This window comes from Cavia porcellus, unplaced genomic scaffold (assembly GCF_034190915.1).
Source record: "Cavia porcellus strain 051 isolate PalLab524CR breed Dunkin Hartley unplaced genomic scaffold, mCavPor4.1 scaffold_7, whole genome shotgun sequence".
Lineage (NCBI taxonomy): Eukaryota > Metazoa > Chordata > Mammalia > Rodentia > Caviidae > Cavia > Cavia porcellus.
Genome location: NW_026947490.1, coordinates 77,784,045 through 77,856,133, shown reverse-complemented (window position 1 = coordinate 77,856,133; position 72,089 = coordinate 77,784,045). Strand labels below are relative to the sequence as shown.

General features: G+C 41.7%; 1 protein-coding gene across 1 annotated transcript; it reads right to left on the bottom strand.

Annotated features, from left to right (window-relative positions):
- Nucleotides 1–41,235: 41,235 nt before the first annotated feature.
- On the bottom strand, nucleotides 41,236–64,478 carry Hdac2 (histone deacetylase 2). Its single transcript, XM_003466471.5, has 14 exons — nucleotides 64,153–64,478; nucleotides 55,685–55,797; nucleotides 54,655–54,772; nucleotides 52,515–52,589; nucleotides 52,002–52,140; nucleotides 49,783–49,924; nucleotides 47,380–47,472; nucleotides 47,191–47,299; nucleotides 45,502–45,642; nucleotides 44,969–45,077; nucleotides 44,267–44,397; nucleotides 43,187–43,342; nucleotides 42,637–42,694; nucleotides 41,236–41,612 (listed from the first exon to the last, which is right to left on the bottom strand). Exons 1-14 carry the CDS (start codon nucleotides 64,202–64,204, stop codon nucleotides 41,582–41,584), a joined length of 1,467 nt encoding a protein of 488 aa, XP_003466519.2. The 5' UTR covers nucleotides 64,205–64,478; the 3' UTR covers nucleotides 41,236–41,581.
- Between the last annotated feature and the right edge of the window lie 7,611 nt (nucleotides 64,479–72,089).

Below are 72,089 nucleotides of genomic sequence, written 5' to 3'. Positions count from 1 at the left end.
CTAACTACCACTAGGCACTGTGAATGTTTTCATCTCCAAGCTAAACTCTGAGGAGTACAAATTGAGTCCTTCTATCAGCGTCTGGGAACTCAATCCCTTCTGGCTCCAAAATGGTTGTCAAATTGTTAATTGTCATGTAGGCAATCAGTGAATTCAAAACTCTGTCCCATGCATATATAGTTTGCTCCGTTCTGAATTAACATGAGCCTCCTTTAATGTATATGATCTTATTCATTGTTCTAATTCATCACTTCTAGATTAGGATAGATGCACTGTTATTACAGGGATCAAGCTGGGACTATATAGTGTATAGTCCCGGTCACAGAGTAGATGCTCAATAAAGGTTTCGTGGTTTGAAATGGAATCTTGTCTCACTGGAACCACATTCTCATATTATTTGAAAAGTCACAGAAAAGAGTTTGATCACCTTGTTTCTGTCCTTCCAGTTGGCATTTCATGTGTGGTTCCACTGACCCACTGGGGACTTATATTTCCTAACGTGGGGTTTCCAAGCTCAAGTTAAAGTCTTGCATGCTGGGTAGGTTCACTTGCTAGGTTCTCAAGGGCACTAATCTTTTCTTCTGTAGCATATAATCTGTTCTTAATCTCATTCATTATTATCCACACATTGTAATCTTCATCCCTAAAAGTTTGGTTTGGGCCTTTTAAACATATTTTATGCTAAATATTTACTTTCTTAAATAGATGAAATACAGTTATAACTCCTAATGCCCTCATTTATACCTCTAACTTGTGATCTGTATAATTCACTGATCTGCCTCTGCTGATCGGCTTATATACTCACTTTTAAATCGTTCTGTCCTACTTGTCAGTCATTGGGGATTTTACCTTGTCAGAGGCTAAATTTACTATTAATATCAATAATGTTATGCTTTTTTCTGAGATACTATTTATATACACAACGCAACCGTTCCAACCATTGCTTTTGAGTTTTGCTAGATAGAATCAAAGCAACTATGAGTTGAGATCTCATTTTCTTGTTCTAGTGGGGCCATGGTTTTCTAAGAACGCCACTCTGGCTGCACAGACCATGCAGGTTCATAGACTTGCTGAAAAAATAGAAATCATTTCCAGCTCATGTTTCTATGAGCTTCGGGTATTTACTTCCTCTTTTATTTGAGTGTTATCTCCCCAAATTCATCTTGTTACATGTATGTATGCTGCAACCCCTTTCTTAAAATTTGGCCGTAGAGCTCTAGAACTCTCTGTTGTTACACTTCTCTCCTACCAGTCCTTGGTCCTGTGGACTCTGCCCATTCCAGGCTCTGTGACTTCCCAAAACTCTCAGGTCCATCTTCCTAACTCTGGGTGACTCCTGAGATTTTCTTGTTCCTGTAGTTGGCCTGGGCCCTTTCCCAGAGGTAAGCTGATGTGATCACAGCTGTATTGCTGTGCTTGAAATGTTGGATCCCAGAAGTGGAGATGCTACGAAGTTTTGTTTCTCTGGAGGCCTCTCTCGATGCTTGCAGATGCTTGCCTTTATGCTGTGTTCTCACAGGATATTTCCAGTCTGACTCATGTGCCTCTTGTGTCGTTCGGTGTGTACAACTTTTCTTATAAGGCACAAGTTAGATTGTGCTAGGGCTTCCCACAATGACCTTATTTTAATACAGTCACCTTTAAACCATCTATCTCCAAACACAGTCACTATCTGAGGTCCTAGAGGTTAAGGTTTCAACTTATTGATTTTAACGGAATACAATTCAGCCCAGAAGGGTAGAATTTCCTCTTTTTTTCCATCTCCAATTGCAAGTGTTCTGTTCTGCCCAATATCTGAAAACAACTTTTTGCCTAGTTTTTATTTGATTCAGGGCAGTTGACAAAAGCGGCACAATGTCACATCACTGTAGTTGAAACAGAAAATTGAAACTTTTTGAAGTAGCAAAATTTGTCAACTTTTTTCTTGCTTTCCTCGTTATTAATGTATTTATTCATATTTTTCATTAGCTTATAGCTTTATGTTTCTTACTTGTATTAAATCCACATGGAGTTTGCTTTGTGTACAGGGTGTGAATGGAGTTGTTATGCTTTTTCCCATAAGAAGATACCGTTACACCAGCACGGTTTGATAAAAAGCCAGTCCACTTTTCCTTTTGTCATGAAGTACTTGCCTCACCAAGCAAGCATCAAAATTGGTAAAAATCTGCTTCTGATCCCTCTTTTTGTTCTATGTTCTCATAGTTTATTCCTGGTAGACATATGTAGTTTAAATTACAAAAAGCACAAAGGTTGATAATGCCAATTGGTGCACTGCTGAGGTAAAGGAATACCTTACAGTGTTCCGTCTCTTCGTAACTGTGATAAGACCCCCCCGGGGAAAACAGTCAGAGGAGAGTTTTATCTTTGCTCACAGCTTCCGATGTTCCCGTCTATGTTTGGCTGTTTGCATCGCTGTGGGGCCACGATGGAGCAGAACAGCATGGCAAAGACTGCGGTGGAGCAAAACCATGCTGACCTCATGGCGGCTGGAACCACAGGGTGAGAAAGCAGGAAGGAAGGAGCCAAGACCAAGACACAGCCATGTCGTCCAGCCCTACGATCCACTCCCCTTGAGGAGGCTCCACCTCTGTTTCTGTCACCTCTCAGTAATGCCGTCAGATTGCGATCTCATCAGTGAATTAGTCTACTTGACCAAGTTGGGGTATTCGTCGTTACCCAGTCACTCCCCAAAATGCTAACCAAAAAGGTTCACAACAAAACCTTTAGCACTTGAGATATGGGGACGTTTTAAAGCCAAACAGTTAATGAGAACAGAAATTAGTACAACTAGTATGCTGGTTTCCTAGAGCTGCTGCAACAATCACCATGAATTAAGTGGCTTAAAACAGATGAGGTTTATTATTTCACAATCTGGAAGCTAAAAGCTCAACATCGAGGCACTGGCAGGCCATGCTGCACCCAAGCCTGGAGGAAAGCATTTTTCTTTCCTTCTTCAGCCTCTTGTGACTGTGGGCAGTGTAGCTCCAGAATGGCGGTCTCTGCTTTCCACCTTCTCCTTGACTCATTTTCCATTCCAATCATTCTCTTCTGACAAAGATAACAGCCAACAGCTTTAGGACACTCTTCAGTCTAGTATGATCTAATCTGAACTTGATTATATCTGCAAAGACACAATTTCCAAGCAAGGTCACATTTCTCTTTGCATTAAAGATTCCACCATATCTTATTAAGGGATACAATTTCATCCATGGAAATTACTTTGAAAAAAATATGACATTTACAAGTCATAGTATGGTGAAAACATATGGTGAATGCTTGTATTTTTAAAAAATTATTACAATAAGAGATACATTGTCATGAATCCCCCTCAAAACACTCCTCCTTACTTCAAATACACTGTGCCATTGTGGTAGTTAACATACTGTATCAACTGAGTAAGAAACAATCAGTAACCTGGATGGGCACAATTCTGAGTGTGACTGAAGAGATCTACTGAAGACAAGGCCCACCCGGGGGAATAAAAGGGAAATGAAGAAAGGCTCCCTTCTGTTCTTTGGAGGAGCTCTAGTCTACCTGAGACTCTTCAACTTTCCATCACAGACTCTTTGGCTTCCTGAAGGAATTTGAGCACTACACTGAGCTCCAGACTTTGAACTGAATCCTCCAGCTCTCTAGCACACACACCACCTTTTTGCACTCTTCCTCATCTGACTGGAGGCAGTGGTTGTAAGTCAGTCGTGTAAATTCCTATACCTTTATATACCCTGCATTAAATCTGATTCTCTAATAAGCACTGACTGACACAGCCGTCACTCTTGCTGCTTCCTGACGCAGCTTTGGAAGTCTTTCCTGAGCATCTCTACTTGTGCTCTTATGGCTGCCTTGATGTCCCAAACTGATTCAAAACACTTACCTGTTGTGATCATTTTCACTTTATGGAACTGCCTGAGTCACACAGAGCCAGACCCAGTAAATAAAGTGAAAGAAGACCCACCTCCATACCACAAGTGATGTATGATGTGGGGTATTCTCTTGATAGAAATAAAACCAGACCCATTTCTCGGGGTGTATTTTCAGCACAACATTTCCTAAATACTCTTAATAAGTATTTATCATATTCAGAGTTCACCATAGTGCTCCTCAGTTATGTAATCCCACCAAAGTCAGAGAACACAAGCAAAAATGTACCAATAATGTTCATTTAAAAAAAAAATCAAAGCTTGATGTTAGCACTTATTGGATGTGATTTATTCACACATGAGGCAAACAGTCCTTTACACTGAGAACTTTGAGCCTTGGTGTTTAATTTACATCTAGATATTCCCCCACCTGTGTGGTCATAGATGGGGCTTTTGGGGGGTGGCTAGATCTAGAGTGTGTGATGCTAAGATTAAGGATGGGATGCTAGAAATTATTCACAGTGCAATGCTAGGATTAAGGGAACCCCCATCCTGAGTGTGAGTGCTACCTGCCCTAGGGGACAGGAGGCTGCTGTGGTTGCCGTTTGTCACTTGCTGCTGTTATTTTGCTGCTTTTCTGCCTCCTTATCTTCTGCCATGAACTTTTTCTCCTCTGTGATGCCTGTCTGCCACGTCATGGTTACTTTTCTCACATGGCTGGAACAAAATACCTGATACCCAAAGTGAAGGAAGAAAAGGTTTACTTAGCTCACAGTTTGTGGAGGTTTCAGCCATAATGAGCTGGCTCCAAGGCAGGGTGGCATGGCGGAGGGTCAGCAGTTCATGGTGACAGAAGAAGCACAGACAACAAGAGCAAAGCAGGAAGGAGCATGGAAAGAAGGCTCTTTCTGTCCCTTATATTGTATGTGAGCCACACCCACTTGAGCCATAATCCCAGCATAATCACACTCACAGCCATAGTCCTAGCACTGGACCATGACTCATTCACAGACTGTAGAAGCCTGCCCCCATGACTGCATGAGGCTTTGGGAGGACATCCAGACACAAACTATAACATAACCATAGACCTATGTTTCATCTCCCTTTATGACAATTGTTAAAAAGCTGGAATATGGAGAAGAATAATCATGTAGCTCCAATAAAATCAACAAATCATATTAATGCATTGTTCATGATCCATAATTTCCAGCACACTTAAAAAGATACCTTCTTGGCCGGGGATTTAGCTCAGTTGCTTAAGTGCCTGCCTGGCAAGTGCAAGGCTATGAGTTTGATCCCTGGCACAAAAAACAAACAAATAACAACAACAAAAAACCTTCTAGAACCACAGTTCACAATTGACTGTGCCAAACAAACTGATCTGTCACAAACTTTTTCTAAAGTTTGATGTGCCTCTTGCATTGAAAACCCTGCTTTTCTATTGGACAGTACTCAGTAGCAGCATTCACCCCACTTTTTATCATACTATGTTATATAAATATAGTTCAAGACATATTATGACTAGCAATCCCACTCCTAAGGATATATCCAAAATATACATACATTATGAGCATCAAAGTACATGTTCAAGAATTGTTTTTGTAATATTATTTACATTTTAGAACCACCTCTGCCAGGCAGGTGCTGCAACTAGAAGGCTCTTTCCTGCAGGCATCCAGCACAGGCAGAAAGAGCCAGACAGATTCACCTCCACCTGCTGGGCACTGCCACTGGAAGGCCCCTTCCTGTAGGCAGCCAGCAGGAGCAGTGACAGGCAGCTAAGCCCTGTGTACCTGTGGGCCACCATTGGAGGACCTTGATTCCTTCAAGCAGCCATAACCCACCAGCAGAATCAGACAAACACACCCCTGTGTGCCTGCTACCATTGCAGGAGTTCCAGTGTAGACACATAGGACAAGAGAAGCAGCTCCTCCTCCACACACCCCTGATCATCAGGGAAGTCCCAATATATCTGCACAGGTCTGGAGATGCCTAACCCATGCCCTGCTCCCTCCCTGTAAATCTGAGGTTAGAGAAACCCAGATGCCTATCTCTTTCCCCTACATTGTGGAAGGGCAGCCAGTGTGGGAAGTTCCTGGGACCCCATAACCAGCTTGTTGGGAGGAACCCAGGAGAATGTCAAGATGAAGGATCAAAAGGCAATCTCAGACCTCCAGCCCACACAGAACAAGTCTGGGAGACACAGTCATGGAAGAAAATGGAAGTCACACACCTGAAATCTCTGAGAGGACAGCAACTGAAGTAAAGAAACAACTTCACAAGATTGCAAAAGCAGTCAAATCAGAAATAACATCACAGGCAAAAGAAGAAATCACAAACATAATGAAAGAATTGCTTAACATGCCTAAAGTATACATAGATAAAAAAGGAGGAGCATAGGAAAATGATGGAAACCTTGAATGAATATAGAAAGCAATTACAATGCATGAAACAAAGAGAGATCCTGGAAATTAAAAATTCAATTGAAAGCTGGCAAAACTGCTTGAAAGAGACTGAAGATAGACTTTTAATCCTTAAAGATAGGATTGCAGCTAGTTATCATAAAAGGAAAGATCTCTTAAAAATAACAAGAAGTCAGGAAATAACAACTTGATGGCTGCAAGATGATGCAAAGAAGCATAATTTAAGAGTGACAGGTGTTGCTGAAGAAGCAGGATCAACACAAATGAAATTAAAAGGCTACTTACAGAAGTAATAGCAGAAAACTTCCCAAACATCAGAAAAAGATCTGGCATGCGGATAAGTGAGGCATATAGGACTCCAACTAGCCATAACCAAAGTAAAGCTATGCCCAGACACAAAATAATCAAGATCCCAGAAATTCAACACAAGAGCAGAATATTAAAAGCTGTTAGAGAAAAGAAACAGATCACCTAGAAAGGAAAACCCATCAGAATCACAGCAGACTTACCAGCACAAACCATCAAGTCAAGAAGAGTTTGGAATGAAGTGTTTTAAACCGTGAAAGAAAACAGCTTCCAACCCAGATTGATGTACCCTGAAAAATTATCTTTCAAAATTGATGGAAAAATAAGATACTTCCATGATAAAAAAAAAAAAAAAACAGCTGAAGGAATTGATGACTACCAAACCAACCCTACAAAGAATGCTGAAGCATATTCTAGAGAAACATAAAGATGACCTTGGTTTCAGGAACAGCAGCAGAGGAGGATCACCAAACAGGACAGGCAGTTGAATGAAAGGGGAAAGTGGAGGGCCAACACCAGGAGGATAGCAGGGCAGAGACAAACCACGTATGCTGGTTGTAACCATTAATGCAGACGGCCTCAGGTCAGCAACAAAAGAAACACAGAGAGAGTGGATCAAGAAACAAGATCCATTGAAATACTTTATACAAGAAACACACATAACTGGAAAGGAAATTCATAGACTGAAAATCAAAGGAAAGAAAACAATTGTCCCATGTGACAGGAGACCAGAAAAAAATAATAAAGCAAGGCTAGCTTGCCCATCAACCACAGAATGGATAAGAAAGATACGGTATTTTTATACAGTGGAAAACTACCCAACTATAAAGTGGAATAATCTTGAGGCTCTTATAGGTAAATGGATGTTCCTGGGTTAAACAGTTTGAACTCACACACGCGAACCCTAGCATAAGAAACAGAAGGAGTTAATAGGATCCAAAAGCAAAATAGTTATTGTAAGAGTGGTAGGGGAGAAAATACCTGAGAGGGAAAGATAGAAACTACTGTTTATTTTTTACTATCTTATCTTGAACTCTGGTATTGTTTTAACAATTTTGTTAGGTTTGGCTTTGTTCTGTCCTGTTTTGTTAGATTTTACTCTGTCTGATGGCAGGGGCAGCAATTTTGAATATAATGAGATATATTATGTTTTCCTGTTACATTGTTTTGAAGTCTTACAACGCTTTCATTCATTTGTTTAATTGGTTTTATTTTATTATGTGTGATGATATGAACAGTTATATTGAAGAAAACGAGACATTATGGTAGCCATTGCTGATTTCCTATCATCTTTCTTTGAAGTCCTGTCATGCTTTTGTTCTTCTGTTACGACTGGTTCTATCCTGTTGTGTTTTATTTGATTTTATTATGTGTGATGGTATGGATAACTTTTTTAAAGAAAATTAGACATTATAGTAACCATTGTTCATTTCCTGTTATCTGGCTTTGAAGTCCAGTAATGCGTTCATTCTTTTGAGTGGTTTTATAATATTTTGTTTTGTTTGATATTACTCTGTGTGAAGGTATGGTCAACTATTTCAAAGAAAACAAGAGACATTATGGTAGCCAATGTTGATGGCCTATTGTCTTTTTGAAAAGTCCTGTGTGGCTTGCATTGTTCTGTTCTTTTTTTTTAAATTTTATTTAAAGAAAGACTAAACAAAACAGAAAATGAGTAGAAATAATACATACTTTCAAAGAAAAAATAAACAGTAAGAAATCATTAGTTGAAGATTACAGATTGTCCTCTTACAAATAGTTATTCAAGATACTAAAATGGAGCATTTAAAGTGGGGATTCAAACAGTGAGACTGTAACCAGTTCTGTTCAACTATCCAACAAAAACTTAGAAATATGGTTATCAATACTATACACTTAAACATATATGCAGTTATACATATCTTCAATTATGTTGAGATTGAACAAACCTAAGCAGGCTAATATCATTCTGAACAAAGAATAATAGTAGACAAATAATAATAGACACTCCAGGATCAGCATTGGGTACTTTAGTGTCTCTTTTTCTTCAAAGTATTTGTTTATTTCATCATGTGTCATAAGATCAGTTCCCATAAACTGTTTATAGGTTCTACACATGCATGAGTCTTAACATGTATTTCTATCCTTTCTATATTAGAGGGAGAAACAAAACAAAGCAAGACAAAACAAAACATATTCCTATAAACACATGAAACAAAAAAAAAAACCATATAAGACCATTGTATAAGGAGTTCTACCATAGTTCCTATGTTGTCTCTTGTTATTGTCAATAGAATTGATTGTATCATCAGACATAGTATAATTGAATATATCAGCACATAACAGTATTAATAAAAACACAAATTTGTATATAGTATAGAACTTCAAAAACCAGCAGTTATCAAACCAGCATTTGTATCGTAGAGTCTTGTCATCTTCAGTGTAGTTGCCTATACTCTCAGACTTGATACTATCAATCATATCAGTTTTGAATAAAATCTCTGCCTCATTTCTGTTATGCCCTTTTTTTGCCATTAGTTGTCTGCTTGTCTTCTTCATTCTGTTTTCTGCTCCAGTCACCGAGGCCTCTCTGCCACTGTTCCTGAAATCCTAGTACTTTTCTCTCTCTCTAGAATGCCTGCATTATTCTCTGTAGAGTTGGATTGCTGGTTGTGAATTTCCCAATTTCCTATTTGTCTTGGAAGCATCTTGTTTCTCCATTAATTTCTAGGGACACTTTTGCAGGATATATCAATCTGGGCTGGAGGTTATTTTCTTTCAGGGCTTGGAATATTTCACTCCAGCCTCTTCTTGACTTGATGGATTGTGTAGAGAAGTCTGCTGTTATTCTGATGAGTCTTCCTCTATAGGTTATCTGTTTCTTGTCTTTAACAGATTTTAATATTCTGTTTTTATATTAAATTTCTGGGGGATCTGGATTATTACATGCTTGGGTGTAGTTCTGTTTTGGTTGTAGGTGACTGGAGTTCTGCATGTCTCATACATCTGAATATCATTTCTTTTTCCTACGATTGGGAAGTTTTCCTTAATTATTTCTGTGAATAGCCTTTGTAGTTCCTTTGTTTATACCCCAACTTCTTCATTCACATTCTTTATTCTCAAGTTATAGATCCTCTTGTCATCTTCTAGCCTTTGTATTGTTACTGCTTCTTTCCTTGTTATTTAAAAAAGTTTTTCCTTTCATGATCCCACATTGCAAACCTGTCATCTAGTTTGGATAATCCAGCCTTAATTTCTTTTAAGCTGATTTGCCATCTTTCCATAGAATTTTTAATTTCCTAGTAATCTCTTTGAATCCACTTCATGTATTCTGTATTTTGTTTGTATTCTTCATCAAATGGTTCTCTCTTTTGTTTGAGTTCCTCCTTTCTGTTTGTGTCTGCTTGAGGGGTGCTTAGCATCTCTTTTATTAGTCTTCTTATATCTTGCTTTACTTGGCTAAATATTTCCCTTTTGAACTCATCTATGAGGTCCTGAAGGTATCTCTTTATGTCCACTGGTGCTGTGACTGATATTGCATGTTTGCTGTTCTCATTCTCCTTTGTATTTACCTGTCCTGGGTCAGTGTTCTCAGGGTTGGGACCTGGGGACTTTTTCTTGCTTCCTCTTCCCATCTTTTTTCTTTCTTCCGAAGGCCCCAGTTTCTTTCTTTGTTGGTTACAATTCTTCTGATGCACACTGGCGAGGTGACCCTTCCCACTGTGGTGTGCTAGTGCAAACAGGAGCAGCGTATGCTGGCCCTCCCCTCTGGATCAGTCAACTCGCTGAGACCTTCACTGTGTTAGTATGCGCCGCCACCATAGGGACTTGATTTTGGATAACCTATTGGGTCTCAGCCAGGTCACGTGACCCAGGCCAAGCTTACTCCACCAATTACGTTTGGGAAGGGAACAACTGGCTGAAGTCACTGCTGCCCCTTGTTCTTGCCAGTCCTGCCCAGTCTCAGAATGTCATCTGTTGGAGTCCTTTTTTTTTGTGTGTGGGATGGCTTTATTTCCATCACTCACCACAGGTTGATGCAGGTTCCCCGCTAGCTCAGCTCTCCATTCAGCTCGCTGATCCCCGACCTCAGTGCAAGTTTTTCCAGTGAGTCGAAGTGGCGGGATTTTGGACAGCTCAGTAAGTCACAGCTGCACAAGTTCGGGAGCTGCAGCAGGAGCAGTGAACCTTTAGCTGTTCCAGTAGTAGCACTGGGACACTATGTTTGATTGGTTCTTCATACCTTAGTTTCTTCTTGGGACGAGAGAATTCATCTTCTTCAGTTCAAGGCTCCCCACGCTGTATTACGTTGAATTCTAAGTTGACTATCTCAGGGAGCCTCTGTAGCCATCTGTTACCTCTCTGCCATCTTTGCTCCTCCCATTGTTCTGTTCTGATTTGCTTTGTTCTGTTTCTTTTGTTTTATTCTCCTTAAAATAAAAAATATACTATTTATATTTTATATAACAGCCACATGGGTTAAAAATTGTGGAATGTTATAGAATGTAATACTATAAGACAATGAAAATTAACAAACCACAGATACACACACCAACATGAATGAATACTACAAACCTACTATTGAGCAAAAGAAATTCTTATTTAATTTTTTTTTTTTTTTTTTTTGTCTTTTTCCTTTTTTATCGGTACCAGGGATCGAACTCACGACTGCCTGCTTGCAAGGCAGGCGCTTATGCCGCTGAGCTAAATCCCCAGCCCCAAAATTCTTATTTAAAAAAGACTGGCATAGGGCTGGGGATTTAGCTCAGCGGCATAAGTGCCTGCCTTGCAAGCAGGGAGTCGTGAGTTCGATCCCCGGTACCGATAAAAAAGACAAAAAAAAAAAAAAAAAAAAGACTGGCATATGCATCTGTAAGTTTTCAGGCTTATAGTATGACTCCATAACTCCATATGTTACACTCATGTTTCATGACATAAACTATGTATAACTAAAAGGAATTCTACAAGAATTTTCAAGAGAAGAAATAAATAAGAGCCATCGGCTCATTTAACAACTTTGGAGGTGGAAGAAAGGAGCTTTCCATTTTCAAAACAAATCTAATTTTTCTAAAGTAGACATGAGCAAACTTTTTCTCTGAGGGTCAGACAGTAAAATGGTGAGAGATGTTATGCACAAGAGTGAGCATGGTTAAATTGAGTAAAACTTTACTTGTATCAGCAGGCACAGGGTTGAGTTTTCCACATACGTCGCACATAGGTGAACTCTAAGCTGAAACACAACTGGTTATGTTCCAACAAACCTCTCCTCTTTTCTGTTTCTCATAAACATGCAATGTGTTTGGTTTGTGATTGGTTAGTTTGCCAAACTGAGTCTTATATTCTTCCATTTGAAGCAAATCCCTCTAGGATTTGGGGCTCTAAATTAGGATTCAGAACTCATTCTTCCATTTCCCACTCATGTAACTTGCATTTGAATCTAATTTGGACCTTAGACACTTCTTTATTTCCTGCACTCCTGTTCTGATGCTCACAGTGCCCATCATATGGGATCCTTGCTGTTACAACTTTACCCCTTCCCCAGAAAAGTAGTTTCAAAATCTTCTGAACTTCACTCCTCCTTCAAAGTCAGCTCTTCCGGCGGGCATAGTGGCACATGCCCATTACCCCAGCCTCAGGAGGCTGACGGTTGCCATGAGTTCAAGGCCAACCTGGCCTACGTAGTGAGATCAAGGCCACCCTGTATTACATAGCAAGACTCTGTCTCAAGTAAATAACAACACAAACAAAATACAAGCAAAAGTCAGCCCATGTATGCCGATTCCTCAGTAACAATTTCCTTTTATACTTGATTTTCCTTTTTTAATTTTTATTTTTATTAGCACATGTTTGCAGTTACATAATGATTATGTTCACTGTGGGGACTTGGTACAGGTACACAGATCGTATTAATGCTTTTTTCTCTAATTCCCTTCTCTTTCCCCTTACCTCTATCTCCTGGTGTCCTCTCCTTTCGGAAAATAACTATCTCCTGTTTACTGGCATCTAACTTCCATTTTGCTACTTAATTTATTTAATACTTTGGGTTATAATATGAGAGAAACCATGCAATAGCTAAGCTTGTGTGTCTCGTTTATTTCACTTAACATTATAAACTCTAGGTGCATCAACTTTTCTACAAATTACTCAAATTTACCTTCTTTATGGCAGATAAGTACTTCATTGTGTATAATTTATCACATTTTCTTTATTCAGTCACCTTTTGATGGACATATGGGCTACTTCCATTGATCCTTGGGTCTGTGTTTTTGCTAGCACCATACTGTTTTTACCTCAGTAGCTTTGTAGTATAATTTCAAGTCAGGGATTATGTTGTCCCCTTGCTTTGTCTTTGTTGTCAAGAATTAGTTTTGCTGGGGCTGGGGATTTAGCTCAGTAGCATAAGCGCCTTCCTTGCAAGTGTGCCGTCATGAGTTCAATCCCTGGTACTGATAAAAATGAGAAAGACAAAAAAAAAAAGAATTAGTTTAGCTATTCTACATCTCTTCTTGTTCCAAATGAATTCTAGGATTGTCTTCTCTAATTCTGAGAGGTAGGTTACTGCTGTTTGGATTGGCATTGCAGTAAATCTTAGCACAATTTTGGAAGTATGACCATATTCACTAGTTTGGGTGTTCCTACCAAGAACAGGGGCTATCTTTCCATTTTATGATATGCTCTTTGGCCTCCTTTTTCAAAGTACTCTAGTCTTCATTGTGAAGTACCTTCTACATGCGATAGATTCCTAAGTACACGGGACCCTTGAGTTACAACTGGCCTCACAGTTGGAACAACTTAACACCAGAATTTTAAGTTATGACCAAAGTCTTGAAATGCTGACCACTTGTGTGGTTGTGAAAGACTCATGATTCAAGAAAAGTATGCATACATGCACACAAACTTCAGTCTGGGCCCCAACATGCAGGTTTGTGGTGTGATTTCAGTCAGTGCTTTATATAATCTCTATGATCACTAATAGCAAAATCCCTCTCAAAAAGCTAGAGAAGATGAAAGAAGCAATCACCATAGAAAAGAATAGTGTTTAAAAAAAAAAAGACAGCAAGAGACAAAGTTAGGTCAGCTTTTAGTTCTGAAAAGGTTCAAACAGAAGCAAGTACTAGTGGGCTACAGACTCCCAAGGAGAGGAAGGACACAGAGATCCTGATTCCTGTTGATCTCAGGGAGGGGGACTCTGCTTCCAAACAACAACCACCTTCCTTCCCTCCTCTCTTCCTGCAAGCTGAAGATGTCAACTTAAATGGTGAGTTCAGTATGACATTATTGTTTATGATAAAGTAGACATATTTATAACTCTTCGGTGACTACCTTAGGAAAATTACTGATTCTTCTGGTAACTTACGCACTTTATACAACCCCTTTTTATTATGAAAAGGTTAATGAAGGGGTGCTTGTGGAGATTTGAAGTGCATGATGGGTATTTTCATTATGTCTTATGGAGAACAAAAGAGTTACAGTCAGCCCTCACAAACACATTGAGTTTGTAAGTCCAGAATCTACTTATGTCATTATTTTGGATGCTATTGTGAAAGGTGTGGTTTCTCTAATTTCTCTCTCAGTGCATTTATTATTTGTGCACAGGAATGCTATTTTTTTAATTGGTTTTTTTTGTTTTGTTTTGTTTTGTTTTTTTGAGACAGGGTGTCACTATGGCCTTGAACTCACTGTGTATCACAGGCTGGCCTCAAACTCATAGAAATCCTCCTGCGTCAGCTGGGATTACAGGCATGCATTACCTCACCTGAATCCTAATGCTATTGAGTTTGAGTGTTAAATTCATATCTAGCTATGCTACCGAATTTGGTTAACAAACGTGGACATCTTTTGGTGGAGTTGTTGGGGTCTTCTACGTAGACTATCATGTCAGGCACAGTTAGTGATAATTTAACTTTTTCCTTTTCTTTCCTTATTCCTTTTATTTCTTTCTGCTATCTAATTGCTCTGGCTAATATTTCCAGCACTGTACTGAGTAGCAGAGGTGATAGTGACATCCTTTTATTGTTTATGATTTTGGAGTGAGAGCTCTTATTTTTTGACCATTAAATATTGAGGGGCTGTTGATTTGTCATAGATGGCTTTTATCAGATTGAGATAAAGACCATCTATTTCAATTTTCTGTAGAATTCTTTATCATGAATGGGTGCTGGGCTTTGTCAAATGCTTTGTCTATGTCTATTCAGATGGTAGTATTGATTTATCCTTTGTTATATTAACATGGTTTATGACATTTATTTATTTGCATATATTGAAACATCTTGCCTCTCCAGGATGAGTCCCACGTGGTCATGGTGTATAATCTTCTTGATGATTTGCTGCATTCTGTTACTATCCTACTGAAGAGTTTTGCATCTGTGTTCATTAGAGAGACTGGCCTGCAGCCCACTTCCTTCATTGCATCATTCTGTGGTTTTCTTATCAGGGTAATGCTTGCTTCTAGGAATGAGTTTGTGAGTATTTTTTCCCTTTCAATTTTATTAAAGCATTTGAAGAGTAGTGCCATTAGATCTTCTCTAAATTTCTTATAGAATCCATCAGGACCTGGACTTTTTTGTTGTTGGTGATGGTATTTTCTTTTTCCTTAAGAATCTCATTTTATTTATTTATTTTATTTTTATTTTTTATTCTTTTTTCAAAATTCATTTTGATATGTTTCCAATTACATCTTCAATGTCCATTCTAAAAAAACTGATATTGGGGTATTTAGAATTTTTATATCTTTTTGATTCAGGTTTGGTAATTCCTATGTATTAGGAATCTGTCTATTTCTCTGTTTTCCATCTTATTACAGTATAAGTTTTTGGAGTAGGTGCTTATGTGCTTCTAGATTTCTGCAGGATGCATTGTGATTCCACCCTTTTCACTCCTAATTGCATGGATCTGAGTTTTTTCTTTCCTTTTTTCATATAGTTGGCTAAAAGTTTGTTGCTTTTATTTAATCTTTCAAAGAACCAACTTTTCCAACTCATTGATTATTTTTTGCTGTTTTCTTAGTCTCAGTTGCATTAATTTCTGCTCTGATTTTTATCATTTCTTTGTATGAGCTTTGGGCTTGACTTGCTCTTTTTTTTATAGAGGCTTCAACATTACATTGTTTATTTGACCTTGCTAAGTTTTTCTGATGTGAGAATTCCCTGCTATAAGTTTCTGTCATAGAGACTGGTTTTATTGCTTCCCGTAAGTTGTGGTATTTTGTATTGGCATTATCATTTAACTGTGGGGACCATCTAATTTCTTCTTTAATTGCATCTGTGACCTAATTGGTTGCTCAGGATGGTATATTTAATGTCCATGTGTTTATGAAGTTTTTGTGATTTCCTTTGTTACTGATTTCCGGTTTCATTATACTGTCTGATAATATGCATGGGATAATTTCAATTTCTTTGCATTTATCTGAGCATATTTCATGAGCTAGTATGCGATCTATTTTGGAGAAAGTCCTGTGTGCAATTGAGAAGAATGTACATTCTGATGTTGTGGGGTATAACATTCTGTAGAAAACTAAGTCCATTTGTTCAAGAGTTTGGTCAGTTTTGATATTTCTTTGTTGATTTCTTTTGTCCAGTTGATCTATTTTGACAGTGGCGTGTTGTGGTCCCTATTACAACTGTGTTGATGCTTATCTGAGTTTTCATGTCCATTAATGTTTGTTTTATATAGTTGGGTACACTGCTACATGGTGCACACATATTTTTGCTTGGTATCTCTTCTTCTTGGATTGTTTCCTTAACACTCACATATTGACCTTCTTTTGTCTCTCTTGATCATTCTTAGTTTGAAATCCACTTCGTTTCAAAGAGAATAGCTACCCCCACTTTTTTCTGGATTTCTGTTGCATACAGTACTGTTTTTCATCTTTTGACTTTCAGATTATGAGTTTCTTTTTGAGTTAAGGTTAAATGTTTTTCTTGAATACATCATGCTGTTAGATATTACTTCTTAACCCATCCTGCCAGTCTGTTTCTTTCAACTGGTGAATTGAGACTCTTTACATTGTTGGTTATAACTGATGCGTATTCACTTATCTTTGTCATGTTATTTTCCTATTGTTGATACCATTTTTTTTTTTTAATTGGTACTGGGGATTGAACTCACGACTGCCTGCTTGCAAGGCAGGCGCTTATGCCGCTGAGCTAAATCCCCAGCCCGCATTTCTTTTCCCTATGTTTGCTTGCATTCTTGCCTGGTGGATTCATTCTGTTGGTGCTGGTGGAACTGTCGTCTTTATTATCCTTTTCTAGAATCCCTTTCAGAATATTTTGGGATGCTAATTTGGTGGTTGTGAATTTCTTCACGTGTTATTTATTACAGAGGCATCTTATTTCTCCATCAGTTTTAACAGATATTTTTGTGGGGTACACCAATCTTGGATGGAGATTGTTTTCTTTCAGGGCTTCGATTCATTCTAAGCTCTCTTTGACTTCAGGGTTTATGCTGGAAGTCTGCTACAATTTTGATGGACTTACCTATATAAATGATTTTTTCTAACAGTTTTTAATATTCTGATCTTGTGTTGAATTTATGCAATTTTGTTATATGCCTTGGTGTAATTTTTTAGCATGCACAATTGGCATTCTTTATACCTTACTTATCTGATGTCAAATTCGTTTCCCATGCTTGTGAATGTTTCTGTCAGCACCTCTGCAAACAAGTCTTTTTATAGCCTTCATAATATCTCTCAATTTTTCATTGATTTTTATCAACTTGATGTTGATTTTCTTAGCAACATATAGCAACTGCTGGATTGATCTTTTGTATCCCTTGCTATTTTTAAGAAATCTTTCTTCCCATGATTACTAACTGCAAACCTGTCTTTTAGATTTGATATTCTCCTCTTATATTAGTTGATTCCATTGTGTATACTTCCAATGGAATTTTTAATTACCTAGATATATGTTTGAATCTGTTTCATGGATTCCATTTCTTTTCTATGTCAAGCATTCATGATTTCTTTAAATTTCCTCAGCTCTTCTGTTTTTAAATCTCTATCTACTTGAGGTTCTATTCATATCCCTCCTTATGGTCTCATATTTTCTGTTACCTGAGAAATTATTTCTGATTTTTTTTTAACCTCCTTCATCTGCTTTGTTACTTCTGCTGTTACCATTTCAGAGATTTCAGGTGGGTGACTTTTGATTCATCCCACTCACTGCCCTGTATGTTGCCTTGGGCAAGCTGGACACCTAGGATTGCATCTCACTTCCATGTCTTCTCATTTGCTGTGTTTTTTAAAATTTATTCTCTGCATTGATGTTTCTAAATTGCTTATGGTAAGTAGCTTTATTACTAGTATTGGGGGATCCTTAAAAAATGATTACTTTTCAGAAATATCTTCTAGGGTTGGCTGGATTTTGGCTTTTGAATGTGTCACAAGATCCTACCTCTTCACTTTTAAGGGATGAGAAGTTGCTGCCTATTGGGGTTATCCCCTGGTTCTTTGGTACTGGACTATATAGTATTGTTCACTACCCTGGAACAATCTTGCTCTTGGCATGCAAGGAAAAACAGCTTATTAGAACAAATAAGTCATCTTGGCTAAAAGGAAGCAGACAGAACCTACGTCTGTGTTGTAGGACCCCAGCAAGCCTGCAGTAGGACTAAGGCGGGTGCTACATAATCCCAAAAATTCTGCTGTGGGAATACAGTGGGGTGTTGGTGTAATCCTACAGAAGCCCAGTCTGACACTGGTCTCTGGCTGGGGACCTGTGACCTGAGTTGCTCAGCCCACAACCCTCTGGGTGTTTCTTGCTGGCTTGGTCTCAGCTTTCTGATCCTGTCTCCCAGGGCTCACCTCATCCAGATACTGGTAGCTTCAAGATGGAGCCAATGCACGGCTGCTCCACGTCCTGGGTTCAGTCTGTCCCATCTCCAAATGGCATCTTGTCTGTCACCCTCTCTGGGGATCTTTGGACTGGTGTCACTCACCAGCCTCTGCAGCCCGCCACATCCACTGCCCAGCCCCGCTGGTGTGTTTCTCCAGGGTCTCCCGCCATCACTGCACCTCTGGAGATTCAAGCCTCCCTGCAGCACCTTCCTGTATCTCAGGAATCCATCTCCCTCCTTCTTCCCTTCCCCAAGTTGCTATACTCCAGAGTATGTTCTTCCAGTCTCAGAATTTTACCCTAGGTTGGGGATTTAGCTCAACAGCATAAGCATCTGTCTGCCCGCCAAGTGCAAGGTCATGAGTTCAATCCCCGTTACCAGAAAAAAAAGAATTTAAACCTAAATCCATTTAACTTTGAAATCCATATTCTTAGTCATAGTATTATGATGCCAGATTTTATTGAATGACTAAGATAATGAATTTATAAGTGAGAATTTTGCCTTATTTGTCTTTAAAGATACGAATGTTTCTGCGCTTGTGTATACTACAGGTCAGTTTCTTTAATGAACATTGATGTGAGTTTTTCACTAAAATATTAGCAAACTGAACCCAGCAACACATCAAATGATGAAATGGGATTTATTCGTTATGTACAAAGCTGTGTTAACATAAGCAAAACAAGTATATGATGTAGCACATTAGCAAAACCAGTTAAAAGCCACATGATCATCTCAACTGATGTGGAGAAATACTTTACAAATTTAACAGAAAACATTCAACATTTTAGATCTACAAGGAAATTTGGTTGATGTAATAGAGGCCACTTATGACAGGTCCATAGCTAGCATATAACTAAAGAAACCAAACTTGTCCACTAAGATCCAGTACAAGACACACATGCTCACGCTCACCGTTCTATTTAACAAAACACTAAAAGTACTATCAAGAGCAATAAGACTAGGAAAAGAAATAAGAGGCACCAAATTGGAAGCAAAGAAGTAAAGTTATGCATTTTTATATAATATGATCTTACATGTAAAAAAAAAAAACAAGATTCAAAATTAAAAGCAAATATATGGGATTACAAAATGAACTCAGTAAAGTTTCAGAATGCAATTTCAGCTTAAAAATCCTGCAGATATGAAAACCATACATGAAAAAGTAACCAAGAAGGCAATGCCATTTACAATAATATTTTTAAATACCTAGCAGTACATTTAACCATGGAAGTAAAAATTAGCACACAGTGAGCTTTAGAACATTGATGAAGGAACCAGGCACATAACTCAGGGACCTGCCTGGAAAACGTAAAGTCCTGAGTTCAATTCCTGGTACCAATAAATAAATAAATATCAGTGAGAGACACAAAAATAAATGAAAAGTTATTACATTTCCATGGACTGAAAGAATTAATATTGTCAAAATGTGAATACTGCCCTAAACAATCTCCACATTCAATGCAACCTCAATCAAAATCCTAATGGTATTTCTCATAGAGATATAAAAGAAATAAAGCATGTGTTTGAAACCCTAAGAGATTCTAAATATCCTAAGAGATTCTAAATAGCCAAAGCAATTCTAAGAAAGAAAGAAAAGTTCAAAGCAGCATACTTTTTGATTTTAAATTATGTTAAAAGGCTATGGTAATCAAAACAGTATGGATTGGCATAAAGCGGACATGTGGACCAACAAAAAAAATCCTATAAATAAGTTCAAATGTGTATAATCAACTAAGTTTTTTTGTTTTGTTTTGTTTTTTGGATTGAACTCATGACCTTGCGCTTGCCAAGTAGGCGCTTATGCCACTGAGCTAAATACCGAGCCTAGGTTTGAATTCTGATTCCATCATGTCCTGGTTTTGTAATTTTAGTTAAGATGCAATCTCTGCACAAAGGAGAAGTGATTAACTATTCAATCAATGATACTGAGAAAACCAAAGTTTGATATTTAAAAACAGAACAATTATGACACATTAAAAAATCAACTGAAAATAGAAGTAATGACCATTTTATTTAGTGTAAGACCAGGAGCTCCTATAGTTTGTATTAACCAGAAGCTCCTACACCTCATTCAAGATAGCACAAGGGGAACTTTCTGCAATGATTTCGATGTCACTCCAAAATCTCAGGCCACAAAACCAAAAATAAATAAATAGGATTACCTCAAACTAAAAAGCACCTGCATGGCAAAGAAAAGCAGCAAATATGGAAGACTTTTACATCTTGAGATCCAATGGAGTGTTTGTGGAAAATGACAGGTAACAAAACAATATTTTGGGTTCATGCTGTATGATTACATTTTAGCTGCATTTGCCATAGAAACAAACTAAACTATGAGTAACTGAGATGACAGATATGCTAATTTGCTTCACCACCATAATCTTTTACTATCCATATGCATCTCGTGTTGTTATATTATGCACTTTCAATATACACAATAAAATTTATTTTTAGAAACATTATGTATGAGCCTGCATACTTCTGTATGCACTAAAAATGGAATAATTTAAGGAACCAGGAGCAGGATTTAGTCAAGGTGGTAAGGAATAGGTGAGAAACCAAAGTAAAAATGAACATTCAGTTGTCACAATGCTTTAAAATTTTTGAATTACATGAATGCGTTATGTGCTATGTTCAAAATATTAAGTAAAAATAAAGATATAACCTATATTTTGGAACTTGTGTGTAGTAGAAATTAATAGAAAAATAATGCGGCACATTTTGGTAATTCCTAGTGAGAGAACAAACAGCTTCCATTGGACATTTTTCTTGGGCAACTGTTAAATACCAAGCCCTTCGCTGTGGCTCTAGATAGTCACACAGATCCAGGCCAGGAGCGAGTTGCTCCGGGCTCTATATCCTGGTCCCTGAGTAGTCAGAGTCAGTCTCTATGTAAAGCAGAGGAGTTGTCAGTGTAAACTTTCTACTTTTTCTTGATTTTGCCCAGATTCATGGGACAAATAACAGTGCGTTTTAGAAGACTACTCCACCATGAGTATGATAAACCTACCTACCATAATGAGAAAGCTGAGGTTAATTTACCTGCCGGGTTCTGCTCATCCCGAAGTTAAATTTACTTCTACCTAATGCTCTGTGAGATTCATATCTTGGAAAAAGACAGTGTGGATCTGATGAGTGAGGACATAGCATTGAAAAGAAAGGTTGGAGCCATGTATCACTCTGAGGTTTCATTAGAGCCGCAACAAGACCTGTATCATCCTGTGGGATGGGCTGGATAGTTTTCTGTGCTCTCAAGAACACCACTTCTGCTGACATGACAGAGAGGAGGACATGTCACTTGTCCTCTACCACCAGCTCCCTGGCCGTCTGCATAGCCCACTATGTCATTTGTAGGCTGAAGGTGATAACATTCTCCAGAGTGGAGGATGCCCCAGCCAGGACCAGGGACACCCTAAAATCAGGCAAGTTTAGACTGATAAGAGCCAAGCAAAGCCCAGTGACTTAGGTATGAAGTTTACAGGAGGCATGAGGGGCTGGGTGTGCAGCCAGTTTGAACTGTGGAGCTGGCTCTCTTCTTCCCGATGGTGAGTGTATCTTTTAGGATAACTCAGGGCTATCTCTGGAGTGGGCACTCCGGAAGCACAACACATATCAGCAGGAAGCTCCACGCAAAGTCTTGAGGACTTTTGAAAGTCTCCGCTTGTTATAATTATTACAATTGTTGCTGTCATTATTATGACTCTAGTCTTTTTCCCACTTTTTGTTTTGGTCTCTTAGCAAATCTTTCAATATAAAATCTACTCCTCCCTTTTGGTCCAGGCCTTTGATCTTGATTGAAATTATGTATTTTTGTTGGTTTCTAACTTTACTCTTCTGCATCTCGAATTTTGACTGAGAGCTTAGTGAGTATAGTTGTCGTTTACATCATCCTCCAGCATGCGTATTTGTTTCCTAGAATTCGAATGTTGAAATCACATAGCCTTGGTAATACAGCACTGAAACTCCAGATAGCAGCTGTAATCTGTGCTTTCTAAATTTATTGATGGGAATGAAGCAAGTGGGTTGGCACGGCACTTACACAATTTCTGGATCACACTGATTTGGATTCAGTGTGCTTGGATAAAAATATTGTATTCTCCCAGGAATTTTCCAACATTGCAAAAAATATGCCTCTGAATGGTGCATTATTTGACACAATGACGGGCTTCAGGAGAAATTCTGTAAGTGTATCACTAAACATTCTTGTTTTCCAGGGGTGAAAGATTTTTGGGTACCGAGTCACAATCAAACCAAGTCAGCAGTCCCCAAGCCGTGGAATCAGTGACCCCAGCTTTCCAGGCAGACTATGTGCAGGCAGACAGCGGAGGCGGCCATTACCCTCATGTGGTCAGCAGGAACTTCCTGCTGTGGCCGGTCCAGCAATTATGGGATGGCAGAATGAAAAAGAGAGAAAGTAACAGATGGCTGGTGAGAGGTCGAGGGAGGAAGGACCCCTGAAACCTTCTCAAGAAAATACCTTCCTTGGAGAGATACTCAGAATTGTAAAATTTTTCTTGTCGTTAGAAAAACGAGAGTTTTATCTATCTATTATTCAAAAAGGAACACCAAGAAAAATACCCAGTGTTAAGAAAAGGTGCGATTTATTCATTGTTAAATTAGAAAACCTTGAAAAGTCGGTGTGTCTCCTTTGAACATTTACATTGGATTTCCTTTCTCATTTCATATGCAGCCTTCCAGATTTCAACTTTAGGGTTACCGGGAACATCCCTGGCTGCTCACTCTAAGAAGCAGGATGACATCTGAAGCCGCATCTCAGTCTGCTTCCTCGTGGTCATAGTGAGACAGCATCATCAGCTTTCTAAGTGTCTCAGCAGATACTGGCTGAACTGAAGTTTAATACAACAATACCACTGTGTTTAATTTGATCTACTGAACTCTCCGCCAAATATATGTTTACACTTTGTTAAAGCCGTCCATGTAAAGTTGGCCAGTGTTGAAATCTCAGAGTAAGCTAGAGTTAGTAGCAGTCTCCATGTGTATTTTATGTTTTTCAACCTCAAATGTCAAAGAGTTTTAGGAAGAAATACTGTTTCAGCGATTTTAAATATAAAAATAAGGTAACTGTGAAAAATGAATGCAATCTAAATAATAGTTCATAAAGAATGAAGTTGCCCATAGTATCTGGTTATTAAAATTATGGTTTAGCCCTTTTCCTATCTTCTTACTTAGCTGTTACAATGCTGGAGACCACACCCACGGCCTACTACATGCTGGGCAAGTGCTCCACCGCTAAACCACATGTCTCAGCTGCTGCTCAGTATTAACATAGAACACTATTCCTGGGGGAAATTTTTATGTTAAAAAAGCAATTTAAAATACATGTAATGCCTTTCTGTAAAAACATGAAAATAAAAATTAGTAAGAGTTTGTAAGGGTGAGCTTTTGTGAACTGGAGTATAATTGAAAGATATTTGATAAAATTTTCTTTTTTTTTAAATCGGTACCGGGGATCGAACTCACAACCACATGCTTGCAAGGCAGGCGCTTATGCCGCTGAGCTAAACCTCCAGCCCCTCAATAAAATTTTTCATGGCTAAAGTAAGGATCAGATTATAGGCAGCATTGTTTTTTATATTTTCTATGTTATCTGTAATAATGAAAAAATTTATATTCAGAAAAATACAACTAGCTTAAAAGCAACCATCTTTAAGAAAATATTATGCAGCAATAATCTGAAAGAAAACTTTTAAATTACTACAAATCTTATCACCAACAAATACTGAGATAACTTGTCCTACAATCTGTACTAAATTGGTTAGCTTTGTTTTGTTAAAAAAAAATCCAAAACTCACTGCTTTAAAATATCAATCTATTATTATAGCCCATGAGTCTGTGAGGATGAAGTAGTTAGACTAATTTTGGCTGATGTTAGGTACGACACTGTGTCCCCTGAGCTCACATGTTGAAATGTTAATATCCAGTGTCTTAGAATGTGGGTATATTTGGAGGTACGGTCTCTACATAGGCAAGTGAAAGTGAAGTCATTAGGTGGGTCTTAATCCAAGTTGATTATGCTCTTGACAAGAAAATGACAGAGACATGCATAAAGGAAGAATGCTAGGTGGACGTGCAGATAGCCATGGACAAGCTGTGAGATCTCCGAAGAAACCAAGCCTGCCCACACTTGGAACCTCACTTCCATCCTCCTGGAATTGAGGAATACATTTCTGCTGACTTCTCACCTGTTCTATGCCTTATGGCTGATCTCACAAATTCTTACAGGAGAGGTCAGCTGGGCTCAAGGTTTAGGCTTGGGTTTCTCCTATTTTTGCAGGGAAAACTCACTTCCAGTGTCTGAATTATAGTTTTTTGTCACTTGTGGACGGTCCCTGGCATATGGTTGTCATGGATACCAAGAACAGAAGAGGGAAAGTGGAAACCTGAGAAGCTTTTTCAGAGCTAGCACATTTTCACTTTTGTCTGACTCTGCTGATCAAAGCTGATCACATGACTCAGCCCAAGCCCTGCCTGCTGGCAAGTAGCATCCTACAGAACCTGGCTACGGGGTGGGATGATGGAGCTCGGCATGTGGAGTTTTATTTTATTTTCAGGGCATCATCACTCATGAAAGCTTAGATGCCTACTTTCACATCTCCAGTGCAGCCCAATTTCACACTACACATCACAGCTATGTATCCAACTTTACTTAACATTTGACTTCATAGCATCTTTTAAATAAGACTTGATCGCTAATTTTACTGGATGTGTAATATGTACCTACTGATTTACTTATCCAGACTAAACAGGTACAATGTCAATTGCATGGGAGGATAGTGAAGAAGTAAAATAAAAAATATCACATTGAGCATTTTTTCCTTAAAATCAGTCAATGAAAGTAACCTATAAATTAGCCAGTACAAAAGTTTAAGGCATATGAAAATTTCACAACTGCGTGGGACAGTGTTTTCTACATGGCAACACTCAAAATACACTTGTCAGATCCATTTTATGTGAGTTAATTTTGAAGGTAAAAAATTTTGCTAAAATAACACATGCAAAATGTGGGAAAACCAATTTATTGAGATAAAAGGCAGCAGCAATAAAACCAGTACAGGATACCGTAATGTCGCAATCTGCTACTCACCGGGAGCTTTTTGCTGGGAAACGTGGAAATATTTTATGGGCTTGCTCAAACTTTTTGATCTACTTGAATGGAAGATGGACTAAAATTTAACCAGTCTGATACCAATTTCACTTTTCAAGCCAGGATCCTATTTTTACACCCCAAAATACTTTCTATTTGCAAGAAATTGTCCGATAATTTTTTCCAGCAAGTGATAACCTTCATTTTTCTAAGAGGATAGAAGGATGAAAAACTTCATTGAAGCTTCCTTTCTAAGAGAAAGTCTTGGCTCCAAATTCACTTTCCAAATTGAGAGGTGGAAAATTTTTTCAGGAAAGCACTGAACTAGGGAAGTAGAAAAAGAACTTTTTCCATTGGTTAATTATTTTTGTAATTTGGTTCTAAAAGCAATACCAGCATACATGTTTCTAAAAAAGATTTTACTGTCTTATGTAATCAATAATTCAGTCATTTAAAAAGCATGTGGAGATTGCAGAGCTAAATAGCAGGCATACATGTATTATATTTGGTATAAGCACACCCTCCAGGGATAAATAACTGTGTGCAAAGCATCCCTTTGTCTCCTCAAAGAAATCTCTCCCAAGCTCTGTTATGAATTATATTGTTTAAATACGTCCTCACTCAGTTTCAGAAGAGTTATTCCCAAATCAATTTCATACCGAACACAGGACGCATCTGTTTTCTGTTTGTGAATTTTGAATGTTTGCCACTCTAATTGGGATATTTTTCTTTGGGATGAAATAATTTCAAATATTTACTTAATCAAAACATTAGTTTCCTTTTCCAGTTTCCATTGAGGAATGTTGGTCACATTCCCAGAGCTGGTCTCTTGTGTTTAGAGAGGGGCCCACCTCCCCTGGGTGACCAGGGAGGAGCAGAGGGAGGAAAGGTGGTATCCAGCCCATTCGCCCATCTCTCCCCAATAGAGGTCACATGATACAAGGTCTTCCTTGAGTGTTCTTGAAGAGTTTTAACTGTCTCATCCTCTCTGTTAATAATGACCTTCGTTGTTGTTATTGAAAATTACAAAGGCACCAAAGAATTTTTCACCCAGGTGAAGTTCTGTGAGACCCCCGGAACCTCACAGGTCCCTACCCTGAGAGATGGAATAAAAAGCTTTTAGTGGCTTCAAATCTGTCTTAATTACTTTTCTCTTATTGCTGAGACAAAATGTCAAACACCTGCATGTTAAATGTAAAAATTCCACAAAATTGAAAACTATACTTTGGTCAACAAGTTCATAAAGTCTTGTAAGTACATAATTGAAAAATGTGTTACAATTAAGCTCACCAACTGTACTTAAAGCCAGGTGTGGTGGTGCATGCCTGGAATCCCAGCACTTGGGAGGCCGAAGCAGGAGAATCCCTGTGAGTTTGAGGCCAGCCTGGGCTACACAAGTGAATTCAGTGCCAGCCTACATTACATGACAAGATCCTGTCTTTATTTTTAATTTAATTTAATTTATTTTTTGGTGCCAGGGATTGAACTCATGACCTTGTACTTGCCAGGGAGGCTCTTACATCACTGAGCTAAATCTCTGGTCCAGAACCAAACATTTAAAAACGACAAGTTAAAGAATGCTCTGTGTAGGATGTGATCTTATAATAATGAAGATATAAAAATGTATAGTGGTAGGTAAAGTACTTAAAATTACACAGTATGATAAAAATACGGTGCATATTTAAATTGTAGAATATTTATGACAAAAGCCCATAATAAACAACAAAATACTGCTTCCAAGAATCCCCTTCTAAATAGTCTCCTTCTCTTTGACCACATAATTTTTGCCACTTTCAGAAAGTTGTGAAAGTCATCGACTCTGTGTGTGTGTGTGTGTGTGTGTGTGTGTGTGTGCACGCGCGCGCGCGTATTGGAGAGAGGGTCTCCCCGTGTACTTCAGGCTGGCCTTGAACTCACTCTGTGGCCCAGTCTGGCCTCATGCTCCTCCTGTCTCAGCCTCCTGGCTCCTGGTGTCGCAGCTGAGCCACCACACGTAGCTTACGAGTGCCTCTAATTGAACTGTCATGGTTGCCTCATGTCCTGGGTCATTCAAATGTTTGCCTTTCATGGTTGTTTAGACTTTGGGAAACGGCCATGCTGTAGCCTATGTCTAGATGTCCCCCCAGAACCTCATGTGGTCACAGGTGGGGCTTTTCCAACACGGCTGGATCCAGAATGTGTTATGCTGGGATCAAGGATGTGATGTGGGGTTGATTCATGGTGCGATGCCAGGACCTGTAGGTAGCCTGGATGGGATATAAGGGACAGAAAGAATGTCACTGCTGATTATCTGTCACCTTTGCTTTCTGCCTGCCTGAACAGCTTCTTTTCTGTGATGCCTCTCTGCCATGCTACCCTGTTGTCTTAGTTACTTTTTACTCATCACTGAGACAAAATACCTGAAGCCCAAGTTGGGAAAGGAAAGGTTTATTTCTTACAGTTTTTGGAGGTTTCAGTCCATACTCAATTGGCTCCAAGGCAGGGTGGCATGGCGGGGCCACAGTTGATGGCACCTGCAAACAGCAAGGCAGAAACCAGAAAGAGAGAGAGACACGCGTTCTTCCTGCCATTACATCACATCCTGGCTCCACCCTTAGGCCGGTATAGCGCTGACACTCCCAATCCAAGTGCTAGACAATGAACCAATCACAGATGCATAATGCAAAAGCATGAGGCCTGGGGGCCACAGACATAAACCATGACACCTGTCTTGGAGCCAGCTGACTACAAGATAAACCTCTGCCAGCCCTGAGCCAAATAACCTTTCCTCCTTTAACTCTGAGTATCAGATATTTTGTCTCAGCAATGAAAAGCAGGCAAAACATGCCAAAAGGCATACAGTGACAAATTCAGTGAAAAACGTGACTGAGGAAACACAGTGATGGTTTTATAAGCTGCCTTTTGACTGGATGTCATCTTAAAGCACATTGACCATATTTAGATCATACTCTACAAGACACTCAGGAAAGAGGACTTCCAGAACTGCTTCAAAGCTGGCAGTGATGATGGGGAAAGTGTGGTTACAGGGAGGGTTTTTAGCAATGTATCTTTTACTGTAAAAAGTTTTCAATTTAAATATTCATAAATTCTGAACACCTCGTGACTATTTCTTGTATATTACTAATAGTTTCCTATGATAGAACCAAAGATGAATTGCATCTTTTCTTTGTACATTTCTATATTACCTATGACTTTTACAGTAAGCTTGTATAAACCCCACAAACACAAAATATATTTTAAAGAATGAATTGCTGCCACAGTTAGTGCTATGATTATTTATTCTTGCAGTATCTGTTGGTCTCACTGCATCTTTTCTGCAGGGAAATGTTAGATCATTTCCCTGCAGACTGAGCCACTGCTTTACTTAGTGAATCTGACATAGTCCAGATCACCCATGATCTTTGAGAAGCTTCAGGGAGAAGATGTCCTGTGGTTAACATATTTAAGTGTGTGAGCATCATAGCTTCTCTGGGAGATCACCAAGAATGTCTGCATGGTCAAGGTTCTGCAAGGGGAGCTCCTGGAGGAAAGCTTTCCAGCATTTATTGTCATGTTTCAACAAACTTGGACCATGGACTCCTTTATGAAAAGTTTTGTCAGCTGTTGGTATAAAGTGGAACTGGTTCTAAAGAGCATACTGCAAGAGACACAGGCTTAACAATGTATCTAGCACTTTGTTCTAAATTTTCATCTTTTCCTGAACAAAATAACTAACCAATATGTGCACTAGAAACTCTCCAGGGGATAGGTCAGTAATCTAGTTTCCTTTTGTCCTATGGCAGGTCTCCACTGGGTCTATTTAACAAAACGTTCCAGATTGTCAACAAGGACGCTACAGTTACATATTTGGGTTTCTTGAAGATCTTAGCTGACAATAAAACAAAAAAAAAAAAACACAATAAAATAAAACAATAACACACTTCTTTGTGGGATGGGTTTTTTTTTTTTAACTCTAGATTTCCTCTATTACCAGAAAGCTAGAAAATGTTAATATTTGTGGAAAGTTAAATTAATCACATTTTGGAATCAAGGAGTCATTTTAAGAACTTATTTTAAGAAACCTATAAACTAAGAGAATTTTCTTGCCTCTGAGAATCTGAGGCAAGAAAATCACAAGTTGAAACTCAGCCTAGGCAATTAATGACCTACTGAAACCCTGTCTCAAAATTTAAAAAGGAGCGGGCTGGATGTAGCTCAGTGTGAAGGCCCTGAGCTCAAGTCCCAGTACCATAAGAAAGCAAAATACTTTTGCAGATGAGATGGGGACCAAGGCATGGAGGACACAGGGAGTGAGCCAAGGGGAAGGAGACAGAGAGAACTGAGATGTGTTACTTACATTTACCCATTATCCACAATGAGTGCTATCACTCTGTACTCCAAGTATATATGGTACAGCGGCACCTCAGTTTATGACTTTAATTTATTCTATGATTTTGGGGAAGATGGCCATGCTCATATCTGTCAGCCAGTGAGGAGTTTGTAAACCGAAGAATTCTGCTCAACACTTTTGTTTGCAAACAAATGTTCATGCACTGAGGTGTTATGTTAGTAATAAAAATAAAAATTGTAAAAGAGTGAATAGGGAAAATATTTTATCAAATAATATATGTTTTCATTGTAGATAAGCACAAAAATGGAAATAAACAGACGAGTCATATGAATGAAGACATACAAGTGACATTAATATTTTAACACATATTCCTCCAGATACTAGCCGAGGAGCAGGAACAACACAATCTGTAGACCAGAGCCAGACCTGCGTGGGCCCCCCTGCGTGGAGATAGATGTCAGCAGGTTACTAGTGTTAGAGCCTGAGTACGGGGAGGAGGAAATCCACATGGAGGAGGAGACAGGGCTTGTGTGTCCAGGGCCCTAGCAGGATAACCAGGGCATTCGCCCCAAGTGTATCTTTATGGGATGGCAGAGTCTCAGCATGGTGAGAGGGAGTCCTAGGACTCAGGGAAGTAGGTTTCATACAGGGAACTGGCCGATAAATATTTCTTTACTTTTTTCCCAGTTTTCATTTTTTATTAGTACACGTTTTACCATATGATTATATTCACCACGGGAAGTTGGCACATGTACGTAATACATCTCATTTTTCATCCCCTTCCTTAAGTTCTCTCCACAGTCCCTCCATACCTCGGTCCCCTCCCCCTTGGAAAGAGCTTTATCGTCCTGCTCTCTGTTACTCATCTTTTATTTTGCTCTTTATGTGTACTTTGGGTTTTTCATCCAGGTGAAACCATGACGTATTCAATCTTGTGTATCCAATTTATTTCCCTTAGCATTACAGCTTTGAGTTGCAGCAGTATCCCTACAAATGACTCACATTTATCCTCCTTTATGGTAGAGGAGTATTCTACTGTGTATGGATATCACATTTGCTTTATCCATTCATGTTGATGGATATACAGGCTGACTACAAGATTTAGCTATTATGAATTCAGCTGTTATAAATATGTGTATGCACCCATCGCTGTGACATGATCTCATTAACTATTTGGGGAAGATCCTTAGAAGGGGGAGCAGCTGGCTCACATGGAATTTCTAGTTTTAGTTTTCTGAGGAATCTTCATACTGGTTTCCATACTGGTTGTACTAGTTCACGCTCACACCAACCCCATACAAGTGTTCCTTTCCCCTACAGCTTCACCAGCATCTGTTATGTGATTTTCTGATGATGTCATTTACCAGAGAGCCTACCCCCAGTGCCAGACCCTGCAGTGGGCTCCAATTTCCTGCCCGAGGCGGAAAATGAAACAAAGAGCAAGAGATAAAGTAGAGGGGTGCGTACCAGGAATCTAGGATCCCCAGTTGCTCCTAGGAGCAAAAGGCCCCAGGCTGTAGGCAGAGCCCCAGGCTCATGGTATTACCAGTGTCAGGGAGGGGTGGTGTGCTTTTCCTAGAACAGCACTGAGATAGAAATGGGGCAAGTTTAACATCATAAAGCAAACAATCTAGGATCCCTCTCCACACCTGGGTGCTAATCTCACTCGTGAGGAAGGTGACTTCCACATTCCAAAGGCAAGCCGGGCCAAGAGAGACTAGGACAGATACTGTGTCAGTTAACAACTCGAGGCCCCAAAATGCCAGCCTTGCTGGAGTAAAATGGAATCTCAGTGGTGCTTTAATTTGTGTTTCTCTAACAGACAGCGATATTGGACATGTTTTCATGCATTTTTTGATGCTTTGTTCATCTTCAAGAAGTCTGTTCATTTCATCTGCCCATTTATGATTGGATCTTTTATTTGGAGGGTCTAATTTTTTTAGTTCTTTTTGTATTCTAGATACAGTATTAGTTCTCAGACTGAGAAATAACAACAACAGAACATATTTTTCCATTTTGTAGCTTGTCTCCTCACTGTTAGTTGTTTCCTTTGATGTTTAGAAGACTTTTTAATCTACTATGACCTCATTTGTAGGAGGCAGGGATTTGCTCAGTGGCATAAGTGCCTGCTTTGCAAGCAGGCTGTCGTGAGTTCGATCCCTGGTACCATTAAAAACGAAAAAGACAAAAAAAACAAAGAACGATCACTGGACTTCTTTGTTTCCTATACATATCCTTTTTCTTGTTTTCTGTTTACTGATTGCTCTGGCTAATATTTTGAGAGCTATATTGAACAGTAGTGGTAGTAGTGGACATCCTTGTCTTGTTCCTGATTATAGAGGGAAAGCTTTCATATTTCCCCCAGTTAATATTGACATAGGGGAATGAAACTCCAGACCTACTGGATGTCCAGTATGAATTTGTTTCTCTAAAATCGAAGAATGAATTTTAGTAACAATGGAGGTTAAGAGTAAAGAGAAAGCTTCTGTTTGAAGAGAGACCCAAGTGGGTTGCCAAAGATTCTGTATTTTCTTGGGATTTTTATAGAGTTAAACCATGAAGTAAGGAGGGTCTAAAATTGGGGGAAACTGTGAACTTGCGAGGTAGACAGGCATGAGTTGGGACAGAGCTATTTTTAGCCAATAAGATTACTAGCTCAGGTAAAACTGATTAAATTAGGAACAAATGGGGAAGCAAATCCTGTAGAAAGTGGGCATTCTTAGAACTCAGTGACTCTTCCTATGGGGGGTTGGGATGGTGACTCCTGGCTTATCAAGGTGATCCAGACTCAAAGTGATCTCTAAGGGTTATGCCTAAGGGTGTGGCTACATTTGTTTTGCCTTCTGTCCTGAGACCTGGCCCACAGCAAGAGGTGTGTGTTTCCTCCAAGGTCATCAGACACCCGGTCCTCTGTGCTGGCTTCTTCCAGGACCCAGCCCTGTCTGACCGCCTGTAATATTTCTAACGAGCTCAGCAGCCTGTAACAAGAGTTCGTGTTCTCTAAAATCAAAGAATGAATTTTAGGAACAACGGAGGTTAAGAGCAAAAATATTTATTGAGAGAAAGAAAGCTTCTGAGAGAGACAGAGGGGTCCTGAGTGGGTTGCCAAAGAATCTGTATTTTCTTGGGGTTTTTATACAGTAAAATCAAGGGGTGAGGTGAGTCTAAAGTCGGGGGAACTGGGAACTCACAAGGCAGATGGACACAAGGTGGGACAGAACTATTGGTGAGCCAATTAAGTTTAATTGCTCAGGTAAAACTGACCAAATCAGGGACAAATGGGGAAGTGAGTCAGGTAGCAGGGCCAGCATTCTTCATGGATCAGTGACTCCTGTAGGGGGTTGGGATGGTGACTCCTGGCTCCTCAAGGTGATCCAGACTTAATCCCTAAGGATCACACTTAAGGGTGTGGCTGCATTTGTTTTGCCTTCTGTCCAAAGACCTGGTCCGTGTGTCTCCTCCAAGGTCACCAGACATCTGGTCCTCTGTGCCAGCTTTTTTTTTTTTTTTTAACTTTTTAAAACTTTTTATCAGTACCGGGGATCAAACTCACGACCGCCTGCTTATAAGGCAGGTGCTTATGCCGCTGAGCTAAATCCCCAGCCCCCACAACGATACTCTCTTCCTCTCCAGGTCTCCTTTTAACGCTGGCAACAGTTCTCAGGGGGCCCTCTACACTCGGGACCATGCTGATTGAGTTCCACTGGTGTTTAAGTTACCACCAGTTTTTAATCCACCACAAGAGCCTTTTGGAAAGGCTCTTCCAACTCCAAATACCTCTCTGTAATCTGCTCAGGGGTTGTCAGAATTGATTGCCTTTGTCTCCACTTTGCCAGCCGAACAGAGCGGCTACAGGAGGCAGGAGCTTCTCTCAAGTTTCTGCTCTTTCCCACCAGGTGTCTGGGGCAGGCATGGCTTGCTCAGCTCCCCACCTCCTGCATCACCAGCGAGCTCGCTCACCCTGCCGGCACGATGGTCAGCAGCACCCAGTGGCAGTGGCTGGACCTCAGGTAGCCAGGTGTTTCCTGGCGGGGCTCCTCCCCTGGGTGCTCCCCCTCAGCTCTCGGGATGGTGGCTGCTCCTTTCCTGGGTTATTACTCTATTTAACAAGTACCTTACTTTTTCCCCAAGGCAATCCCTATTCCAGCCCTATGATGACAAATAAGTATATTAAGCTTTTCAAATTACTGTGGGGTCTATCTCCCAATTGAGTTCCAATGCAGGGAAATTCTGGCCTCTAATCTTTATGTTTTTCCAATAGCAAGGCTTGCTCTAAGGCATTAATATAAAACTTTTTTAAAAAATCAGTTTCTGGGGCTGGGGATTTAGCTCAGCGGCATAAGCACCTGCCTTATAAGCAGGCGGTCGTGAGTTCGATCTCCGGTACCGATAAAAAGAGAAAAAGAAAAAAAAATTGAAAAATCAGTTTTGATTGGATTAATGTTTAGAAAGGAAGAAAAGACATTAAAAAGAATTTCTAATGTGTGTCTTATTTAACGACCAAGAACTAGACTGCTTACTTGCGTATGAAGACATACAGGTGTGGGACTGGTTTTAACCTTGATCTTGCAGCACAGAATCATTTCACCACTGATGCCAGCTCCGGTGAACCGCGGTGGTTATGTGAATTCATGGTGACTTTAAGGACTGGCAACGCTATACGCTTGTGATATCCGGTCTAGGAAAGGGGGCAGGGGTGTGCTGGGAGGCATGGTTGTGTGTCATCTTTTACACTGTGGAATAGTTTGGATGTTCCCCAAAGTTCTAGCATTGTCCACTTATTCCCAATGCAACTGACCTAGGGAAACGAAACTCCAACCTCCTATATATCTGGTATGAGCTTGTGTTCTCTAAAATCAGAGAATGAATTTTAGAAACAGTGGAGGTTAAAAGCAGAATATATTCATCGAGAGAAAGAAAGCTTCTGTCTGAGACAGACAGAGAGGCTCCTGAGTGGTTGCCAAAGACTGTCTTTTCTAGGACTTTTAGAGTAGAAGTGTGGCGTGAGACAGGTTCAAGGTGGGGAAAACCGGGAACTCTCAAGGCAGACGGGCATAAGGTCGGACAGAACTATGATTAATCAGTAAGATTAACTGTTCAGTAAAACTGATTAAATCGGGGACAAGTGGGGAATGAATTGCATAGAAAGCAGGCATTCTTAGGGAGCAGTGACTCTTCCCATAGGGCGCTGGGATGGGGACTCTTGGCTTCCTTAGGTGATAGGGAATATTTACAATATCAGTCCTCAGGATATGGGTGCATTTGCTTGATCTTTTTTCTTGAGGCCTGGCCCACAGCAGGTGTCTTCTCCACAGTTGCAAGGTATCAGGGCTTCTGCTCTGGCTCCTTCCAGGACCCAGCCCTGTCTCACTGCCTGTAGTATTTGTAACTTAACTCACCTGCCTGTTACACACCAATATTAGTAGGTGGGGCATATTATGGTTTCAATCTGCAGTGTCCCCGTAAGCCTTGTGTTTGGAAGGTGACTGGTTCATGGGGCTCTCATCAGCTGACCCCTCCACCATGGAGTCCAAAGGCTGGGTGTGGTCAGGAGGCGGCCCTGGCTGGAGGCGAGTCTTTGGGGCAGGGCCTGGACATACATCTCTCCTTCTCTGGCTCCTCCCTTTTCTCCTTCCTCCCCAGCCACCATGACCTGAACGGCTTTTCTCCATAGCCGTCCCTTCTCCATTCTTCTTGCTTTGGAGTCAGCTATGGGTCAAGTCCTTTACAAATCACGAGGCATAATGAACTTCTCTTCCTTTAAACTGTGGGTCTTGTCTTGGTTACTTTTTTTCTCATTGTGGGAACAAAATCCCCAACACCCAAAATTAAGGAAGGGAAGGTTTATTTAGCTTAGTTTTTGGAGGTTTCAGTCCATAATCAGCTGGCTGCAAGGCAGGGTGGCATGGCACTGGGGCAACACTTCAAGGGAGCAGCCAGAACAAAACGGGGAGAAAGGGACCCCGCTGAATCTCTGTTAACCTTGTACACTTCTCAGGTTGACACAATGTATCAACCATTACAGGTGCCAAGTAAATTATATTTGTGCCCAGGACAAGAAAGTAACTAAGACGGGGCCTGCTAGGAAGGGTTAAGGCCATGGGTGCCTTGCCCTGTGAATGGCCTACGCTTCCTGACAGTGGTCACACAGTGGCTTGCTGTAAATGGCTCTGGCCCCCACCCACTCTGTGCCCACTCACACTCTGCCTTCCGCCACGGCGGGGTGCTGCACCCCAGGCCTCCCCAGGCACTGCTTCCTAGACCTTTGAGAGCTTTCGGTGACAACAGCACACGTCACAGGTCCACCACCCGTGTCCTAGACTCGCTCTACAATCGGCAGCCACACAAACTTCTGCTCTTTATAAGTTACTCCCTCTATGGTCCTGTTACAGCGAGGCAAAGTGGACTGAGGCACCCAACCAGTTTCAGAGCAGTGAACTCCGGCACAGAAATTCCAAACGACTCGCCCAAAGACTTACTTTTCTCTTTGCTGAGGCAAAATACCCAACGCAGCAGTTATGGAAAGAAAAGTTCATTTCAGCTCAGTCTGTGGAGGCTTCATCCATAGTTAGCTGGCTCCTGGGCAGGGTGGCATGGCAGAGGGGCACTGCAGACGGGCAGTGCAGGGCGAAGGACGGGCAGGAGCAGCAGGAGCAGCAGCTTTCTGTCTCCTTACACTCATCCCACCCGGGCTACACTCTGATTGCTAGTGGGACTCTCTCAATCCAGCATCTTATCCCCAGTGCCAACACATCTTTAATCCTGGAATGCCACACCTGGACCCAGCCACTCAAAAAGCCCCACCTGTGACCACGAGAGGCTTTGAGGGGACGGCGAGGCACAGCCAGCTCAAAGACCAAGGCAGAGCTACGTAATGTAAACCAGGCTCTTACTTCACCTGCCAGGACACGGTAGCTACGTCAAGCTGCCGTGATGATGGAGTTTTGAAGAAAGAAGCACAGACACGCATCAAATGAGGCTGTTTATGTAACTGTTAGGGCTCAGGGATGCTGTCTGAGAAATCGGACTTACTGTCCTTCACAGCCACAAACACAGCTAAATCAGTGTGAACTTAAAGCTTTCCACCTCATTCTGGAAACAAGACAGGGACAAAATCATCCAATTAGGAAAGCTTGAACATTTACTTAAAAATACATCCTCTGTTAACGTGGACTTCACACATAATGGATTTTAAAAGATTCCTCGGTATCAGGAGTTCACACAAACAGCACATGAAAGCTTTAAAACTACACAAATAAATATTTAAAAGTGACATTTTTTAATTGACCAGAGACTTTTATCCTTCTGTTGGTGGGGCAGGTGACAGTGACGGTTTGAGGTTTGGGTGAGAGAGAATGTTTTCCCAGACACTAGTGCCGACCACCGTGGGTACTCAGAGCAAGGGTTTTCACCTACTTGGCCACACTTTCCTATACAGATGTGGACTGGAGAAGCACACGGATCCCATGGAAATGAGAAATCCAAGCTTTTCAGGAAGATGTGACTCGAGAGACACCGGCAGTTTGCATGTGAATCACTGTCCGCACAGCTTAAGTGCAGTTAAGAAAGCAAATGCGTTAACTCTACTTTAGCTATTTACGACGGCAGCCTGGAAGCTGAGCCTTGCAATGCTGACTGCTAAACAAACCGACAGTGATTTGTCACACAACATAGGAGCAAGGCTGGAAGGTTCTGATCCAGCCATAAACCAAAAGCCTTGTCAAATTTTATTCGACACATTCCGAGCAGAAACCACTGCTTACAGGAAATGTGTAGCCAAAAGAGTTTACTTACTGAGTTTTAGAAGTCTGAGCTGGGGATTTAGCACAGTGGCACAGGCACCTGCCTGCCAAGTACGAGGTTGTGAGTTTGATTCCTGGCACCAAAAACGGGAAATTTAATATTATTTTAGAAATAGCATACATTTCTTCAACAGAGTAAAACATTAAGAGCAAGTAACAATTTAACCAAGGAGTCTCCTTTTATCATTTATTCTACCAAAGAAGAACCCTATTTCTAACTCTGTCATGTCCAAAGGTTAAAGGGGTTGCAGAACCAGCTCAGTGATCTTAAATCTAGAACTGAATCTTGTTCTGCTTTCTCCCTGGGCCTATTAACTGCTACCACCTCCAAAATAAAAACTGTCGGGGCTGTAATACTCAGTTCTATTTTGCTTCTGACTAGAAAACTCGCAAGTAACCAGCTGTATCAGATACACTGATATGGACGTTATGGAGAATGCTCATGAATTAGTTTTATAATTGTGTTACTTACACAAAAACTTAACTCGGAGCACTGACTTGCTGGGACCAGGATACAGCTCAGCAGTGCAGTGCCCGCCTGGCAAGTGCAGGGTCCCGAGTTTGACTCCGGGTCCCTCACCCCTACCACCCCGCCCCCAGTACAGAACCTGATAATACTGCTCCATGCCTAAGTGGACCGTGGGAGAAAGAGCACCAGAATATTAAAAACAAAGCTCTGCCATCTCGTGGCACAGCGAGGAAACACAGTAGCACCAGGACTACTTCAATCCAAAACCAAGAATGGTTCTATTATTTTTCCACAATCTCCTGACAACAATTCTGCCTAGGATTGTCCTCAAGTAGATCACTGACACCCAGGTTTTCCTAAATCTGCACAATCGCATTACCATCTTTGATAAAATCAGGTCTCAAGGCTGCTTTCTGTGTCTGCCATGAGGTATTAGTTTGAAATTAGCAGGCATCAAATTACAACAGAAAAGTGGGATGCAACCCATGTGACGTCCACAGGAACAGCTAAAGCACTGTTTTCCCTTCCGGATTCTGGCGCATCTGCCTCCTCTCCCTAGTAACAGTAACAGCAACTGATTTCCGAGCATGAATAACACTGATAAATTGATCCTCACCACAAATCTCCCAGATGGACTATTCATGAATTACACATCTACTGAAGCAGTTAATTAGCACAAAATCAGTGAAACAGAGAGATCTGAAAAGTTAACACTTCTACGCAGACCAGTATTTAGTCTCAAACTCGTGTTGTGAGCTGGTATCTGAGAACCTTTAGAAGCATTTGTGTGCTGAAGCCGCAGAAGCCAGGTCGGTGAAAGATTTCAACTTGAGAGCCCTAAGGAGTCCCGAGTGTCCTGGGTAGCTGGGTAGAAAGTCTCAGTACCTTACATGTCAACTTAGGACTGTATTTCCTGGAGAATCATGGAAAGTGAAACAGCGACACCTTCACTTAAAAGGACTTTGTCTTACGAAACGTAATTCTGAAAAATGAACGTGATAGCAGCTGCTTTCCCACAGTTCCGTGATTCCTGCTGATGATTCTTAATCTTACCTACAGCAGTGAGGCTTCAAATCCCATGAAAGTAGCCAAGTTCCAATTCTACGGTTTCAAGATTCTATTCCCGAGGTTTATGTCATTTGGTGTATTTATGCGTCCCACATCGTTTTCGCTTTGGAGTGCAGTTCTTAAATTTCTAAGTTTGGGTATTTATCCCGACATTCTGTAGTCATATTAACCTCATTTATTGAGCCAGTTTCTCCACTTTCCCAAAATTTTCACCACTGCTATTCTATATGGGCTCTTGATTCTTCCAATGGCCTGGTGGTTGTCTGAATGTTACTGCTGTGTATACTGCTGTGAAACTAAATCACCTGGTGGAAACTGCTGTCAGATCATTCTCAAGGCTTTGTGTATTCGTTTATACGTACCTACTTATAAACGGGAAAACCCAATCTCTCGACTGTACTCTGGGAACTCACTGTGGTACATGCATTGGTGTGTTTATACAATGGAACAGAGCACACAGCTATTAAAATGAACATGTCAATGGGCTGCTCAAACACTGGGTGAAATAGTACAGACATACACGTCCCTGAATTTGATTTACAAACATTACTATTATCATTTCCCTAATGAGTTCCTGTTATAAAGATTTATAAATTGTAAACAGCTACGAAGCAGTGAAAACAGAGAATTACAGCAGTGTATGGAAACACAGATGAAGGTGGGACCTTCTTGTATGAAGGACTCCTGAAGCTACTCAGCTCACCCCGAGTATCTGATGTCCCTAACAAAAGTCTAAGTGCTTCTGTGGATGTCTGGAGCAGTTAATAAACTTTTGTCTTTAATGTGAATTTTTTGGCACCAGGAATTGAATCCAGACCTTTGGCGCTGTGCTGTGGGCTGTATCCTCAGCTCCAGTTAAACATTTTTGACAAAACCACTTTCTTGTATCTGTAATTTTTATTTAAAAAGTTTTCTCCCCCACCCCGTCTGCCAGCTTTTTATCGCTGCAATGTCATCTGTAGCTAAAGCATTTTTCAATCTTAAACATTCCCGTTATTTGGAAACCTGGGCTGATATGTAGAACCTAGATGTTATGCAAATGCGGTAAAAGAACTAAGCAGTGCCCGCCTGGCAGGTCCCACTCAAAGTGGAGCACCTGATGGCACACACCGAGCACTGTCAGTCACCTGCTGGGTGCGGGTGAGGGACGGACGACCCCACATCCCTCAGCGCAGAGCTCCTGGCTCACTTCCCTGCTGCTCAAGTTTCCAGTTCTGCTACTGGGGCATCACGACCTCAGCTCCGATGGAACTCCTCTACCTCGACTGCACAACTTGTGCTACGCGTCTGAGATGAATTCAGGGAAGACGGCACCTTTGCTAACACCGATCAGCTAGATTACAAGGGTCAAGGCACAGCTTCCGCTGAAATAAAAAGTACTTCAAAAGTATGTGGTAATCATGATTCCCCATTATACTGCTTTGAAGCCTTGTTTCATTATCATCAGTTGGAATGGTTTTATTCTGGGGTGTTTTATTGTCTGTGAGGGTATGAACAGCTATTTTGAAGAAAACAAGACATTATAACAGCTAGTGCTGACTTAATATCGTTTTGAAGTCCTACCAAGCTTTTGTTGTTTCCATCAGTTTTATCATGTTGTACCTTAATGGATTTTATTATATGTGATAATATAAACAAAATTTTATATAGACAAGGAGATAATGTAGTAAACATTGTTCATTTTCTGTTACTTGGTTCTGAATACCTTGTAATACTTTCATTCTCTTGAATGGTTTTAAACTGTCTTGTTATGTTTGATACTATACTATATGAAAGTATACTCAAGTATTTCAAGGAAAGACACACTATGGTAGGTACTGTTATGTCGGGTTGTCTTGTGGTGAAACACTATGTTGCTTATATTGTTCTGTTCTGTTTTGTCATGCCCTCTTTTAATTTTTAAAATAAAAAAAGAAAAAGTACTTCTTATTGCTGTACTCTTTCCTAAAGAAGCAGTAAACAGCCAGCTGCCTTTTAAACTGTAGCCATTCTTTTTTCCAGGAGTATATTCTTAAACTAAAACAGGGTTTCACATTATAATAAACAGACAAAAGACACTCCAAGTACAATTTTTTAATAAAGATAATTATAAAAGATGGAAAAATCCGCTCAGAAAGGCCAAATACTTTAATAGATCAGTTTCTGACATTTTCTGACATAAGTCCACACATCAGTTTTAAATACTATCACATAAAGCATGGTGGAGAAAAGAAATTCTGCTTCATAATTAGAAAAACTCACAAAAAACTTGCCAAGAAAAACAAAACAAAAAAAGCCATTTGAAAATAAATACAGTCCATGCCAAAGTAGTATAAAATGAAGCCAGAAGTCTTCAAAGTAAAGTTTGTGTTCCAACGTTTCCTCACTTTTTAATGACTTTCTAAAACTGGGAAGACGCTCACACTCAGGGGTTGCTGAGTTGTTCTGATTTGGCTCTGTTGAAAGAGGCAACGTGAAATATTAATGACATGAGGTAAAGCAGAGATGGCGGGGGCAGGGGCAGCCATTTCGGAGATGGGAGACGGAATCAGGGAGAGGGAGGAGGCGGAGAAGAGGAGAGTCAGAAAGGATCACAAAGTCAGTTCTCCAAAACCTACAGGATTCTTGTGTACTGCAAACGCACATCAATGAAAAAAGTTTCAAATTTTTCACAACTAGAAATAGTTAATTACATGAGCTGGTGGGTACATCAGCTAGATTTAATTATTCCACACTGTGTATATATCACACGGAAATTTTAACAGTTACCTGTCAAGAGTAAATCGAGAAACAGGCTTGCACTTTCCATAAATGTAAAGGCCAGACTAAGACCAGACCCAATTGTCTGGCGGATACTGACAATATTCAGTGACACATGCCAGTTGGCAGGAAGCGCAGAGGGTGTCTGATTACACGAGATAAGCACACGCCCCTCTCTTCTCTAATAACCAAGAAGGGCATAATCTTGTCTAAATACCCTAACCTATTTTACTTCACTCATCTGGTCCAGCAGATTTATGCCAAGAAACACTAGCAGCTGATAAAGCCCATGTGTTTTCAATAATAAATGGTAAAGGTTAATAGAAAAAAGGTCTCAGTGCATCTCGTGCAAGCATAAATTCAGAGACAGCTGCAGTGGCACACACCGATAATCAGGAGTACAGGAGGCTGAGGCGGGAGGATCACACGTTCTAGCCCTCCCGGGGCAAGGCAAAGTGTCCTTGTGTCAAACAGAAAGGAGCTGAGCATTCTTCCTGTTACAGTGAGGAGCCCTGGGTCCTCACTAATAAACAAACACGCACATATATACAAATGAAAGACTCGGAGCACCTGGCACAACTCTCTGACATTCCCAAATTCTGTCCTGTGCTTATCATGTAGATGTATACATGCACACACACACACCCCACCCAAACAACTTTAAACAAATTAAAACAGATGTATCAGTGCAAAAGTTACTAGATAAGGAACGTTATTTACCCTTTGGTATCTGTTTTTTCACCACTATTGTCCTTCGATTTATCTTCTTCTTTTACATCTAAAATCAAAGAGTAAAGAAAGGTGAAAGCCCATTTTGCAGTAGAAGATGCATGTGTTTCATTTAAACACATGTGTTAAAGGCTGGCCTCCAACCTCACTGTCAGTGAGTATGGTAACACAATCTGTTTATTAGGGGTCGAGCTAAACGCCCCGGGTCCGGCTGCCGGCTGCGGGCCGGCCCTGGCCTCAGGACTCTGCACCTTTCTCCACAGTCTTCACCCGAAACAGGGCTCACAAAACTCCATCTTTCGCTAAGAGAAAACAGTGAAGTTTTCTACATTATAAAAGCGAGTGTGGGTAGCTACACTTAGCTTCACATGAAAGCCATTTAAAGGTTAAGCATCACATTCATAAACAAAACACAAGTCACCCTGTCCACCTCCACTCCCTGGTGCTGTGCAGGTAGGTGTGTCAGGGCTCGCAGCAGGGTCCCGCAGCTCTCAGGTTCAAACACACGCAATGAGAACACTTACAAAAACACGGATCTGACCTGCTTTTTTGTCTTCTGCTTCCTTCTTGTCCTCTTCGATTCTAGCTTTCTTGGCTCCTTTCTTATGATCAGCCACATTCCTCCGGCCTCCTTCCCCTTCGTCCTCCGAGTCTGAGAACTCCTCGTCACAGGCTATCCGCTTGTCGGACGCACGAACTGACAAGAAGGGACCGTGAGTGTTGGTGCAAACAGCCCCGGGCTTCCAGCCACACCACGCGCTTCACTACTGCGGTTAAAAGCTCTCGGTTCATAAATGGTTTGCTCACTACCGAAAACTTAGCTGTCAACTGTGAAGAACCCTCCCCAAAGGTTAAAATTAGAAACACTGCAGGGGGCAGTGGTGGGGACTTAGCTCAGCGGCACAAGCCCCTGCCTGGCAAGTGTGAGGTTGGGAGTTCGATCCCCAGCACCACAAGAAAGAAACAAGCAAACATTTGGGGACAGATTGTTTTAAGGTAGAAGGACAAAACTTTTTCTAAGTAGGAGGTGGGAATAATGTTATACCTAAAAGACATTTCTTTTATCTTAGAGCTGAGAAGTAGACTACACAAAAATGGTGATACTGAACACGTTAGATTATCTATGCTACAAATCCAACAATCTCATTACATTTCGTGGGAGGCTATAAACTCAAGACAGAAAGTATCTGATGCTATGTAACTCTTCCTACACAGAGCAAATGGGACGCTTCCCAATTGATCCCCAAATGTAACGAAGTGGCTCGTTTCCCAAGGCTTGCGGAGAGTCACATAAAGAAACTACTGATGTGGGCTGGGGATTTAGCTCAGCAGCATAAGCGTCTGCCTTGCAAGCAGGCAGTCATGAGTTCAATCTCCGGTACCGATAAAAAGGAAAAAAAGACCAAAAAAAAAAAAAAAAAAAAAAAAAAAACTACTGATGCTTGAATCAGGCTTAAGATATCAGGAAGTTCATACTACCTAAGGTCAAAAGATGGAGAAAATTATAATAAAGTGTGTATAAAACATGCCCCCCAGGGCCACTGTGGGGTCACGGGGGCCCGAGGGGTTGTTTCAGGAAAATGGAAAAACATGACAGCACAGCGCGGCGGCAGGGCCTTACTGGAAATCCTCTTGTCTGGGTCCTCGCCGTCTTCGTCTCCGCTGTCCTCATGAACTGCATCTTCCGGGATAGCCTGCATCTGGACCCCGGGAGCATGAGGTAACATGCGCAGATTTTCAAACAAGCGCTGCCTGAACCACAGACACAACCTTGTCAGACAAAACTCTGTGTATTTCAAGTTCCTCTTACGTGTAAGAGGAAACAGGAAGCAAGAAACTTCTTTTACCTAACTTAAATCTACAAATTAAATGTCCACTAAACACTAAAACTCCATGTATTAATTAATTCAACTACAGAACCTACAGTACAGACACCATGTTATCTCCTGTTCTGACAGGAAACACAACACCACGGCTGGGGACCTGCCCAGGGTCGCAGTGCTAGTCTAGGGCTGGGAGGACGCACACCCTCCCTGGGGAATGTTCTGCATAAACCAAGTGAGCACTCACTTTGATGTAAATTTTACAGTGCCCTCTGCCTTTTAAAACTGTGTTTCAACTGGTAAAAGTGAAACTATTGTTGATATGCGAGGGTCCTATCTTGCTGCCAGCGATCAATAATCTTAGGGCTTCAGAACCTTCTGAGAAGGACAAAGGAAGTAACCAACGTATAAAGCTAAGGACCCGCACTCCACATGCCCATCAAGCCTTCCAAAGCTCTGCCAGGATGAAATGAGCAAAGCGCCATTCAATGGCTGCTTACTTTATCTTTTCCATGTATTCCGGGGTGTTCTGGTTTGTCATGTTTGAAGGGCTGATATGCAGTTTGAAGTCCGGTCCAAAATACTCAAAATAGTCATTATATGGCAACTCTGTGAACGGTAGAACAGTTACAGGTAGGGAAGCATTTCCAAAGACAATGGTTAAAAATAAGCACAAAGCGAAGGCATTCCTGCTTCCACGCTTTGGAATCTATCTGCTCTGAACCCACTCTACTCATCTGTCTGCTTCAGCGTGAACACTGTGTGTTGGGGTTTGTGCTGGGTGCCTCCCACCAAGCCTCACGCAGTCATGGCCATGGCTGGGTCTAGTGTCTGTGAGGAGACGTCGGCAGCGCGGGGATCGGCATACAAGACGGGGTGGGAAGGGAAGGAGGCCTGCTGTTCTCCCTTCTGCCCTATCTGCTCACAGTTTGTGGCCGCCCTCAGCCAAGCCACCTGCCTTGGAGCCAGCTGCCAGGTACTTTGTCTCAGCACGAGAGAAAGGTAAGCAAGACACTGTAAAACGGACACTTACCATTAGGAATCTCACAATCCAGAGCCACTGCGGTCTCGTAGGTCCAACACCGAGCCACATTGCGGATGGTGTACCCGCCTCCCCCGAGCATCAACAACGGCAAGTTGAAAGTTTTCACAACTTCTACACACTTAGCGTGACCTGAGACAAAGAGCATCTGGGTAACTACCATGTGATTATACTGCAAAGAGAATTTAGGGGCCGAGGCAGAAGGGAAGGAGCGTAGGAGTATATAAAAAAGATTAAGATGACCATGTACTACATGCACTAAAAGAATTAAAGTATGTACACACATTTTTATTCAGATAGAAAGGCTTGTGGCCCAGGTTTCAGGGGGAGGGAAGTTATACTGAGACATAATCTCAAAGTTCCATTTCCGCTTCCCCTAAAGACATGTATAGAACTATGGAAGAACTATGAAGGTTGTAAGACAAAGCTTGACATTACTTTAGCAGTAGTATTAAATAATTTTGTTATCAAGGATTATTAATATTCATATACAGGGCTCAAAGTAAAGATGAATTACAAAACCAAGTATTTTCTATGAACAAATGTCAGTTCAGTAACCATTTACAAGCCACCAGTAATTTATTGGTATTTTTATCATGTAGGTACATAACTGAGTCACCAAAAGATTTCTTCCATTACAAAGTCATAAATATTGAAGAATATTTAGAAAAAAATCAATATTTAGAAAGAAACTAATCATCTCAACAGTGATGGCAAACCTTTTAGAGCCCAAGTGTCAAAACTGCCACCCAGAACCCACTTCTTTATCACGATGGGATAATATACCAATTAAAAACAAGCCTACATTAACATCTTAGTCATGAAAACACAGTAACACGGTGACTGACCTAAAACCACACTGTCCTATGAGTTTATTTAAACGTGCTCCTCAGCTAACTGTGTACTAGGCATTTCCAAATGCTTCAGTACTGCACTGAAAATGTTATTCCTTTAGAAAAACCTGGGTTTCTCATAATAAATGTAAACTAGTTGAATATTTTTAAGGATATACAAAAAGCTCAACTTATCAATTTCCAAACACACCCTGCAGGTAAACCAATGACATTTACTTTTCTGTCACCCCAAACGCTGGTAGTTTGGTAATAGGGGACAAGAAAACTAAGTTAATGTAAAACTCCACAAAAATGAATTGTACACAGTAGAAAAACGGGGTTCACTGAAAGATGCTGTTGCTTCTACTGTAAGCAATGCACAACACAATCAAAATTCTGACAGGGGAAACGAAATGTGGGAATGTCGCATATGTGCTGGGAACAAAGTTTTAAGAAGAGGTAAATCCCTTCTTCCATAATGGAAAGTTCATATACAGAGTTCAAACTAAAAGATAAATTACACAGCCAAGTGTGTGTGTTGCCTGGTGAAGGTGAAGACCAGGAGGATCAATGAAACACGGCAGACAGTTGCCTCAATCAGGAAGACAACAAGCCTTACTGGAACTTTTCATGTGCACATGTGTATGTGTGCAAAATAAAACAGTACCTAACCGCATAACCACGCTAAGTGCAGTCACACACATGCATCAGACAAAAAGCTAGCACAGCGGAAGGCAGAGTCTGGTATCACAGCAGCAGGCAAGGAACTGTGGAGACCTTTTCAAGGCAGTTCTGGGGGAGACAAACCCCTTCTGCTTTCTGGGATGCTGCCCTGTACCCCGCTTACCTTTGACTGTGAGGTTGAAGCACCCAAGCCTGTCGCCAGATAGAGAGTCTGCACCACACTGCAAAACCACCGCGCTAGGCTGATACATCTCCATCACTTTCGAGATAATCTACACACAAAACAACAATCAGCATCAGCATCTCAGTAACCCTGCACAATGTGACTTCCCTTTACACACGGAATACTCACAGGCTTAAATATCTGCCCGTAGGACTCATCGTCTATTCCGTCTCTCATTGGAAAGTTGACAGCGTAGTATTTGCCCTTTCCAGCACCAATATCCTAAAATGCGTAAGTGGATTTTAGAGAATGTTTCACAATAAAACCTGACATATTTACATGTTTTTTAAAAGACTGACAGTCTTTAAGAGTGAAGAAATTTAATAAAAACAGCTAAAGGAAATATTACATTATACCACCCAAGGGTCTCCTATGCAGAAGATACAAGGAGGCAGACTGAAGCCTGCAGGAGAGATTTATCAGGACAACGGTCTCTAACACAGAATCTGCGGGGCCCACATGTGGTAAGAGTTTACGACCCAAAGCCCAGAATGCAGGGTTTTTTGAGACAGGGCCTTGCCGTGTAGTTCAGGCTGGCCTTAAACTCACAGACATCCTCCTGCCTCAGCCACCGAGTCTGGGAATTCACAAATGCACCACCATGCCCAGCTCTTGAAGTTAAAGCGTCACACATACTCTTCAATTACACTTGAAATACATTTTGTTTCTACCTGTTGAGTACTGGTGTAGACATTTAACACCCTTCCAAAGACGCAAAGGACAGAAGGACTTGTATTCTAGACACACACAGTAGTATCTGTACCCACTTGTATATGCTATGCCTGTGTTTATGTATCTGTATCTGTGATGTGAGTGTATATACACACCCCGAGAACACTGGTTCAGTGAGGACATTTCTACAAAAGAAGGTGCCAACACAACATCAAAGGACTAGAAGCGTGCACTCCCATGGGATCTAAGTGCTGTCCGAGGGTGCTGCTCCTCCGGGTTATAACATCTGTGTGAACTGTCCAGAATCTCTCAGGGAATGGGTTAGCTCAAATCCACTTGTACAGAAGCACAGCGCACCTTCACCCATGACCCGACTTCCAACGAAGAGAAAGAAATCAGATTACACCAGCTCCTTCCACAGCTTTTCTTAAGGAATCTACATCTCCACGCCTAACTAAACACTAATTCTATCAATGTGACCTCGTCCCAGCTGAAACACTGCACACTTTGACCTAGGGACTTCAGAGCAGCTCTTCCTACCCTAAGTAACGGCTGAAGGCTCAGCCCTGAAAGCTATCCCCAATGAGCGAACCTCTACTACTTTCTCCTTTCCTTGCAACTGCTATGTGATCACATCTTTATTTCCTTCTTCCATCCAGAGTGATTAAAGCACCAAGAGTTTTAGGAATGAAGGAAGCTCAGAGTAGCTTTCTTTTCAGTTTTAAAATGAATAGGCAAAAAAGAAAATGCTTATTAAACTATGCAACACTCAAAGATACACAGGAATTCTGCAAAAAAGCCCCAATACAGGAAGGCTTGTTTGATTCCCACTGGGACACAATGGCTGCGGTTCACAAACACCTGCTCCTGGGGCTGAGAACTGCGCTTCCTGCTGGACGCCCACTGGTCTTACTGTGCTCATTAGGAACCACTCTGAGGACCATTGGTCTACAAGAGTAAATCAAGAGAAAAGGAAGACGCTGAAGGAGCTAATGGGACCCAAAACCTGAAATTATGGATCTATTGTTTCATAAGCCAAAATACTCAGCATCCAAATTGTTACCCATTTATAAATTAGGAAAAGTTTAACCATAACTCTTACTGCAAAAGTTTACTATGACTGCCACTTGGTGGTCAAATAGAGGATCAAGAAGATCTTCTACTTTGGAAGACCAAGGCTACTCTTTGAACACGCTGGTAACTAAATTGCAAGAACACACCATCACCTGCAAAGTAACATATGTGACAAGATAGTTTAGAGCTAATGCTCAGTGCCACACCAGGCAAACTCTTCATTCAATCCGGTGTAAGTTAAAAACAACAGTTATACTTGGGCACTATGGCAAACACCTATAATATCAACGTTTGGGAGACAGAGGCAGAAGGGTAATCCCAAGTTTGAGGCAGCCCGAACCATGTAGAAAGACCCTATTGCAAACAAAACCAAGCAAACAAAAAGCCCTCAGCAATTAAGTCTCTCAATAAACTTCATTATGTATGTGGTGTGGTTCAAAGTAATTTACAGGATTTAAAAGTGATTTTCATTACAAGATACAAAATCAAATGAAAAGAGGTAATGAAAATCTAACATAGAAGCAATGCTAAGGCATGGTCTTCTCGAAGACAAAGACAAGAGATTAAGTCAAGATGACATGAAAAGGAGGACAGCAGAAGAATCCAGACAGACCTCACTCTACTGATCTCTGCAAACAGCACTACAGGCCTTGCCCAGGTGGCTTTGGGTACTCACCGTGAAAAAAAGGCTACCTGCCCATGGACACTTACTTTGAAATTCCCACTAATATCTGCATATACTGTCATCAAAATAAATTCCAGATGGAAAGAACAAGCTCGTCTTACCCTCAGGTCTCCTGTGCCAGGGAAGTACTCCCCATACTTATGGAAGGAAACAGTCATCACGCGATCTGTTGTATAAAAAGCTTCTTCAACCCCATCACCATGATGGATATCTATGTCAATGTACAAGACTCTCTGATGATACCTGAAAACAAAGCCACAGTTTGTATTTATTTGTAGAGGTTTAAAGACAGGAACCACCACCACAAATTCAGAAAACGTACTTCTTTCTCAATTTAAAATTTTCTCAAGTGTCACAATTTCTAGGACCACCACAAAGAACCCATTCACAATACACTACCTTCAGACAAGCCAAATACCACCCCCCCCCAGCACCCAACGAATGAGAAGTTGCTAACCAGCGCTGCTAAGCTGCCAAGCTACTCGCCTTCTCAGCAAAGCCAGGGCACACGTTTAAGTGCCCTCGCTGTGAGGCGGCAGCCACTGAGCAGGACCAGCCAGGCTCCCAGGTAGGTCCCACATCCACCCAGCTTGCTTTGTTGCTGGGTTTTCGCATTTTGTTTGTGCTGATGATGTCAGAATCCGCAGAACCCTGGCTGATCCAGTGAGGACGCTCTCAATTTTCTCTTCCAGCTGAGGGGGCCACTCATGTGTCACCTTGAGAGGTCCAACTCTCAGCTCTACCCGAGAAAACGTGTTTGCCTTCTGTGAAACCTGTCCTCTTACACATGCTTTAAAACCCAACACACGTTCCTATGGGTTAGCTAAGGCAATACTGTACTCTAGATTGCTCCTTTAAACACTGTGGGTAAGTCTTCAGCACAACAAATGGGGTTGGCAAAGCGTGGCTGTAGGCCAAATGCTATCTTATTTGTGGCTGTGATTTTAGAATAGGTTTCACCTTTTCAGTTTTAAATGGATGAAAAATAAAATTAGAGCTCAAGGCCAGCCAGGATTATGTGGTAAAACCCTGTTTCAAATGAATGAATGAGAAAGAATAAACCAATAAACAAACAGGGCTGGGGAAGCAGCTTAGTGTGCAATCTTGGGTTCAGTTCCTAGAACAGGAGAAAATGAACAGTAAGTACTTAATGAATGAGAAAGAATTTCCAACACCATCTACGCTCTGCTGAAACACCGGCACCTCGTCTGTCTATGCATTGTTGGGCTTCTGTGCTGACAGAGCCTGAGGGCTGTCACCAGAGTGCAGGGAGCACACATCTCCATGTTGGGGGCGCTACCAGCCAGAGTGGTGCAGTGGAACTCAAGAGCAGCAGTGCAGGAAACACTCACTACCACGTGTCATGACACGGTCTAGTGACACTTGCGCGCAAACAAAGCGGAACGTAGTTCAGACGTCACCCTGGTAAAGCACAGTATCGTGAGGGTCATTTTTCAACCGTCAGAGGATGCAGTGATACCGCAACTGCACCAAGAGAATACGACGTAAGCTCATTTATTTACCAGACTGGACACCCGTAATAGTCTCAACTTGTAAAACGTTAGAAGATCCAGAAAACTGAAAACACTGTTATCTGTGTCTTCACAAAATAAAAAGAAGCTGGTATCAAAGTTATGTTCCTCAGTGGCTCATATGATGGACAAACAAGGAAAACTATGTACTAAGTCAAGAAATTAAATCGTTTACTAGCTCAAGAAATATATTCAGAACTTGCTCAGAAGTGAAGAAATGGAACAAATAATAATCAGAAAAAAATTATCTGATATGCTTTCCTTAGCTCTGGATTAGTCAGCAAGATGTTAAACTGACACAACTCGGGTACTATTTAACAGGTCATTACCAAGTTTCAAGTGACTCAAACTGGGTGTAGTAGCTTACACCTGTCAGCCTAACATTTGGGAGGCTGAGACAGGAGGATGGCTGTGCGTTCAGGGCCAGCCTGAACTGCATAGAGAGACCCTATCTCAAAAAACACAAACAAACACAAAAATTAGCCTCTAGGGATAATGTGCATGGAAGAACATAAGAAAATTTTCAATGCTGAGAAAGTACTAATTAAGTATAAAATCTAAAGCAGAATCTGCTAATGTGCTATAACTAATAATGACTGTAGGAACTGAACCCTGTTCCAGCGTGTGAGGAAGGCCACGTGGAGACTCAGCCCCTGGCAGTGAGCTCACAGCACAGCCACGTAGGCCGCCTGCGTGTGCTCTATGTGGCACTTCCAGAAGGGTGTAAGTCTTCGTGCACCTTAATTAAAACCCTTACCACAGAAAAGGATCACTGCAAACTAACTTACTTTAGTAACTCGAGGATGGCAAGCACGATATCATTAACATAGCAGAATCCTGAGGCTTCTGACTTTTTCGCGTGATGTAATCCACCAGCCCAATTAACAGCCATATCAGTCTGCTGCCGGTTCAATTTCACAGCTCCAGCTAAGAAGTTGAAAGAGGAGCAAGTATTTATGAAACATCTAGAATAAAACAATCTCTTCTCCCCACTCAGCCATCCAATGGACAGGTGCCCTCTCGATATGCTCCCATCGTGAGTACCACTAGATGCCCAAAGCAACAGGACCAAGTGGTGACTGACACCTCCAAAACTGCTAGGTCACAATAAACCTTCCCTTTTCATAAGCTGATTATCTTACATATTCTATTACAGTAACAGAAGGCTGACCAACACAATACTCTTATGACAAGCATAATTATGGATTCCTTTTTGTTATCAAAATCTACCACCACTAAATTACTTTAACCTAAAGAACACGTAAGTATATTTAGAACATATTTTAAATCTAGGATCTTACCAACTGAGCCACCAGTGGAGAGCTGACAAAATTCAAAGAGTCCATCAAACACTGGACAATCTTCCCCGACATTAACTGTGGAATAAATTTGATTAATTTCAAACTATTAAGAAAGTTACTGTTCTGTTTCATACAGAACTTTTTCTACAAAACTTTTATTTGACACAATTATAATCTGCAGTCATAATCTAAAAATTGAAAATTTAAAATATAATTCATGGAGCCAGGGATTTAGCTCAGTGGCATAAGTGCCTGCCTGGCAAGTGCAAGGTTGTGAGTTTGATCCTGGTACCCCCCAAAAAATAAAATAAAATTTAAAAAGTCACAATTTTATCCATAGTATTTTTGTGAAACACTACCAAATCTTATCATCAAATCTTATGCTAACCATTACGAAATGCCTCTGTTCTAATAAAAATACATTTCACATCATAAAGTCTTTGCTTTTGTATAATAAAACGTAGGCTTAATATCCAACAATTAACCAATATTCTAAAAAATTAACTCCAACTTCTTGTCACTTGACAGTCCTCAAATACACACAGTGTCCACAGCCTTGAAATGTACTTTATTGGGTATTTAGAACATGTAGCAGCTACTGGGCTACATCGGTGGTTGGGCTGATCCGGTTCACTGGAGCCAAGATACCAGAGGAGAGGGCTCAAAACAAGGAAGCAGTACCTCCTCCAGGTACACGACACATCCAGACACATCTGACTCTGCAGCACTGAGAGAAACGGGAACAGGGATTGTGTATACCCCATTCTCGTGGAATCGCCATGCCTCCACCAACAACCTCTTCAAAGTCAGGGTCACTGTACGCTCGTGAGTTAGAAGGTCTCCGCAGGGTAGATTTTTAGTTTCTTATTGCTCAGTGCCATTCAATACAACTCAGCATTTTGCAGATTTTAAATCAAGCCTATTTAATTCATTCCCCCAAAGCTGCCCAGGCAGCCTCTGAAGTCTGAATCCACGGGGAAAAGACAGCGTCTGTCTTACATTACTGCTGTGGCACATGGCAGAAATGTGAATCAGTACAGTCCTATGGCCTATGAGGTACCTAGTAATTACACCTCCGGCAGTCACCACTCAGGTCTACTAAGACCCTCAGGGGCTGGCAGGCATGATGGGGAACGCTGAAAATCCCAGCACTCTGGAGGCAGAGGCAGGAAACACTGAAATTTAACCCTGAGGCCACCCTTGAGCAACTTAAGTGACTTAAAAACGCTGCCACAAAAGAAATAAAAGGGGTTAGGGATGTAGCCAAGGACAAGGCGCTGGATTCAAATGTCATGCTGAAACAAAACAGAACAATGAGAACAAACTTGGCTATGAAAGCTTTAAAAAAAAGAGAGACTGTGGCCAGGCCTGCTGACACATGCCTGTTATCTATCTCAGCAGATCCTGAGGCAGGATCATCAGGCGTTCAGAGCCAGGCTGAAAGACACAGTGAGTTCAAAGCCAGCCTGAATTACACAGTAACACCTTGTCTCAGGAAACAAACAAAAGACTTTTAGGAGCTACCGTGTTCCAAACATATTCGCTAAAAAAATATGTTAACCTATTAAAGGGAACACTGGACAGAAGAGAAAAATCAAAAGAATCACTAATACCAACAAAGGGGAAAATATACGTACTCGAGTGTAAGTTAAACACAAACATGTAATGCAAGAAGTGTGCACCAGGCTGCTCTTGGGCGGGAAGTGAGAGGATGAGGTCTCCCTACCCACCCCCACAGGCTTCCCTCTGGTTAGGCTGTGACCGGTGACACAGTCACGGCAGGTAGCCCAGACTGGCCTCGAACTCAGTGATCCTGCTGCCCCAACCTACCACCACACCTAGCTTCATCAGGTTTTTAAGAAATGGTACACTAGGGGCTGGGGATTTAGCTCAGCGGCATAAGTGCCTGCCTTGCAAGCAGGCAGTCGTGAGTTCAATTTCTGGTACCAAAAAAGAAAAAAAAAGAAAAAAAAAAAAAAAAAGAAAGAAAGAAATGGTACACTTGGTATGGTCACACTATCTTCCAAATGAATGACCACGACACTTTAAACCACCAGAAACCCCTAGGGGAATCACTCCACTGATAAGACCCCGAAGCCCCGCGCAGGTTGCCGACATGGGTGCACCCCCGGGCACGTACATCTCTGCATCTGCTTACTGTACTCAGACATGTTGTCGGGCCGTATGGACCGCAGGAACTTGATGTACTCGTCACTGTGGTACTTCGTCATTTCCTCGGCTGTGGCCTTGTGGGGCCTCTGTGGAGAAAACCCAGGTTACAAGGAGCTGTACCGCGGTTCCTAGGGATCAGCCCCTGAAGGGCCGAGGTCCCCTGGAACACGGTAAATTCCAAGCGAACCCAGGGTATGTGTGCTGTGTGTTTCAGGAAAAAGTGACCAGCACCAAACCAGCTCCCTTAAAGGGGAGCCAGGGCTATCATCAACGGCGAGCTCCCAGGCCCAGTCCCAAGTCATGGGGTGTCAGAACCTGGGTTACAGGCTCTTCCTTCCAGCTCCCAGCCACAAAAACTGCCCGCTCTGCCCTCCTCGACTTCATCAGGGCTCCGGGAAGGAGGAGCCCTCTGCACCCCACTCTCTACTCATCTACTCCCCGACTTCATCAGGGCTCCGGGAAGGAGGAGCCCTCTGCACCCCACTCTCTACTCATCCTCTCCTCCCTCTTCCTTTAGGTGTTCTAACTTCCGCTTCTGGAGAGGATGATTGCATTTATGACACGCCTCCCTAAAGCTTCTCTCCCCAAGTACATTAAGAATTACTGTTTTACCTATTTATTTATCTGTCATTATCTACAAAAACATGTAAGGTAGCTGTCATATGTTACAAAGTATCTGTGCTTTATCTAGCTTTTAAGGGTGTTTCACATACATTATGTGCCCAATAAATATTTGTGAGATCAACTGCACAACTACATAAATTGTTTTACTAAAAGCCTAGGTCAAGTCCTTAGCAGCAAGACAGTTTAACATTATGCTAACAAAAATAACATCCTATTTCTGAGTTGTCTCTGGAAATATGAAAGCCTGGGGTAGAGGGAATTCTCCTTCCAACCTTTTCACCCGGTAAACACCCTCCTCGAAGGTAAATAATAAAGTTTAACAGTACTAGTTAAAAAAAAAAAAGCACTAAGTATTCACCGTAAGGCATACTCACATATATTTCCATTTTTCTGTATAAACCATAATTTAACAGTAAGTTATGAGTCATGCGGATTCTGTGTGGTTTCATGGGATGACCTTGTCCATAGTAGTAATTTCCAATATCACCTAAAAAGAAAACATATAAACTAAATAGTACAGAAAAGAAAATCATAAAAACCACTTGAGTTCTCATATATATCCAACACTAGGAGACAGTCATCACTTAATGAACAATTTTATAACGATTTCAAACTGTTTCTGCAGCTTTCAATCTATATTAAAAGCCAAAGATACAGTGTACTTTTTACATGCTGATGACTCTCATTACTTTATTATGTGTAGATTAAAATATTTTGATGTGTAGTTTTCAACTTTTCCTTCAGTTTTTTAACCTTTACAGTTACAGCTTTAGTAATTTCTAGCAAATTTTCAGATGTTTAAGGCAAATTTTCCATGTCTGCATTTTTAAGTACAACTTAGAATTTTTTCAGCATCTACTTAAGTACTAAGTCCTTTGCAGTTAGCACTGTGAGGGTGGGAGTGCTTGGAGTCTGGGTCCTGAGCTGTTGAAGATGTCTCAGTGACAGGGATCTGCATCCTAAGAAAGTGCACCTCTGTCCTAGGCACACACATGACACTCCTCATAAGGATAAGGGATGCTCGTGCTTCAAGACTGAGCAGCTGAAATTCCTAGCCTGTCTCTAGCAGGACAGTAACACTTCCACACAAGATTTCAAAATAAGCCAAACCAAAATCACAGATTTTTGTCGACCAAATTCCAATAAAATCAGTATTCCTGAGTTAAAAGTTCTGACGCTTACTATAACAAGTAACATAAGAAAGTCTCTTAAATGTTTTTCTAATGCAATATATTTATTAAACTAGAAGTTACTTTACTACTGATCCCAGAGCTTAAACAACTCCCAAAATCAGCTAGTCAAACTGATTTTAATGGTTTTAAAGTCTATCATTTCAATAATTTATACAATAAAAATTAAGATAAAGAATGCCACTTATCCACCTTCAAGATTAATAAATTTTTCAAGACTTTGCTATGTTTGGCAATCAAACCCCATCAAACTTTTTTTTTTTTTTTTTGGTTCCAAGGATCGAAATCATTACCTTGTGCCTGCCAGGCAGGTGCTTACGCCACTGAGCTAAAATCCTCGGTCCCTCCCTCCCTCCCTCTCATTTTTGTACATCTGACAGCAGTCCAGAGTGGACATTCACTTTAATATGCTTTTGTATCTAGATGTCTCACAGAAGCGTCATGGGCTCACAAGAGGCTTCCTGGAGTTGCCTGGATCCAGGGTATTTCAATTTAAGAGCTCTTCTGTAAACAATTCCTGCACACAAGGCCATTTAGAAGAACAAGTTTTTCAAGGCAGGGGCCAACAACAAAATTAAGACTGCAGAAAAGCCACACAGCAGGGCTCTGGGGCTATGCCACACTCCTTTGTGTCCCGACCAACTATAAATAAAAAGAACAAAGTGCCTGCCAAAGAAGGTCAGTCATAAGGCTCTGCCCAGTTCCTAAAAAGCAGCTTGTTCTTACCATGGGTTGTCAGGTAAGGCAATTGTTAAGAGCTACCAAGTGCCACATGCCTAAGCTAATGTGAAGTGTATTAGTTGTACATCAGCACTGTGAAGGAAGATCACTAGAGTAAGACTAAAGTTTCTTCTGCTTCTGCGTAAGGGTTACCAAGATGAAGTGTCTCCAGCATCTACCACATCTCAAAATCACGCTCATCAGCAGGCATGGAGAAGCCAATGCAAGCCACAGCTCCCAACGTAAAAAGAAGGCGGGCGGGGAGGGGCGGTATTTACCAGACAGTGCTGTTCCAAGTAGAGTTTGCTAATCTTTTCAACAATTCTATACTGCAGACAGTATTACCATCATTCCTATTTATAACTGCAGAGAGAGGCGAGATGTAAACTGGTCAAGGTGGCAATGCCAAAGTCACACAGCTAGCAAATAAAAAGGCTACCTCAAACCTAGCAGGGACACATGATGGATAAAAAACTGGTGGTCAACTGAATGCCAGTGAATTCATCAGCACGGCGCTGAGCATAGATGTTCCACCTGAGGAAAGCTGCCAACTTAAACAGAGACATGGAGAAAGACAAGGCGTAACAGCGTTGAGGCGTTGTGGCACTGTGGGCTCTCCTACGTGTTGCTGTTTTAGCCATTGGTTCTCCTGGAGAAGCTCTGGTCGGCACATTGAGCATGGCCTCTTAGCTCCAGAGGAGAAGACGTGTGCTGTTTAATCTCCAAGATAAACTACTCACGGTAGCTTTCTGGCATGTACTCAACTGTGCTTATGGTCAGAGGAGCTTGGGGCCTCCTTGTCGCTGAGGATGGCTGTGGTGCTTTTCAGGACAGCCCTGAATCTGTTGTGAGTGTCACTTCTCGGCTCCAGCATAGAACCCTCAACCCACCAGCACAGCTCCTTCCCCCCGCTGGCATGACTTTCTGGCTTCCACCGCTGACCTTTGGGCCCTCCCAGCATGGATTTATAAGAGACTGGTGTGAGTCCTTCTCATGGGCTCTAGGTCTTCATTTGGACTCATACAGGACATTGCTGTGGGACTCAGGCCCTTGACTGAATATTCTGTCTTTGTTGCTATGGATAGATTTCCTGCACTTTCTTGTGTTAACTCTAGGTGACCATCACATAAGCAGTATTATTAACTCCATGCCCCGATTCTAATTCTCCTCACAATCCTGACTACAGCAGTGCTCTTGTAAGCAGCAGATAGTGGAGAAGTGGTAACACTTGTGGTCAGGATAAAGCAAACGCAGGCGCAAGGGTAAGGAGGAAAACATGACATGGCATGTAAATGTTTTATCACAGCTTAAAGCAAACAAGTAAAATAAACAAGTGACTTAACTCATCAAAGTAACCCACTTGTTGCAAAAGGGAGCCTCAAATAGTAGCATAGGTAGCTTTCAGTACTCAGCCACAATTCAGAGACCCTAGCCCCACCAAAATGCACATACAGACACTAAATGGCACACGGACTATCACAAGAAGGCCTGCAGAATGCAAGTGAATTACGAAAGAACCTTCTGGAACTTTTGCTGAATGCCATACTTATTCCCGAGATGCCTCTTCATGGGAACTTACCGAATCAGGTGAAATGTCCTTCCTTAGTTCTATGGACCATGGTTCACATTCATCTAAGAGATCACAGTAATGGAATCTGGGCATTTTAAATGTTACCTTATTTTCACCGAAATATCAAATGAAAATCCAGAAAAATTGGCTCAAAAATTCTCAAACAGCAAACTTTTAGTTGCCATTGTGAAATTATCATTAAGAATTCATATACAACATATTAATAATAATCTCTCACGAGTCTAGAAGCTGTTGGATGGACTTGGCCAAAAGCCCCAATCTCTTTCCAGGGTTTTGGAACCAGGTATGCTTCAAATTTTGAGACTCAGATTTTGTGAAAGGCAATTATGTTACATAAATCGTGTTGTCTTAATTCAGGTTATGCTTTTGAGTTACAAAAAAGTTTGTAATTTTCCTATCATTCTGGATTTCAGCACTGTGAAATGTACCTCTACCCTTGAAAGAAGCAGACTGTAAAACTGTAAAAAAAAAAAAAAAGAAAAAAAGAAAGAAAAATTGCTGTATTACCATAGTGTTGGATTTTAACACAAATGGTCCAATCCTCCTTACAGAGTGGGTTCCCATTACACCGATCTTCTGGATTCTACTTTATCCCAGTTCTCTTACTTGCCAGTCTTTTTAATCTTAGGGTTTTCTCAAGTTCATACTGGATCAAGAGCCTACCGCTTGTCAATATTCACCCAATATTCCAGGTGCCAGGTGCACAGCGATAGCTGTGCCCTAAACTTTTCTGGGGTGCATTCAGGACCTTTATGGATGCCTTTTACAGCCTCAGGACTATATTTCAGCAGCCACTATATGAGTGCATGAATCTAAGCTTCTGTAACCAGGCTCTTCCTGCTGTGTTCTGGGGTCACAGAGGAAACACTTTTCATCCTAACTAAATAAAAATTCTGAATATAAGATGTTCAAAACAAATCTCCTTTTAGTCTTCACAATCTAAGCACGTGGTACCAAAACTCACTTGAACTGCTCAATTCAGAAATTCAGGAGTCATTCTCTACTCTTTAACAAACGTCTCCAGCCCCATTTTCATTTTCAATCTATCAATCAGCGCATTGATTTTACTCTCCAAATCTCTCTCAAATGTTTTTATTTCTATCCAAAACACAACCAATACATTTTAAGGGAGCAGGACATGGTGGTGCACACCTATAATCCCAGCACTCTGGAGGCTGAAGCAGGAAGATCACTGCAAGTTTAAGGACAGCCTGGGCTACACAGTGAGTTCAAGGCCAGCCCAAACTACATAGTGAGACTCTGGCTTGGACAATACTGCCTCTAGGGGAATCTGCTCGCAAAAAAGAGAAAAAAAAAAAAAAAAAAAGAAAAAAAGAAAAAGAAAAGAAAAGGCCTGAAAAGAGGAGAGTTCTATGCAAGGCCCTGGGTTAAATCCCCAGTTAAAAAAAGAAAAGTCAACTTCATCAGAAGGTCATATATGATCTCACCCTTTAGTGTCCAGCTATGCACCCCAAGTCCCCCATCTTCTTCTTGGCACGTCAAGCTCTACCTACCTGCCACAGTCCCAAGTATCTTCCTAGAAAACTCTGTTTATGATTAGTCCGCTCTCCAGGCCTTCTTTCCTTCTGGGAATGACTACCCATCAAACTTCACCTTCTCTGCTAAATTACAATCTTTCCCTTTCTTAAGTAGCTTCTGTCCATCTGCCACACAGTAGGAACTTTAAACCCATTTGGTATTTCTGAACCTAAAGTGATCTCCTGAAGCAACTGAAATTGAGTTACTAACCAGAACGCCCTCAAACTCGCACTTTTTAGAAGTTCTGATCTCATCTACAGTTCTATTAGCTTTCTCTAATTCACCTCCCCAAGTTCAACTGTTTTAAGGATTTCTCAACATTTGAAGGTTTTTTCTAAGGAAAAGAACAATTTACTAATACTTTTTGTTATAGCAACAGGAATTCTATGAAAAGGAAAAAACAATCTTAACATTCCAGGTTTTGATCTCTTCTAGGACCTTTAAGTTAAAGTCAGTGAGTGTAGTGAAGGAAAATGGTGAGGAGTGTGAATACTCTTAGGCCTTTTATGAAGAGGACCCCCCCAAAGCCTCAAGCTCTCAAGGAGGAGGCTGGATCTAGGATAGTGGTGCTGAGACAAAGGATGGAAAGCAGGCACCGGTTCATCACGCAATGCTAGGATTGCGACTGGCCCACCCTATGGGTACCTGAGTAGGACACATGGGGCAGGAAAGAGTGTCACCACTTGTCACTTAACCTGACATGAACTGCTTCTCCTTTCTGATGCCCCCTCCGCCATGCCTGTCTGCCATGCTGTTGTGTCTTGCAGCCAGACAACACGAACTGACATCTCTACTGAGACAAATAAACCTTCATTCATCTACCTGGGTCAAATATTTTGTCTCATAAACAAGAAACAAAATGCCTACCTATCTACAACTCAGAGCAGTTCCAAAAATTACAAAGCAGGCAATATGGAAATGCTGTCTATAAATTAATCATTTATTCATTAACACTTCAAAATTCAAAGTTAGATGCTGGAAACATGAACATGAAAAAGAGACTCCCTGTCCTCATGAAGCTTATATTCTGACGGGGAGAGACAATTTAAGCCACAGAAATGAGCGCAAGAAAACTAAAACAGTGATTTGTTTAAGGCAATAGTAGAAAGTCTGTGGTAACCTGAAATTCCAACAAAGTGGGCGATGAACGAGTTCTAAGAGAAGGTGATTTAAGCACAGTAAACCTCAGTCTTATTCGGATTTACACCGAGCTAAGAACTCAGGCAGCCGTACTAGAGCCTATCTAGTAGAAGACAATAGTACTGTTTTGATTATGCACCTACCACAGGAGGGACAAAATAGCTATGCATAAATACAGCCCTGCTGTGTTGTGTACCTCATGACCCCTAGATGCGCCTGCCTCAAGCCAATTCAAAACGAAGCACAGCCCACACCTCTAAATAAAATTTTAAAAGGTGAGCACTGCCATTAGAGCCAAACAGAGCTGGCTCATTAATCAGAGAAAAATCACACCATGTTAAGGCCAGAAGGTATCTTAATCACCACCTATTTTACAAACTTCTTGTACATAAAGTATACTTTATATATCTTCTAGTATATAAAGGAACGACCAAAATTTAGATTGTTATCTCTAAAAACTTTGGAAACACAGAGCCAGCAGTCACAGTCAAGGTAAGAAAGAAATTAACTGCACTTTCACTGCCAGAAGGTCACTTGAGACAAGCATTTGGTGACCTAAAGGGGACAGTACGTCTAAGGAATAGAGAAAATACTCTGGAAGATCTTTCCCTTGGGAGGAACACAGACTCGGTTGCAAACACTCTCAGATGCCAAAAGGCTCAGTGGCCCTACAGTTCCAAAAAGGCCAAAGGTAGGATAACTACTATTACTTCATTCCCTTCCTCTGTTTTCTCTCTTCTGTACTCTTTACCAACCAATTTAAAACCAGCCAGCTTCGGCTTTTACCACCGCCAGGACCCACTCCCAAGTCAGTTGCCCTGCATACCTGAAAGCCTCACAGTTCTTTGGTACAAGTGTCACTTTCCTTGCATCTCCTTTTTTTTTTGCAGTTTAGGGAACACAAGACCCACAAGCGACGAGATAACTCACCAGAGATTGCCAAGCAGCTGATCACCAGGTAAAGCAGCTCCAAGTATCATGGCAAAACCACAGGACTCAGGCTACCTCCCAAGCCCGCATCCCGTCCCTTGAGCCAGTGTCTGCCTGCCTTCTTCTCAACAAAGGGTCATCCCAGGTTAAGCCCGGAAACACGCATCTGCTTACACACTGTTCCGGGGCTCCTGCTGGTTCCTAGGCTCGACCTTTTGACAAGTTACAGGTAGCTCACTCCATCAGAGTCCATCACTGCCAGCGAGGGACTGCTGCAAGCCTAAGCACACCTTTCCCCTTCTCACCCAGCTTTTACAAGAACTCAAAACTTCAGGAACAAGACAATTTTTACATTCAGTTACCCATAGGGCTACTTTGCAATTCGATTAAAAAAAAAACACACACACAGGCAAGGGTTTGCCACTAACAGAAAGCATACCTTACAATTTGTGTAGAAACTGAACGTTCTTCCATTCTCCACCCCCCCATAGGATAATTTCTAATTTCCATAACACACACATGATTCTCTCAAAAACATTTTTCGAACCATTTGTATTTTATCCTAGCTTTCTGTGAGATTTTAGTTTTTCCAACAAATTACACAATGACTATTCAGCTTTAAAGGATTAAACCTGGCCAAATGCGGAGACAGCATAGTCATTTTTAAGTCAAAGACAAAGTCCACAAGGCTCTTTACCGTATCTCCAAGACATTGAGATTTCAATGTATCAAAAGTTTTATACTGTTTCTTACAAGCCAGGACTTTCAGGTCACTGAGACTAGCTTTTGTCTGACAAATTTTCTTATTTCAACTCTGAAGAGTCAAACAGTGAAGCCTTTGTGAATTCTGTGAAGTTACTACTCTAATGTGATTCATGATAGAAGATTCAGAGCTACATGAACTATCTTTTTAAATTTACTGCAATGTGAGCTCACGCTTACCTATTTCGAGTTACTTAGTGCTCACACACTACTTCTCAAACTTTGCTACATCAGGATTTCCACACCTACACCTTGCCTTCCAAGCAAGACCACCCAAACCTCCAGAGCAGGCAGGGTCCACTTCCGGATCGAACAAAGAGCCACAAAGAAGTGGGTGGGGACCACCTCCCACCGCGGCAGGCCCGGACGCATCCCGCCGGAGCTGTATCTCCTGCACCGCCGGGAACCCGCAGCTCGCTGCACGTTTCCCCGCCGCCTCCACTCACTTCCCTCCAGAGCAAACTATCTCGAACCTGCAAAACCCTAATCTTTCCGGAGGAAGTGCAGCCCCTCCATGGGAACCCGCGAATGTGGCGCTCTAATAACCCAGCGCACAAAGGGGAGGGTCGGAGCAAAGCTCCTGGAGAAGCCGAGCGGGAGGCGCCCGCGCCGGGCTGCGTTCCCGCTCTCTGGAACCCGCACCGGCCCGGGCGTGGGGTCCCGGGCGCGGCGGGAGGCTGAGGCGGCGGCTGCCCCTCCGGGACTCCGGGGACTCGAGAGGAGTAGGGGTGGCGGGGGAGGGGCGGGAGGAGGCGGGGCCCTCACGGCCGCCGCTTTGTGTCGTCCGGCCGGGCAGGAATTCCGAGGGCGAGGACTAGGACAGGGGCGCGAGAGCTCGGCGGGGATCCCGCCGCGGGCCGGGACCGAGGCAGCCGCCGTCGGGTCCGGAGCGGGGCGCGCCCCGCAGTAGGCCGCAGGCCCGGGGGTCCGGCACGGGGACTGAGGAGGGCGCGGCCTGGCCCCGACTCACCGTCGTAGTAGTAGCAGACTTTCTTCTTGCCGCCTCCCTGACTGTACGCCATGGGCTCCGGGGACGCCGCCGCCGCCGCCTCCCGGCTCCTCCTCTCGCTGCTGCTGCTGCTGCTGCTGCGGCCCCCGTGGCCGCCGCGGCTCGGCGGGAAGAGAAGGGGGCCGGCGGGGAGGTGTAGGGGGTGCTCCTGCAGAGGAGGGCAGGCCGAGCGCTGGAGAGCACCGGGAAGGCGCCTGGAGAGCTCGGGACCGCCCGGCCGAGGGCCCGAGAGCGCGGAACCGGGGGCCGCAGCGCCGACTCGCGACTCTGGCAGGGGGAGGGGGCGGCCGCGGCACCTCCGGTGGTGGAGGGAGGCGGGCGCATCCACTGCGCCTCGAAGGGGGGGGCCGGCGCATGGCTGCGCAAAGCAGCCACTGCCGACCCGGGGTAGCGCTCCGTCCAGGGGTGAGCAATTTGCAGAGCGCGGCTACAAGCTCAGTCTTAAAAAAAAAAAAGAAAAGAAAAGCACTCTTTCCACTAGTAGAGCTGTAGAGTGTGCAGCCGGATTTACATCTCCCCCTAGCATATTAGCACAATGGTTGTGCTCACCCCGGGCCTGCGCAGTGGGCGCCGCCTCTGCCCCGGCCGCGGCTGTCTGGACCCCTCCACGCGTCTCCCGCCCCCCTCCCCCACTGCCGCGAAGCTCGGGCCGGAGGCCGCCACGTGCCGCGACCGGGGGCGCCGCAGCCCGCGCTTGCTGCGCCCCGGGCCTTCAGGAGCCTAGAGGCTGCAGCCGCTGCCCCAGAGCCGTCGGATGTTCTCATTTATTCATTTATTTTTCCTTTTTTTTTTTGCTGATAATTACTACGAGTGGTTGATTTACAGAGTCGCTAGGCAAGAGTACATCGCCTGAGTTTGAAAAACATTTATAAAACTCAGGTATGAGGCGCTGCTTCAAGCGTTCGCATTTGTAATACACTTCATTGATGTCTACAGTAAATTCTTAGTCTCCCAACAGTGCTGGTCCCAATTCTTTATAGGTGAGTGGGGACGCATTGAGGAACTTGGTTCCCTGGATGCTAATCTAAGCGGGAAGGAGCTGGAGCTTTCTGGATGACTCCAATGCTGACTGGTCGGTCACTGGAGGCTTGGAACAGAAATCTAAGGACTTGTGAAGCTTTTGGAAGTTTCAGGTACTCTGCATCCCTGTGCTCAGTAATTCGACATTTATCCACTCACCCTAAGCCTGCAACCCTGCAGGTAAAGGGTGGAGGCTGACAGTCTGCAGTGTAACCCTTTTATTCCGGTCCCTGTGCACAAATTTCTGTGTGTGTCTCTCTCATACACAGGCCATATTGGGCCACTTGCCAAAAATCTTATTTTTGTTTGACTTCCAAATCCCAAGAGCATTCATGGTTCAAGCAACTGTTTTCTAGATTCCACCTCAAGAGATATAGGGTAAGTCAAGAGTAGCTGTTGCACCCATGCCTGTGGCTTAACAAGACCCAGTGACTGATGGTGTTCATTTGGGAAGAAGAGTGGGAGAAACTTTGGCTTAGAGGGAGAAGCTAATTACACGGTATTGACTTTTCTATGTTTTGCTCTATCAAGCTGGAAGCTTCTGAAAACAGAGTAAGTTAAGCTGGGCATAGTGGCTCACGCCTATAGTCCCAGCACTGGCGAGGCTGAGGCAGGAGGATCATTTCAAGTTCAAGACCAGCCTGGGCTACAAAGTGAGCTCAAGGCCAGCCTGAACTGCATAGTGCGACCCTATCTCAAAAAGACCAAAACAAAGAAAACAGAGTTAATTTCTTTGCTGAAGCCAACAAGGTGAAATCTGAAAGGAAACTTGCTTCCTTCAGAAAGATACTTGTGTTCCTTCTTTACAAGTCTGTTTTCTGTGCCCTTCAGATGACAGTCATGTCTTAGGCTCCTTTAGCTCAGCAACATGTTATAGCTGCCATAACTTGTGTGAATGTCTCCTAGTTTAATGAGTGACTTCTAGCTAGTCACCTAAGCTCTTCTCTCTGGTCGTCTCTGTCTCTGTCTCTGTCTCTCTCTTCTCTGTCTCGCTCTCTCTCTCTCTCTCTCTCTCTCTCTCTCTTTCTCTCTCTCTCTCTCTCTTTCTCTCTCTCTCTCTCTCTTCTTTTATGTCTAAATTGACTGATCCAAAGGTGGGCTGTGGTGGCTCACTCAGTACTCCAGAAGCTGAGGCAGGAGGATTGCTGTAAGTTGGAGATCAGTCAGGCCTACAAAGTGAGATTCAGGCCAGTCTGAACTTCATGATGAACCCCTGTCTCAAAAAGAGAAAAGAAACAAGAAAACATGAAGAAGAAAAAATAGATTTATCTGTACCACAAGATAGTGTTACTTAAAAAGTAATTTCTCATATGAATAGCAAGAGAAATTATTACTGAGAGATTTCTTAATGAGAAAATTAATTTGGAATAGTTTTTCATCTGTATAGGAGATTTATATGATTAATTTTAATAATAGTAATAACTACAGTATATTGTTGTTTATATCAATAACGTATCTTTGAGCTTCCAAGAAGAGCCTGGATTTATTGTTGATTAGTTGAGAAACTTTTTACAGTATTTTTTGGGGGGATACTGGGGATCAAACTCATGACCTTGCGCTTACCAGGCAGGTGTCTATACCACCAAGCCAAATCCCTGGCCCCTTTTACAGTATTTTTTATTTAACAATTTTAAACCTGTAGAAACAAATGTTTACCCTTAGAATCTAACTTTGGAGAAGGAAGGAGCTAATTTACTCTGTGACGTAGTTGGCTACAAGAATTATGTCTTTGCCATGTATAAAGAATTTTAGATTGAACTGGACATAGTTGCATGTGTAATTCTAGCGCTTGGGAGACTGAGGCAGGAGGACTTCTGTCAGTTCAAAGTCAACCTGGGCTATACAAAGGGACCTTATCTCAAAAAAAAAAAAAAAAAGACCACCACCAACAAAGTAATTTTAGGTTATCAGAGCTGAAAGTGGAATCAATGTGACTATTAGGTCTGTATGTGAACTTTATGATCCCTAACAGATTAATAAAGCACACCCTTGGCTGTGTCTGGTGAGTCATGGGGGCAAGGTCTTGGCTACTGTCTTGGTTACTTTTCTCTCCTTGCTGAGACAAAGTACTCAGCATGCAAAGTTAGGAAAGGAAAGGTTTATTTAGCTCATAGTGTGTGCACATTTCAGTCCATAATCAGCTAGTTTCAAGGCAGGGCGGCATGGCAGAGGGCAATAGTTCAAGGTGGTAAAAGCAGCAAGAGCAAAGAGGGGGTCAGGTAAGAACAACCCTCTTTTCCTCCCTTATGGTGTAATCAGGCTACCCTCTCTGGGAGGGGGGCAGGTGTAGCACTCACACCACCTCTGAGCCCTCCTCTTGCACAGGCTGAGTAGGAGTCAAACTTGTATACTACTCAAGTTGACATAATGTATCAATCGTTACAATCCACCCCTTGTCAATTTGGAAACCAGACCCCCCCCCAAAAAAAAATGATTTCCAGACACAAAGACATGCATATTTTTATCATTTTCACAACTTAAACACTGTAACACAAATTTTACAATTCTAATGACCTATCAACATGATTATTACATAAAAACCATAGCATTCTACCCTGGGCCCCCAAAGATTCATGCACAACACTTTATGCAAAGGCATTTACTCCATTTTCAAGAGTTCCAAAAGTCCTAACAATTTTAGCATTGATGAAAGGTTCAAGTCCCAAGATGTAAGGCAAACTCTTAGCTACAAGTACCTGTATGATGAAAACAAAGCTAAACACTTGAGCATTCAATGGCACAGGATACATATTTTCATCTCAAAAATTACAGATGGAAATACAAAAGACTGGGACCAAAGCAAGTCCAAAAGCCAGCAGGGCACACGTAAACCCCTATGATTCCACGTCCAGCATCTGAGGCAGTCTGTGGCACACTGTGAGATCCAAAGAGCCTGCATGTTCTACCCTTCTAGTTTCCACAGCTTCTCTCTTAGGCTTCACTGTTTCCTCCTTGCAGCTTTCTTTAGATGAACCATGTTCCCAGCTTTTCCAAAACTCTGAGGTCTCCACGTACCTTCAGCTTCATACTTACAGCTTCACACACTGCCCTCTCAGCACACTGCCTGGCCTCCCAGGCCTTCTGAAATTGATGGAAGCCTTTTTAACTTCATAACTCTTGCATTCGACATGTACCTAAAACAAGCACCACTTGGATGATGCCAGGGTCTGCTGCTAACTAACTGGCACAGTAGCTAGGCTTTCCTGTCTCTTGGCTACAGGGGCCAAGATCGCTGGGCACTCTGAATCCAATTCTAAGGAAAAAGTTCTCTATGCTGACACTATTTTGAAACGTGGCACAGCTGCCACCATTCCCATGATGCTGTGCATCTTTCTCCTTACAGCAGTGTCTCACTTTTATAGTTTTGAGGCTGCAAAGCTTCAAGACTTGCTGCTTCTTGTGGTGCCCGTCTTTTCTATTCTCCTGCTCCTGCTCAGCAGTTGTAACCTCTTCACCTCTGTCTTTGTACTCCACAGGTTTATTAGAACTTCCTTCCGACCAAACTCACATTTTCAATCATCTTGTTGAACTCTTTGCTCTTGATTCTCAATAAAAGCTCCCAACAATAGCTGTGCCACAGGCTCAACATTTGACTGCCTTGATATTTCTTCTGCTGATTAGTTGGTTTGCCATCCCTAATCTAAATCTCAGGCAAAGTCTCTGTATATGTGCAAACTGCTGACAAGGTTTTTACCAAACCATAACACACATCACCTGGAGTCCAGCAGCTAATGCAGTCCTTCTTCCCAGCAGACGCTTCCCACGGCTGGACTGTACTGGTAGGATTTCTGTCTGTCTTTGCGGTTTTCTGAACTCTGAATCTCCCATGCAGAACAACCTAAGATGTTCCAGTGCTACTCTTTTAGGGGGCATCTCTGAACCTTCCCAAACTCTTCCCACAACTATTCCCAAAGGCTCTTGAACCACACCGTCAGGTATAGTCACAGCAACAACCCCACTCCTCTGGTACCAAATTCTGTTTTTATTACTTTTCTCTTGTTGCTGAGACAAAACACTTGACACCTAAAGTTAAGGAAGGAAAGGTTTATTTAGCATTGATGAAAGTTTGTGGAGGTTTCAGTCCATAATCAGCTGGCTCCCAGGCAGGGTGGCATGGCACAGGGCACATACTTCCAGGTGATAGAAGACAACCAAAGTAACAGGATCAAAAAAGAAGGGAGGTAAGAGCAAGCCTCTTCTCCCTTATAGTGTAAGCAGGCCAGCTCCCTCCCCAGGGCAGGTGCAGCACTCACAACACCTCTGTGCCTCCCTTGCACAGGCTGAGGATGTTTACAAAGTAAGAATCCTGGCTCCCTGCTGAGTGGCTTAATTAAACTGCTAAACTTCTCAAGCTGACACAAGGTGTCAACCATTACAGCTAGGTATGTGGTCCTGAGCCTACTTAGGGGCCCTCCTGGCCTGTTTTGCTTGCTGATTGGCATCAACTGAGCAGTTTTGCTCTGCTCCAGGCTTCTGCAGTGGCTTGCCTGGCTGGGAGCCAGCTGGCCAGGAACTGAACTTTCCGAACTGTGAGCCAAATGAAACCCTCTTCTTTTTTACAATTGTGAAGGTGGAATATTGCGTTTTGGTCTTGAGGAGGCTGACTAAGGCTGTCAGTTATTGAAACCCTTTGACAAGCTCCAAGCATCATTTTCCATATCGAAACAATGTTGCGAACCTTTTCATAGCAAGACTTAGAAAACATACAATAGAAAGAGGCAAGTTGGAGCCCCCTGGGGTGACAACCAAGCAACTGGAAAATAAGGGTGAGTTTCATAATCCCCTGCCTTAAACTATTTTTCCTGTTTCTGTTCTGTCCATAAAAACATTCCTTTTCAATGTGAAGATGTTTAGGACTTTGAGATTATTCAATGAAGTGAGATACTAAATACACGGGCTAGGAATGAGACTGTTTAAAAACTGATTGCCTTAGTTTATGCCAAAAGTTAAAGGTTTTAACAACTGCAGCTGATAGGTCAAATTTTAGTGGCTAAAAAAAGAAAAATTCATATAAGCTTGTTTCTACTCTAGGAAAATTTAGGATTTCTGATGCTAAATTGTGTGTAGCAATTCCTCAAAGTACCACAAAAGGTAGAGAAGTATATTGACATCCTGGGTGTTTTCATAGACTAAAACAGATCCAAGCTGAACTCTGGTCTTGTAATTCTGCTGCCCGTGTTTACACAGTACTACACTGTGTCTCATAATTCCAAAGAATGACACCAAACAATGAAATATTACAATGCTATTTTTTTTATTTTAAGGAGAGTAAACCAAACAGTACAAAACAGAATAAAGCCAATCAAAACAAAGCAGTGAAAGTGGTACACAACTTCAAAATAGGACAATAGGTTATCAACAATGGCCACCATAATATATCTCATTATCTTTATAATGTCCATTTCTCTGACATACTAAAATTGAAAAAACAACAAAAAAGGATTAAGCCAATAAATGAAACAAACAATAAATCATATCAAAACAAAACAGAGTAATACTGGATTTCAAAAACAAGACAGAAGGGAATCCTCCATATTTGCCAAATTGCATACTGTGTCTTCCTAATAGATGCTTAGACTACCGGTCTTAGTCCTGCAAAGTCAAACAGTACAAGCATTTAGTTGTTTTTGTACCTTGGTTGTTATCAATTCAACCTGTCCTCCGGACCAGCCGGTTGCTTATAGCAGGGTTGTGTGTGTGTGTGTGTGTGTGTGTGTGTGTGTGTGTGTGTGGTGGTGCTCTCTTGATTCTCAGCCTGTCTGCTGGCTGGCTTCTCTCTTCCTGGGCCCTGCCTGGTTTGCATGGCTTTTGGAAAATCAAACCAGCTTCTTGCTGTGCTCTTCCGAGACCCAGCATGGGCCTCTGCTGACTCATGGTTTTTCTTTTCCAGGCCCCCACGTGGTCTGCCTATAGTGCTATCTGTATTGTGTATTTTTGTAACAATTTCAACTTACCTTTCTGCATGGAAATTGTATTTTTAAATCGTAGATTTTTTACTAAATTAATTGCAGCTGTAAACTTTCAAGTCATTCTTATTAAATTATTAATTCACAATTGACCCATAACCTCTAAACCACTTTAGTTTGGTATAATTTACCTACTTGCCCAAATTTTCCAAGAAATGTTTACATCCATAATGTGTTAGAGAAATCAGCTTGTTGTTCCTAATCACTTTACATGTATATCTTAATCGTCCTCTTTCCTATCAAAATATTTTCAACCTTTCTTCAAATTCTGGTCCTCTCTCCTTTCTACCTCATAGCAGAGCTATATAGATGGAAGCACAATGTGGTTATTGTGATCATGACCTAGGAAGCTAAAGCTTGAAGCCAGTGGAGCAAAAATATAGGGACCTAGGTCTTGGACAACATCATTTTTAGCTGAACTAGACATAGACATTCTGCCTCTGAACTTCTGTTTATGTACAGAAGAAATCAGAAACAAAACACACAACATATTTAAATTGCTGTAGTTGGAATTTTGTTATGTACAACTGAATACAACTTTAATTCATGCAAAATGAGAATTGGAAGTTAATTCATAAATACAAGTAGCTTCTCTCAATTTGTACTAAGAAACTAAGGGTTACTGTTGGAAGATAAGTCTCTCTATAGGTTTTAAATATCTAATACTGTCTACTTAACTTGTTCCAAAATATCTTTTCAATGATGGTTTACAGTAACACCCTTGGAACCCACAGAAAAGGATTCCCTCTCAAGCAAAGAGGGACCATGCTTACTGCCCATAATAAAAGAGTTAGTTTCCCTAAGTTCAGAGTTCCTTGTTTGTAGTGTAGTCCCATCTGTGAGTCTGTATTATCTGGCTTTCTTCATTGTGGCCTGCGGGAATTAGAATTTGGAAAAGCTGGTGGAGGAAAA

What these genes read in the sequence shown, in the direction of transcription:
- Hdac2 (XM_003466471.5), bottom strand. Translation starts at nt 64,204, where the DNA reads ATGGCGTACAGTCAGGGAGGCGGCAAGAAGAAAGTCTGCTACTACTAC. An exon ending in GCCATCCTCGAGTTACTAAA is followed by an intron (nt 49,925 to 52,001) that starts GTAAGTTAGTTT and finishes CTTTGTTTTCAG; the next exon opens with GTATCATCAGAGAGTCTTGT. An exon ending in AGCAGAAGACAAAAAAGCAG is followed by an intron (nt 42,695 to 43,186) that starts GTCAGATCCGTG and finishes CTTTGATTTTAG; the next exon opens with ATGTAAAAGAAGAAGATAAA.